This window comes from Vicia villosa, linkage group LG1 (genome assembly GCF_029867415.1).
Source record: "Vicia villosa cultivar HV-30 ecotype Madison, WI linkage group LG1, Vvil1.0, whole genome shotgun sequence".
Lineage (NCBI taxonomy): Eukaryota > Viridiplantae > Streptophyta > Magnoliopsida > Fabales > Fabaceae > Vicia > Vicia villosa.
In genome coordinates this window covers 70,062,922-70,135,010 of record NC_081180.1, presented here as the reverse complement: position 1 = coordinate 70,135,010, position 72,089 = coordinate 70,062,922, and the positions used below count along the sequence as shown (strand labels likewise).

Here is a 72,089-nt window from a genome sequence, read left to right as displayed (position 1 = left end):
ATGCACAACTGTAAATATTTTCGGTAGAATTAGCTATAAGTGTTAGATCAAAAATTATTTGATTTTTCCTACCAAAAAAAAATTATTTGATTTTTGTAACCAAAAAAAAATTATTTGATTTTTACTATAATTACTTTTAAAATCAAACAACTAAATGATGTGACTTGCGAACACTATCTTCTATACCACTCAATAGGGGTATAAGAATGTAATCGGTTTTTTTTAAAGATATATTCTCTCCGTCCCACAATAAGTAACTCAACACACCATTTCACACAAATTAAAAAAAAGTATAACAGGTAGAAATAGAATATTATTTTTACTACAATACCCTTATCATGTATTGGAAATAGTGAAATTTTTATGAATTAAATGGTAGAATTGGAAAAAGTATATTAGAAATTGAAATGAATTATTCATTTTAGGACATCATTTTATTCTAAATGAGTCACTCATTGTGGGACAGATGGAGTAGTTTTTAGTTTTTCTAGGAGGATGTTGTTATAATGATAATGGTTTTTCTTACCCAACTCTAATGAGTTTTTGGTGTTTTCTTTCTCTCCTCTTTTGGAGTTTCTTTAGAGTCAGAAGTTATTTTTCTTACGGTGGTGGATTAGCGAAGTGGTGAGCTATGGAGAGGTGGATGAATGTTTCACTGTCAGAGGAAGAAGAAAAAGGAATAATTGTGCAGTGTGACACAGAGCTCGAACACCAAATCTTTCACAGAACATTTGTTGGAAAGTTATGGATTGATAACCCCTTCAATATTAGAGCTTTCAAATCAACAATAATCCAAGCTTTGCGGCTCAAGAACAATGTCGAAGCATAAGACCTCGGAAAAAATCTCTTTCTATTTCGCCTCTCCTCAAAACGAGATACGGAGACGGTGATAAATGGAGGACCCTGGAGCTTTGATAGGAACCTCTTGATCCTCGAGAAGGTCTCAGGCGAAGAACAACCCTCGGTTATGGAGATCCATTTTGGTGCTTTCTGGGTTAGAGTTTTTTTATTTACCCTTAAAACTCATATCTACTACTATGCCGAAACAACTGGGTGACATCATTGGTCAGTTTGAAGAAATGGACCCCAAAGAGGCAAATACGATGGGAAAATTTCTTCGAATCAAAGTTAAGATCGATCTAAAAAATCCATTAAAGAGAGACGTGATTATAAATTACCAGGAGTGAAGATTAAAGGTTTTTTTCAAATATGAAAGGCTCCCGGCCTTTTGTTTCACTCGTGGGAGGATTGGTCATCAATGTAAGGATTGTGAAGAACTTAACAAGAGTGGAGCGGAAGGTTTTGATGAAATCAAAGAGCGGGATTTATCCTTTGGGTCGTGGCTAAGGGCATCTCTCCTTCCTAAAAATGTAGAGGAACCTAAGAAATAGCCAAGCCCTAAGAGCTGCAGTAGAAATTTATGTAAATCTCCTATCCATAACAGAGGTAGTATGTTCGGAAAGGGCGAAGGTACAAGGATGGAAAGCAACCACAATAAGGGTAGTCAGGAAGGGGCCTAGAAGGCTTTGAGTAGAACGAATATGGATGACAATGGAGGAATCAAAATAAGTGGAAAGTGTTAGAGAATATTTAAGAGTTGTAATGATATAAAATGAGAAGAAGAAAGGGGAAGCAATGGAATCAAAGGGTAAATGCAAAAAAAAGGCCCTCCCAAATGGAAGAGACAACAAGATGAGACATCAAAGCCAAACAAATCTACAGGGAAATTATAAGGGGAGTTAGGGAAGACGTAACTTATTGATGCCGTGATAACAATAGGTTCACCGGAGGATGTCTGTGGGAGTGGAAAGAAAAGGAAGCAAGGAGGGGGCTTGGATGAAAACAACATTCTGAAATTACCAGAGGTGGTGGGAATAACAACAATGCCTAAACCAATGAAAATTTCAAGCTGGATATGTAGGGGTTAAGGAAAACCCCATGGTGATGTTCCTTTTTGAATCAAGAATTAGAGATTTTAAGATGGAAAGAATCAGAATAACTTGTGGCTTCAATTACTGTTTGGAGGTTAGCTATGTTGGTGAAGGAAAATCTAGGGCAGGAAGTCTTGCACTATTATGGAGGGACTCGTTGAAGCTCATTATCACCTCTTACTCCCAAAATCATATTGGGCCTTTTTTAGAAGATGATGACAGCGGCAGAAGGGTTAACCTCAGCAACATCTATGGCTTCCCTGAAGAGCGTATAAATAAGAATACATGGAAACTTTTCAGGAGCCTAAAGCCCGTGGAAAGTATGTGGTTTTATTTTGGTGATTTCAAAGATATGGTAAGCACAACAGACAAGGTTAGGGGTAACCTTATAACTGAAAAACCAACTGGATTAGGGAAGACAAGCCATTAAAGACTATGAGCTCATTCATATTGGTTTTGAGGGGAACCCTTTCACCTGGACAAATAGTATTGAGTGGTGTGAGAATATCTTGTGCAGACTAGATAGAGGTGGTGGAATGCTATGTTTCTTAACAGATTCTCCCCAATGTGTGCTAGACATTTGTTGAGGAGAAGCTCTAACCACGCAGTTCTGGCTATGGATCTTGAAGTTAGAAGTCAGCAGTACCGGAGGAAGTGGAGATTTTTGTTCATATTTTAAGAAGCGTCGACCAAGGATGCTAGATGTGAGGAGGATATTTGGAGAGCTTGGTCAACCCCTAATGTGGAGGTGGAGATAAAGTTCCAGGACTTAAAATCTCTGGGGCTGTTGTTTGAGAAGTATCACAGGAACAACATAGTAAAGGAGATACTCTAGGTGGAAGCATATATTAGCAATATAAACCTTTGGGCCTCATCTTCGAAGGAGCTCGCGAGGATGAAACATCTCAACCAAAAACTATATGACCTTCTTGTCACCGAGGAAGTCATTTGGAGACAACGAAGTAGAGAAATTTAGTTGAAGAGTAATGATAGGAACACAAAGTTCTTCCATTGGAAAGCTTCCCAAAGAAAGAAGACAAACTCTATTGTTAGAATCATATATGGGAATGGAAGAGGAAGATAAACAAGAGACCTCAACCACTAACCTTCATATTGGATTGTTACAAAATATTATCCATTAGATCAGATACTTGGAAATATCTGGAAGGGTATAAAACAAACTGAAGGTTGCATATTCATCATTTAGACAAAGTATTGCTTGGAGCTCCTAAAGAAATTTGCACTGCATGATTCAAAAACATCTCAACTTCTATGGTTTAAATGTGATGATAGATAAAGATGAACAAGGCGTAGAAATTGACATTACCAAATATAGAGGTATAATAGGATCTTTAGTATATTTAACTGTGAGCAGGAAAAATATTTAGTGTTTGTATGTATGCTCAATTTTAAGTGTCACCTAAGGAGTCCCACTTTAAGATCATATAAATAATTTTGAGGTATCTTAACGGAATATTGCATCACGGTCTTTGGTTTCCCAAAGGTAACAAATGTAGCTTTGTAGTTTTTTTTATTCTGATTTTGTTTATTGTAAATCAGATAGAAAAAATAACTGGTGCAACTTCTCATTTGTTTGGAAACTTTTTAGTTTCTTCTAACAGTAAAAAGCAACGTAGCGTTTCTTTTTCTACCATTGAGGATGAATATGTAACCACCAGTAACTGTTGTGCCCAAGTCTCTTGGCTAAAGAAATAGTTATTGGGGAAAGATTTAAAACTCGATTGCATTCCAATCAAATGTGATAACACTAGCGTGATAAGTCTTACTAAAAATCCTGTGCTACATTCACGCACCAAACATACATAAATTTGACACTACTTCCTGATCATATTGAAAAAGGATGATGTTACTTTTGAATATGTGGATACAAAAAATCAATTGAACCATACTTTTACAAAACTATTATCCATAAAACATTTTCATGAGATACATAAGGAATGAGGAATCTTGGATTCTTCGTGTTTTAATTATAATTATACTCTCACTATATTTCATTTGTTAATTATATTATATTGTTGACTAACATTTCCTTGTAGCAAGTTACATTTTAAACCAATTCTATTGGTATGATCCTAGAACACTGAGTCTACTTCCTTTTTTTGACGTGATGAAGATTCCCCGTCGCATCCTTTAGTTCTAGCTAGAGCAGGATCCCTCGATATTTCATGGACAGTTTCACTTAAATTTGTGGCTACTCCATCATGTAAGACGCTATTTTATTACATCTTTTTGATATCAGTAGTAGTCAGTTTCATATGGTTATTGAAATCATCAACACTCTCATTTACTATTTTGCTCAAACGCATATATCGAAACATAAGAGCACAATATCTCAACAATTTGTGTGAATCCCAATATTTTGGAAGATGCTAGTTGGACTACATATTTCTTTCTTTGTGTTCTTTGTCCATCGATCTTCCACCAGAGTCTTTAGCAATCTGTCCATTAATGGTGGATGCAGGGCAATTGAATTGGAGGCTCAAGCCCCATAAGAAATAATTTTTTATTTTATTTTATGCTAATAACAATTTTTTATTTTGTATAGCCTCTATTAAATTTAATTGGCATTATCAATTTATCTTTATATGTACACCATAAATTTATTTTTGTGTTTTCTTTTAAGTTATTTAAATTTCTCTTTTCTAGATTTTTATTGTAAATCCCATCACTCATTAGTTTAAAATTTTAAATTTACAAATTTATAAAAATGATTTTTCTTTAGTTTCATATTTTATTCAAAAAAAAGGTATTAAATATATAATTAGTTATATTAGCAAAATAATTTTTTCTCTATCATAAATTTTGAAGAGAATAGAATATGCATTTTTAAAAGACGAGTGATTTAACGATTATATAGTTTTATGTATAGTGAGTGTCATCTTTTTAATTATAAAAAATTTAGGTGAGTTGGATTCCGAGAACTCACCAAAATTATTGTAGCCTTCAAACTCGAGAATATATTTGATGCCGGCCCATGAAGATAGTATAAATCATTTTTGTCGTCGCATTGTTGCAAAAGGCGTTATTTTCCTACGTGATTATATATATTATTCATACGAAACCCTGTCTTTACATACCCTCTAAATTGGGTTGAAAAAGAACCAAAGAATTGAGACGGCCTTATACCAACCTTTAACATGTCGTTCATCTACATTATATCTGAATCTTTCATTTTTCGATGTGAAGCAAGCATTCCATGGTACACTTCATCTAAAACGCATGGTTTTGTTGATCGATAAAAACGCTTATCCACCAACATTGTGAGAACACACACACACACACACACACACACACACACACACACACACACACACACACACACACACACACACACATATATATATATATATATATATATATATATATATATATACTCACTCAAAAAATCTCTTCATATCTAGACCGATTCTCAGGTTTACGCTCATGCTTACAATTATTTATTATTAAACCTCTATCTTGCCTAAACACATGTGTGATAAACGAATGTTCGCTGTAATATTTCTTCTTTCTTACTTTGAAGGATCTTGCTCTTGCGAACTACAAACCCGTTCATTCTAGCATACTAGTTGTAGAACGTATAAATCGGGTCTAGGCTTGAAAATTGAAATTTCATTACCTTATGAGGACTTAATCTTTTCAAGTTCTTGCAAAGAATATCCTTAGTACTATGAATATTTATAATTTTTTTAATAGATTCTTCATCCTTAAGATTAATGTCATCAACAACACTGGTCTTATCTGTTGCTCATCATCAACTATTTCAGTTGACAAGTCTTCTGGCCTTTATCACAATAAACAACATAAGTGCTAGAGTACACTGATATTAGTATTTAACAAATTTCTCCTTCTATCTCCACTGGCACATGCACTATTCGACTACTTATACTACCTTTCACTATTCAATTAATAGTACCGATGTTGGTTCTCTATTTCTTGCACCATAGACTAAAGGAAAAACATAACAAATTTGAAAAATGACAAGTATAACAAGTTGGAATGGAAAATGGTGTCACATTACATGAATACATATGCATAGAAATAATAATTTAGTATATTAACAAGTGTTTCTCAGAATATTCAACATCATTGCAAACATTCGCTATGAAAGTAAACCAAAAAAATACTCCTATTTTAACCATTCTGCGAACGGGGCCAACAAATTTGGTGGCATAAGACAAAATTTAAGATAAAAACTTTTAAAACTAAAAATATATATTACAAAAATTTTATTAACTTTTTATTTTACAATTAAATAAAATACCTATAATTTTTTTTCAAAAGTCTTTAAATAATATAAATTTAATTAATAATCTTTAAAATATATTAATTTTATTAGTTTAATCTTTAATTAAAATTTAAAATTATCATGTTACTTTTTATCATCTTAATAGTGTGAATTAAATTTATCAATTTTATGTACTTCTTGAGTTGTACGATAAAAATAATTACTTATTATATTTATATGATTTAAGAATAATAATAAAAAACAGGTAGTATTTTAGAAACTCGATTTAAAATTATTCATCAAAAAAAAATTTATTCATGTTTAAACAATCATAATATGACTAACAAAAATAAATAAGATATTAAAATCAAAATTATATATAATTTTCTCTAATAAAAAGTAAAACATAAATTATCAATATAACATTAATTTCGTTTTTATAAAAAATATATTTATGAAAATTTAAAACAATTAATTAACTTTACCTTAAATAAAATGACAATGTCGTTGAATAAAAACAGATATGTTAAATCATATTATTCATTAAAAACATTAATAAAAGCTAGGAAAATTTGATAAAATTAAAACTCCAAAACACCATGGTAAAACATTATAATATTACACAGTAAACATTATAAAAAAATTTGTTTAAATATATTTGTTAAATATTATTTGGAGGCCTGACTTATGGGACAAACAAACTGAGGCCCAATGGCCTTGCCCGCATCGCCCTTGGGTCGGCCAGCTAATAACATATACCTATTTAAAATTGTAAAAACAATAAATTATTAGGAAAAGTTGAATATTAGGATCAAACTATAAAAGTAGAGATGTGGAAGAGAGTGTGGGAGTAATTTATTTTACTTGGATAATTCTTGCATTTTTACATGAACCCATAGTATGTTATTTATAGCATTGTGATTGTAGATGTAATAGTTCAAGTTACTATGCTAAGTTGACAATTTTGTAGATAAAAGATATTCACTATTCATAATATATTTCAAAATAGTAATAATAGTTGCTTATTATTATAACACTCCCCCTTTTGAAATATTTGTCATGGTGCTCTGTTGAAGTCTTGTTGAGAAGAATCCTATGGTAACATAAGTTGTCTCGCTAAAAACGTTATTAGGAAAAACCCATTGGGATAAAAACCTTAATAAGGAAAAAAGAGTACAACATTATGCTCCCCGTCAACTGAACACATATAGCTCTTCTTTAAAGATCTTGAAGATGACGCATTCTAATATTTTGTACATGCTTCTTGAAAACTGATGTAGGAAGTGTCTTTGTAAAGAGATTTGCTATATTATCACTTGAGCGAATATACTGAACATCAACCTCTTTATTTCTTTCAAGTTCTTGTGTGAATGAGAAAAACTTCGGAGGGATATGCTTGGTTATGTCACTTTTTATGTAACCTTCTCTCATCTGGGTAACACATGCAACATTGTCTTCATACAAAATTGTTGGATTATTATCAATTGGTAAACCAGACGCTCCTTGGATATGCCGAGTTACCAATCGTAACCATCTACACTCTTTGTTTGCTTCATGAAGGGCAATTACTTCAGCATGATTTGAAGAAGTTGCTACAAGTGTTTGCTTTTGCGATCTCCATGATATTGCAGTGTTACCATATGTAAATATATATCCAGTTTGTGATTTAGCATTATGTGGATCTGACAAATATCCTGCATCTGCATAACCAAGCAAAACTGATTTTGTACTGTTATAATAAAATAAACCAAGATCAGATGTACCTCGAAGATATCGAAATATATGCTTTATTCCTTTCCAATGTCTTTTCGTAGAGCATGAACTGAATCTTGCTAGTAAATCCACTGCAAAAGCTATATCAGGTCTTGTATAGTTAGCAAGGTACATGGGTGCCCTAATGATACTAAGGTATGGCACTTCTGAGTCAAGATCCTCTTCATTACTTTCTTTAGGCCTAAAAAGATCCTTTTCAATATTAAGTGTTCTACCCATCATTAGACTACTCAAAGTATTTGCCTTATTCATGTTGAACCTTTTCAATACCCTTTCTGTATAATTTGAGTGATGTACTAATATATCATTTTTAATATACTCAATCTGTAAACAAAGGCAGAATCTGGTTTTTCCCAGATCTTTCATTTCAAATTCTTTCTTTAAATAATTTCTCGCTTCTTTGATTTCTTTATTAGTCCCAATGATATTTAAATCATCAACATAAACAACAATTATTAAAAATCCGGATATTGTTTTTCTTATAAAAACACAAGGACAAATAGGATTATTCTCATAGCCTTCTTTAAGTAAATATTCACTTAGTCTATTGTACCACATGCGCCCAGATTGTTTTAACCCATACAATGATCTCTGCAACTTAATTGCATACATTTCTCTAAATTTTGATGTCTCATGCATTTTAAATCCTTCTGGGATTTTCATGTATATATCAGTATCAAGTGATCCATATAAATAAGCAGTAACAACATTCATAAGATACATATCAAGATTGTTAAATATTGATAAACTAATTAAATAACGAAAAGTAATGACATTCATAACTGGATAATATGTTACCTCATAATCAATTCCCGGTCTTTGGTAAAAACCTTGTGCAACGAGACAAGCTTTGTATTCGACAATCTCATTTTTTTCATTTTGTTTTCTTACAAAAACTCATTTGTACCCGACCGATTTCACATCTTTCGATATAGCCGAAATAGGGCCAACTAATTTTTCGTTTTTTAAAGAGAATTTAACTCAGTATCTATTGCATCCTTCCAATTTTTCCTGTCATGTCTATTTTGACATTCACTCATAGTTCTTGGCTCTGGATCATCATTTTCATTAATAATTTCACATGCAATGGAGAATGAAAATATTTCATCTATATTCATACCTTTCCGGTTCCACAAAATTCCTCTATCAACATAATTAATTGAAATCTCGAGATCATTCTTATTTTCAGTTTCATTATCAATGATCTCATTTTCATCATCTTGTGCTTCTTCGAGAGCGGGCTTTTCAATTGTGGATTTATCATTATCTAGTGTCTTTTCAAGATCACTTTCAATCAAATTCACCTTTTCTATTCCCTTTCTTTTTCGGGGATTTTTGTCTTTGGATCCCATAGGTCAGCCACGCTTCAAGTGTGCCTTAGATGTACTTGCTACATTATTTTGATTTGAAATCTCAATCCTAGCTGGGACATTTATAGCTGGCACATGTGACTTTGTTACTCTTTTCAAATCAGTAAATGAATCTGACAATTGATTTGCTAAATCTTGTAAGTGGACTATTTTCTTTATATTTTCTTCCCATGATCTATTATATGGGTCCAAATATAATAAATGAGGTACATACCATGTTATGTCATTTTCTACTTTTTATCCTCTCCCCCTAGAGTTGGAAATATTGTTTCGTCAAAATGACAATCAGCAAAACTTGCCTGAAAAACATCACCTGTTAAAGGTTCAAGATATCTAATAATAGATGGTGATTCATACCCCACATATATACCTAACCTCCTTTGAGGTCCCATATTTGTTCTTTGTGGTGGTGATATTGGGACATATTCTACACAACCAAATATCTTTAAATGAGAAATATTTGGTTCCTTACCGATTGCAAGTTGATAAGGGGTATGTTTATGATCATCACTTGGCCTTAGACGGATAAGTGTTGCAACACGCAAAATTGCATGACCCCAAATATTAACTGGTAGTTTAGGTCTCTTTATTAATGGTCTAGCAATATATTGAAGATGTTTGATTAATGACTCAGCTAAACCATTTTCTGTATGTACATGAGGAACAAGATGTTCAACAGTAATACCAATTGACATGAAATAGTTATTAAATGATTTAGATGTAAACTCATTGAAATTGTCAAGTCTAACTTTCTTTATAGTATAATCAGGAAATTGAGCTATAAGTTTAATTATTTGTGCAATAAATTTTGCAAATGCTATATCACGACTTGATAGTAAGCATACATATGACCATCTACTAGATGCACCAATCAATACCATAAAATACATAAATGGTTCTGACAGTGGATGGATAGGTTCACGCATGTCTCCTTGAATTCTTTTAAGAAATGCAGGTGATTCTGTCTGAATCTTGCCTGACGAATGCTTTGTTATTAATTTTCCAAGAGAGCAAGCTTCACACGGTCTATCTTCTTTTGTAAGTTTTAAACTTTTCAATGTATGACCATGTGTACTCTCAACTATTTTACACATCATTGTTGAACCAGGGTGACCTAAACGGTCATGCCATAAAGTCACAATTTAGGGGTCTTCTTTTAGTACTAAGTTGCATTCAATTTCATGTACATATGTATAATGTAATCCATAAGGCAATTTTGGTAGTTTTTCTAAAATTTTCTTCTTTCCCAACACATTAAAAATAATGTTAATGTATTTCATATTACCTTCAGTTGCAGTTTCAGTATCATATCCTTGACGATATATGTCATTAAAACTCAACAAATTTTTCTTTGATTTTGGAGAGCATAAAGCATTATTAATGACAAATTTTGTCTCATTTGGTAATATGAACATTACCTATTCCTTCAATCAAATCTGCAGGACTTGAGATTGTATTTATTATACCTTTAGTGAATTTTATTTTAGTAAAATATTTCTTACTTTTGAGGATTGTGTGTGTAGTTCCACTGCCCGGAATGCAAATGTCTTTGACATGTTCCATGTCTAACCTTCTTAAAATAGAAATAAGATTAAATAGAGTAAATTAACAACATACATAACATTATTATTTTATGCAAACATAAGATACACCTTAACAACATACAAATGCTTAAGTTGATACATATTTCAAATATAAAACAAGCACACCAAACATTATTCAAATACATATTTTTAAATAGTTACTTAATTTGTTTCACCTCTAACAAAATCAGCAGTCTCAAAATAGGTATTATCATTTCTGGGTTCAATCTCAATAAAACTCACTTCTTTTCCATTTTCTTCAACGTATGTCATTTGTCTTTTACACAAATGTTATGGTGTTCTACACTCCTTACACCAGTGGCCTTTCTTTCCGTATTTTTAGCATATATCCTCATAATTCCTTGAGGGGCCTTCTTGGATATACTTACCATTTCCTTTGCGATTCCAATTATTTTGGTCATATATGGGGGATCTATAATTATTCACATGACCTCGTCCGCGTCCTCTACCACGAAAATGGTTTCGACCGTGGAAAAGGTTTTGACCATGATATCCTCCTTGATTGTGACCATCAAAACGAGCATGACCATTATTACCATCAAAACGAGCATGACCACCACGTCTCTTAAGACGATTAAAGCCACCACGCCCATGATTAAAGGTCGTGACATTAGTTTCAGGATATGACATTGTTCCTGTGGGTCGTGTTTGTTGGTTTTTTTATAAGGAGCTCGTTATTTTATTCTGCCACTAGAAAGGTTGCAACTAAATCAGAATACTCAGTGTATTCCCTCATTTTATATTGTTGTTGCAATAATACCTGGGATGCATGGAAAGTCAAAAAAGTTTTTTTCAACTCTTCTTTTTCAGTTATAATTTTGCCACAAAATTCTAGCTGTGATATAATCTGGTGCATAGCAGAATTATATGCAATAACTGTTTTATAATCTTGGAACCTTAACTTGTTCCACTAATTCATTAATGAGGGTAACAGGACTTTCTTCTGATGTCCAAATCTTGCTTTAATTTTGTCCCATAAAATCTTAGGATCTTTAGCATTTGAATATTCTGTTTGCAATCCATCATCAAGATGATGCTTGATTATTCTGTTTACTTTTGACTTTCTCTTTTTCATTTCATCTGGGTCGTCTGTCGATTTTCTAGAATTCTCTCCTTCAAGGATTTTGTTAAGTCCCTCACATGTAAGGTACTCTATTAAATTGTTGTTCCAGGTTATGAAGTTGTCCCTAGTTATGTTTAAAATTTTGAATTGATGCTTAAGATTTGACATGATTATATCTATAATTCAGATGAACATAATCAATATTTAAAAACTAAAATTTATTCAATTACAAATTTCATGACTACTTATTATTCAAAAACCTTACTAACAAACCAAGCTAAGATTAGTAATGATAAAACAATAATTATCATTAAATCTACAAAATCACTACCTAATTCTTCGTGCTTGATAATACCGACAACAAACAGCATAATTACAAGTAGAGTGATGAACAAAATAAGAAATTTAGCCATTTGAAAAAAAAGGTAGATATTTTGAGAATGGTGTGAAAGTTATGAAAGAAGTAGAAGTATTTATCGAGGTAATTTTAAAAAAATGGTCGTTATATCACTGTTGGGAAAAAGAAAAAAAGTAAAGTGTGATAAAAAAATATCTAGCCAAATTTTAAGTGTGTTAAATATCATCTAGTAGTTATAAGTGTTAGAGATAATTATAATCTATAACATATAAGGTAAATGAATACATATGATAAAAATCAGTATATGCGTATGAGCTTTTAAACCTCCACTGAATATAAAAGAATATTTGCATTAGGAGTCTCAAACTTTCATTAAATATAAAAGTTAATAACTGCAAATGGGGTTATAAACCTCCACTAAAATATAAAACTTAGTAACAACATATGATGGTTTTTAAACCTCCACTAAATATAGAAGTTAGTATATAAAAGTTAGTAACAGCATATGGTCGTTTTTAAACCTCTACTAAATATAAAAGTTAGTAACCGCATATGGTGCTTTTTAAATCTCCACTAAATATAAAAGTTAGTAACATCATATGGTGGTTTTTAAACTTCCACTAAAATATAAACCAGCAAAATGTTTACACCATGCTTTAAAACAAGAATGTTAACCAAAAAAGTAATATTTTAGTATACTATTACATGCTATTTTTAATTATTAAAAATATTCTATTCACATTTCAAACTTCAAGATTGAAATTGATGGAAAAACTGCAGAAAGGTAACACTAAAATCATGTTCTAAATTATGTTAATTGGTTGCAGTTACACTATGAAGTTTGATTACATTATTTTCCATTTTTAAAGCAAACCGAAAAATGTACTCATGTGAAATCGTGAAATAGTGTGAAGAATGTATGAGTGCCTTAATTGTGGCAGGCTTGGAACACGAGCGATGTGAAATCGTTATCATATTCAGATCAATTTTGATCTGTTCCTCATCTCCTTTTCACCACTACTATTTTTTATTCGATCTTTCTTTCTTTTCTCGATCCATTTTCGATTCACATTCATGCCTTCGTGCGTTACTCCACAAGATAACTATTCGCATTACTATATTCATCCAAGCGAAGGTCCTAATTCAGTATGCATTTTGCCGAAGTTAAATGGCTCTAACTACCTTGCATGGAGAAAATCCATGCAGCGAGCTTTAGAAGCGAAGAACAAGCTTCAATTCATCTATGGCGAACTTGAGATTCCTTCACACAAAGATCTTAATCATAATCAATGGGGAATGTGAAATCACTTGATTCATTCTTAGTTATTAAATTCAGTTTCGGAACAAATTGCTTCCACTATTGTGTTTCATGCTAATGCTCTTGATGTATGGATCGATTTGAGGGAATGACTCTCTAAAGCTGATCGCATTCGTATATTCAATCTTTGTTCTTCAATCAGAAATTTGAAGCAAGCTTCAAAATTTGTTATGGATAACTTCATTGAGTTAAGAGGTTTATGGGAAGAACTCAATGAACACCGTCCACTTTCCATGTGTTCTTGTGTTCAGCAATGTTGTTGTCTCGCCATGCAGAATGTTCGTGCCTATCGTGTTGAAGATCAAGTCATGCAGTTTCTAACTAGTCTTACTCAAAATTTCCGGTTGTCAGAACTCATGTTCTATTGATGGAAATTTTACCACCAATTAACAAAGTTTACTAATTAGTAGTGTAGGAAGAAAGTAATCACAAATCTGTTATCATCGTTGAAGATGATAGTTCATTAATGGGTAATGCAGCTCAAAGATTCGAGCACAAAGGCAAGCCACACCACTACAAGAATCCTCCTAGATAGTGTACTTTTTGTAATAGGAGTGTCCACACTGTGGATTTTTCTATAAAAAACATGGTCATCCTAACTTCAATAAGAACAAATCACAAATCAATGTTTCCACCAGCCAAATTTCTGATGCCACTCAAGCATTTGGAACTTCTGTAGAAGTTTCTTCTGATAATACCAATTCCAATATTTCTCAAGTACAATATGATTAATTGATTGGCTTACTTCAACAAGTCAATTTACGCCTTCAGCTAATTCTAATAACAATGTTTCAGTTTCTACTATGATGCTTGATTCCTCACCTATTACAGCAGCTTCTTCAGGAATTATCTGCACCATAATTTTGTGACAATGATAATTTTTTTAATGGAAATGTATGAATGATAAAACACAAAATTATATTTTCCTCTATATGTGTATGTATGGCTTAATAAATTTTTTGTAAAAAATTGAACCAACCAAACCGCATTAGTTTGATTTGGTTTTATTTTATTTTTAAATGTCAACTGAACCAAACCGAACCGCACATTTTTTCTCTTGCGGTTGGATGATTTTTACCGTCAAAACCGCTCAAACCGCACCGCGAACACCCCTATTCATGACATTAACCCGATCAACATTATACTACCCAATGGCAATTCCATTTGTGTCAAACAAGCTAGACATATTTACTTTTCACCTACATTTTATTTGCAGAATATCTTATATTCCACTAAATTTCATCTCAACTTGATAACAATATCGAAACTATGTCAGTCTTTGCATTGTAAAGTTAACTTTTCTCTCAATGAATGTTTAATACAGGATATGAGCACCATGAAGATGATTGGTTTGGGGTAGACAAATTGGAGGTCTATGTAGACTGCAAATAGATTTCTTCAGCCACACTCTGCCAGCATTAACACCCTTTTGCCTAGCAAAGCATTATGACATTTCAAATTAGGTCATGTTTTAATTAAGAATCTTAGTCATATGTTCTTGATGTATCCACCTATTTCCTTTGATAATAAAGCCATATGTGACATTTTCCACTTAGCTAGACAAAATAAACTTCACTTTCCTCATAGTTCTAGCATTGCTACTTCTAAATTTAAAATGCTACATCTAGATATATGGGGTCCATTATCTGTACCATCTATTAATCATCACAAATATTTTTTAACAATTATTGATGACTTTACAAGATTTGTATGGACTGTCCTTATCAAATCAAAAGTTGAAGTTACTTTTAAGGTCCAACAGTTTATCACCATGATTCAAAACCAGCATAATACCATCCGTAAAATCCTAAGAACTGATAATGGACCATAATTTTTACCTTCCTCTTTCTATGATTCAAATGGCATTAACCATCAAAGGTCATGTGTTGAAACCCCTCAGTAGAAGGGGAGGGTAGAAAGAAAACACACACACACACACACACACACACATCTGCTTAATGTTGGCAGAGCTTTACTTTACCAATATAAACCCCCTAAAATCTACTGGTCATATCCCTTGCTTTATGTTACTTTCATAATCAATAGAGTCCCCACTACCATTCTAAAAAATCAATCCTCTTATCAGGTATTTCATGACAAAATCCTTGGTATTGAATCATTCAAAGTGTTTGGATCAGTCTGTTATGCTTTAAGTCTTAGTGTACATAGAACTAAACTCGACCTTAAAGCTAGAAAGTCTCTCTTCTTAGGATATCCTTCTCATATGAAAGGACACATTCTCTTACACCTAAACACCAAATAGGTTTTTGTTTCAATAAATGTTTCCTTTCATGAGAACATTCTACCTTACACCACACACACACCTCAGCCCTTCCAGTTAAGGGCCTATTATCCTAGCTCAAACACTGACCAAACTGCTAATCAACATAATCCTTCTACACCTCAAACCTCACCAGCAGGTTCACCACACCTTTCTGTTTTTAACTTACCAAACAATTTTATATACTCCCAACTCACCACATATCACATCCCATCCTACTAACTGATCGCACTGAATCGCACTATGTTTCTGGCTCGAATATCACATGTTTTCCTTAGTTTTTGTTATCATTTTCCTGTATTATGCTTCTATTTCATTTGTTTTCAGGATTCTTGACCTTTCGGAGCCTTTAGTGAAGAAACGAGCCAAAACGCCAAGAAAATAGGGTTTTTCAAGAAGATTCACACATGTGGCGTTCAGCACCGCGCCGGCCATAGGGGACGCTATGACGTGGCCCACTCCATGATGGGCCCAATTGCCATGATCCCACGATCCTGTCCGTTACCCAACACCACGCCCGCGGTGAGGCTGCCGCGCCCCCGGCCTTCACAAAGCAGTTCCCGCTCAGAAGGAGTTAAGGGGCACTCCTGTCCTTACGCACCTCCAGAATCCTCTATATATAGTTTTCGTTTTTCATTTTCTTGTTTCATCTAAGCTTAGTACAATCTTAAGCCATATACTATCAGTTTCTGTAAAGTAGTAATCTCTTCACATCGGGGAGTTATTACGGTGTAGATTGAGTTGTAATCGAGTCTTGGAGCACTTTGGTTGAAGTTTATCATACCAGCCTTCACTTTGTATCAGATTTAAATCTCCGATCGGAGTAAGGTTCTATTTAATTGCTTTATTTATCTTCTTGCTCTTACCATAGTCTACATGTTTTATAGACTCTAAATGCTCTTACCATAGCCTACATGTTTTATAGACTCTAAATGATCTTTCCATAGTCTACACGTTTTATAGACTCGCACCCCTTTTAATTACTCGCTCTTATCATAGTCTACATGTGTTATAGACTCGCACTTATTATGTCTGGCTAAATTATAAAGGTTTGAATGTAATGATTGTCATCATCATTGTGTTCCAATTATCATGCTAGTGAAAATACTCTGGGGATGTTTTACTTTTAACTTAAGTCAATTATGTTTAAATGTTTATTGGGTAAGATCGAAAGCCGTCCATACTAATGATATGATTTGATTATTATTGAACCAAACAAAAGAAGCGAAAGCGATTTGGTTGGTTAAATAGGAATCATTAACTCTTTTTAGAAAACGATTTTGAAACTATTTTCGGATGCGTTTGTAGGTTTAAAATCCGACTCTTGGCCAAAAACCAAAAGTCTCTTTAAGTTAAGCTTTCCAAGTCAAAATTACTTTTCTGTTAAGTCAAAACTATCAATTTCTTAAAAATAGGTTTACCTCTTTAACGCGGAAGGCACCCTTTATATGTGACAATAAAGGAATTTAATTTAAAGAGTAAACTCGATTCTTAGTAGCCAAAAGCTACAAGTTCCCGTTAAATTGATTCTTTGCCACCAATAGAAAATATTGCCCCATGAGTTGTTTCATTTATGCATGACTGGATCATAGTCTGATTTCATGATTTACATTCCAACCTGTCGCTTAAACTGTTATTCACTTCGCTTACTTACCTTGTTGCACTGCACTCACAACAATATTCTTGTTCACCTTAGATAAGCACCTTAGCAATAGAGTTGATAGATTGACGATTGGTCTCTGTGGTTCGATAATCTTATATATTACTTCGATAGGATGTGCACTTGCAGTTCTATATTTAGGCTATATGTAAACAACCCATCACTAACCCTACACCTGAAATCACCAACTCACCCTGTATCATTTCCACTCGTGTATTATCAAGAGTTTCTCACAAGCCATCATACTTGCAGCACTATGTATGCTCCAATTCTCAAAACTTCAAATCATCATCTAAAGGTGTGCTCTATCATATCTCTCATTCCATATCATATTCAAATCTCTCTACACTTCACTGTCACTATTCTCTATCTATTTCCTCTCACATTGAGCCTAAGTCATATGTCGAGGGTTGTAAGTTTGATTTCTGGAACAAAGCTATGCAAGTTGAGTTGACTGCACTTGAGAAAATAGGTATTTGGAAGATTGAGGATTTGACTCCAAATGTCAAGCCCATTGGATGCAGGTGGGTCTACAAGATTAAACATCATGCTAATGGCACCATTGAGAGATTCAAAGCTAGGTTAGTTGCTAAAGGTTATAACCAGATTGAAGGTTTGGACTGCTTTGAAATGTACTTTCCTGTTGCAAAATTAACTACAGTTAGAACAATCATTGTTGTGTGTGTGTGTGGCATAGTGGTGAAAGCTTGGGCCTTGAGAGGGTTCTCCTCTCAAGGTCTCAGGTTCGAATCTTGCTAGGCCCAAATTGCTTATTAAAAAAAAGAACAGTCATTGCTCTTGCCTCCATCAACAATTGGCACCTTCACCAATTAGATGTAAATAGTGATGTTTTACATGGAGAACTTCAAGAGGGTGCTTACATGACAATTCCACCATGTGTTGCAAATGTCAAACCTACTTAAGTATGCAAACTTATTAAGTCCTTATATGGACTAAAACAAGCTAGTAGAAAATGGCATTCAAGACTGACTTCCTTCCTCATTCAACATCAATACAAACAAGTTGTTGCTGATGTGTCCTTGTTTATTAAGCAGACCAAAACATCCTTTACAACCATGTTGGTTTATGTAGATGATGTCATTTTAGATGGAGATTCCTTACAAGAGATGCATCAGATTAAAGATAAGTTTCACCATGAGTTCAAGATCAAAGACCTATGATAGTTAAAATACTTCCTTGGAATTGAGGTTGCTCACTCAAAACTTGGCATTTCACTATGTCAAAGAAAATATTGTTTAGATCTTCTGCAGGATTCAGATATGCTATCTTCCAAACCAACTTCTATCCCATCAGATCTATATACGAAACTTCATAAAGATCAAATGCACCATACCATGACATTCCTGCATATAGGAGACTTGTTGGGAGGCTACTTTATCTGAATGCTACAAGACCTGACATAACATTATGCACTCAACAACTAAGTCAATTTTTATATGTTCCAACTGTTAATCATTTCAATGCAGCTACTCAAGTTCTAAGATACTTGAAGTCATGTCCTGGGAGGGGCATCTTCTTACCAAGAAATTCTCAACTAAAGTTGCAAGGATATTCAGATGCTGACTGGGTTGGTTGCTCAAATACTAGAAGATCTATCTTTTTCCATTACTTCTTTCTTGGAAGATCATTTTTTTCTTAGAGAACCAAGAAACAATTGACTGTCTCGAGGTCATCAAGTGAAGTTGAATATCGGGCTCTAGTTGCCGCCACTTGTGAGCTTCAATGGCTTGCATACCTGTTCAAAGATGTACATGTTGAATGCATGAAGATACCAGTGTTGTACTGTGATAACCAAATTGAATTACACATTGCTGCTAATCCTGTATTTCACGAAAAGAACCAAGCATCTAGAAATAGATTGCCATATTGTTAGGGAAAAGATGTTGAATGGATTGATGAAGTTACTGCCATGTACTTCAAAGGATCAATTAGCATATTTCTTCACCAAACCACTGTTGCCTCAACCTTTTAACAAATTGCTATCCAAGTTGATGATGCTTGACATTTATCAACCATTAACTTATGAGAGGGTGTTACAACATGGGGTTCCTTTGAGTACAAGCAACATGAAAGAGAATATGGTGCGTGAGAAGCTAACAAACAAACTAACTATTAGTTATTATCGTAAGAATTAGTTAGGAAATAGTGATTACAATGTATGGTTGTGTATAGTAGTAAATGTAGACTTTACTTGCGGTATAAGTATTAAAGTGTAATTCATCTTTGAAGTTAGCGAAGTTAGATGCAATTACTCCTAATATTCTTGATTCATAATAAAAATGTTTGCGATAATGTTTTTTAAAAAAAAAAATACATGTAAATGATTTCGTATGTTCTCACTTTTTATTTCATTATATTCAAACCATCCTTTTAATTTATTAGTTATTTTTTCGGATTTCACAATTGAGGACTTGATTGAACCATCAACTTAGACGTCACCTTTAATTTAAACTAGTTTTTTTTTTTTGAATTTAAAATTTTATATTTTATCTTTTTTTTTTATTTTAAAATTTTATCTTTACATATTTATTCCGAAGTACTTTCATTTTAATTAACTTAATAGTATTGCATATGATTCAGCACAAGAGTGGTCCAGATTCTGATTTCTACTCTCAAATCAAAGAGGGAAAATGCACCAATCGTTAGTTGGTCCAGTGGTGATTGGCGCTGGACTTGGTAGGGAGAACCACGGTTCGATCCCCCGCAACTGCGATCGGGAGGGGGCTTGACCCACTTGATGCCAGAGTTGTTCCCCCGAACCGGACTAAACCGGTGGTTATAAACCAAAAAAAAAAGAAAAAAAAAAAAGAGGGAAAATGCTTTAGTGAGGTACTACAATTCAACACTTCTTTTCTTGAGCTAGCTAGTTAAGGATTTGAATGGAAATCACGTCATACAGCGTTGATGTGTTACTTTTAATTAAATGTGGAATGTCTCTCATTTTTCATTTTGTTTGACTTTTATTACTTCTTTATTAGTACTTCAATACAACCTCTGTATCCAAGAGCTACATTCTACTTCAAATGTTTAGGAATGATGTTGTGTGGAGTGCAAACTGATTGACAACGTCGAAGTTATTTCAGTTTTCTAAATTTCACTCTTAAATCTTAACAATTTGTTGAAGTATTTGAATACTTTTAGTTTGCTAGAACTGTTTTATTTGTGTATTTGATTGAAGTGATTGAGGCTTCAAAACAAAAAGAGAGAGAGAGATCATTATCATAATTCAAGGGATTGATACATGGTGGAGGAAGTGATTGTACGTATCATATGTCCCAAATAGAGTTGGAAGCCATGTATTTTGCTAGGGGTGGCAAAACGGATCCGGTTCGCGGGAAAAATCTGTTTTACCTGCACCTTTTTGCGGGGCGGGGCAAGATTTTAGGTCCGCTCTCTTTAATGTGTCCGCCCCGCCCCGTTCTTTTGTGGGCTTTTGCGGGAATCTGTTTTTTTTATAGAATTTTACTATTTTTAAGCCTAAAAAGCCGAATACCTGTGGGCTTTCCCCGCCCCGCCCTCACTTTTTGCGGGGCGGGACAAGATTTTAGACCCGCACTCTTAAAAAAACCCGCCCCGCCCCGTCCCATTTTTTCACGGGCTTTTGTGGGACGGGCCTAAACGGGACGGGCATGCCCATTTGCCACCCCTATATTTTGCTGTAACTGTGTGATGTTATCTTAAATATCAGGTGGTTTGCTGTAACTGGCAGTATCAATCAGGGCCGTCAAACAAATTAATCTGGTGGAGAACTTGGGTGAAAAATATTCTCTCCACCAGAGCCAATATTTTCAACAACAAAAAAGTATGCGAATTGAGACCAACTGCCCCTCATAGGTTGGTGGTTGGCCTAACCAAATCTGCAATTCAAAAGTATAGTTTGGGACTGTCCCAATCCTATCAAAATCTTTCGATTTCTTTCACCTTCTAATTCACTTTAACTCCTATAATTTCAACAATTCTTATGAAAGTAAAATAAAACATCATATAGCCTAAGATAGAAAAGCACTCTATAATCACATAAATTATACTCTGTATTATGGCCAAGTAAGGTTACAATCAAAACTGTTTCTTTTTCTTTTCCAAGTAAAAATGGTGTCTCTGAAAGTTTAATACTGCCCATACCAAGTGTCTCAGACCGATTTCAGGCCATAGGACTTTTGGTGCATACAAAGGGCACGCACTAGTCTGCCAAAGAAGAAAATTACTGAGACGCGCCTCTCCAGAAGTTCGAATCAAGATATCTGGGTCAGGTGCCACTGACATGTACATGTGCTTCTCAATATCAACAAGTTTTATAGAAGCAAACTCACCTTGCTTGTACTTTCTCTCTTCAGTTATTTCATCCATCCCACTGCAAGATGTGATTTCATCTTCACTGTAATTATCACTATGTTTTTCTAAATTTTGCTCGAATGAGTAATCTTTCTCTTCCGCACCTTCCACTTCTTCAAGTAGACTTCTACAAGCTTTTGTTTCTTTTTCTTTATATGAATCACGAACATGCAAATCAATACCGTTACTTTTTGGGCCCTGATTAATTCTTGTAAACCCACCGTTGGAAACTTTATCTTCCATAGATGCTTGAAATTCGTTCCATTTATCCTTGCAGGATTCTTGAACAGCATGCACGATCTCGTCCCGCGATGTATATGCAACACAAATTAAAAGAACTCTCTCTTGATTGTGGGCGGTAACTCGCATCGCCTTTTCCGCAGCAACCCTGACAGGTTCTGTTAATAGCTGCATGTTTCCAATGAAATGTAATCTAACACCGTATTCGTTAATAATGCTTTCCTGTTGAAGCAACTCCTCGATCTTTTCTCGCATCAATTCCATGAATGTTTGAACCTCTTCAGGCTTCCTTTTGAAATTATCAATGCTGAATGCATAAACACTTACATACTTAATACCCAATTCATAACAGTATCTAAGGATGGACAAGAGAGCTGAAAATCCAGCCTTATGTCCATCACCTTCTCCCAAGTTTCTCCTCTTTGCATACCTTCGATTCCCATCCATTATGAAAGAAATATGACTCGGCACAGGACCGACCGATAAAACGGAAAAAATACATCTTCTTAGATAATAGCATAAACCTCCAAGCAGGTGGCGTGTAATACCTCCTACACTTTTCTGCACTCCTGCGCTTTTCTGCATTGAAGTGTTGGGGTGTTGAAACCTGTAGGGTCTCAGATAAACCTGTATGATAAGAAAAAAAATTAGCATTAAACAAAGTTGAAACAATAACAATTGAACATTGAAATGCATGCTCAAAGAAACCGCTGCAACATTTAATCTGCATCGTTAGAAAATGTATTGATCAATAGAATTCTTTAATGATAACCAATAAGCAAAGCATTAAGTTCAACCTCTACAATAAGTTGTCAGGTCCAAGATCGTCAAAACCTCAATCTAGATCTTAAAATCATAAGATTTTGTGATCTCGCTCACCTACAACGATCCAGATCTTAAGTAGAATCGTATGTTGCAGCCAAATTGTAAAAAAATCGTAAAAGTTCGGCCGTTTTCCGGCAACCTCCGCAAACTGAGAAGGATGACAAGAAGCAAAGGCATAACAATTATGCGTTCATTTTTCGTAGTATCTTACGACTTAAAGTTATACAATCTTGCCAGCCCTTTTGATCTTACAAAAATAGTTGGGAAAATCTCCCGATCATAGTAGGTATCTTATGTTTTACGATTTTACTATCTCTTACCAAAAGATAATTCACAAAATCAGCAATAAAGTTAAATCAAAAGATAATTCACAAAATCAGCAACTGCCGCAGATAAATATGCCGTAGAACAAAATATATTCTCTGTTCTATAGAGAAAAAACTATCAGAATCATAGAGGCATGTTACTGCTACTTCACTGTCCATTTCAAATTCTTTTTCGAGATTTAAAAATATAAATAAATGCATAAAAAATGGACAATGAATTGAGAACAATAAAAGAAATTTGAGAGTCATCAAACTTTACTCTACAAGACAATTTCACTCAAACTATATCAAATATATGGAAACAATCAATATTCAAAAACCTTAATAGACTGCAACCAGGAAGTTAATGGCGGCGCTATCGCCGCTGCATGGGGAGCGTCGGTCGCGGCGGGTGGCTCAGATGCATTGTAGCGGCCGTCGTGAGTGTGGCGCCTGATTTAAAAAATAAATAATCTAGACTGAGAAACCGGAGAATTTACAGTAGAGGGAGAGAGAGGGAGGGAAGTTGAAGAAGAAGAGAAAAATCACGATACCAAAACGGCGTGTACCAATTTGCTAGGTTAAACCAATAAGAAGATTTGGGCCCTATTACTGTAGACTTTCAAACAACTTAAACAATAATAATTGTCAATAATCAAACAGAAAATGCCAAGATAAAAATGATAATAATGGAATAGAAAAAGAGTTTAAAAATATATATTTTATTAAAAATTAAAGTAAAACTATTTAATTTAAATAAAGTAAAAATGTGAAAAAATAATTAAATTAAGAAGGAAAACTAGATGGAGATCTTTATTACCATAAGGGTCAATTATAACAAGTGCAGGCTGATAGGGATTAACTTAGATCAGCGTTTTCTTGAGGCTGCTGCGAGTTTTTTATCTTGCAGGATTGAAGGAAGCTCTTTCAAATTTCTCGGCATCCCGATAGGCTGCAATCCAGGGCTCTGTTCTACCTGGGTTCCGCTTATTTCTAAGATAAAGAAGAAGCTGTCAAACTGGAAGAATAGATTTTTAAACTTTGGGGGCAGAATCACCTTGTTGAAGTCGGTGCTTTCAAGCATTGCAATCTTCCAATTATCTTTTTACCAAGCTCCTTTGAAGGTTTGTAAGGAGATTCAACGAATCCAATCTAGCTTTTTGTGGGGCGAAAAGGAAAATTGCAGGAAAGTTCATTGGGTTTCATGGGAGCGAATATGTCAACCTATCGATTTAGGTGGTTTAGGAGTGAAGAAGGTAGATGATTTCAATAAGGCGTTGCTTTTAAAGTGGGGCTGGAGGATTATTAAAGGTGAATCTGGGTTGTGGAAGAAGGTTCTGGAAGCTAAATACGGCTCTATTCTGTTCCAGCTTGCAGCTTGGCCCGAAGATATGAATAACCGTGGTTTCTCGACATGGTGGAAAAACATTGTAAACTTGGAGCGTGGTGATGCGGTTCCTGTTCTGACAGGTTATCTCAAGTATAGGTTGGGATGCGGCGACAACATCCTGTTTTGGGAATCTGCTTGGCAAGGAAGCTCCGCTATGAAGGATAATTATACGGGCCTGTACGCTATCAGTTCTATGAAGGGCAAGAAAATCGCAGATTTTGGAGAACGCTTCAACGATTCCTGGTTCTGGGGAGATTTGGGAATAAGTCCGGAAAGTCTGCCTGTTGGAGAAGTCGCAGCTTTACAGCATCTTCGTCTCCGTATTGCTCAATTTAGGCCGGAAGCAAACATAGAGGATTCGGTTTTATGGCAACATGATATTGAACAGGGATACACCACAAAGGAAGGTTATTATTGCTTGGCAGGAGGGAGAGAAGTCACGTCTCTTGAAGAGGATCATTCTAGAGCTTTTTCTCATTTATGGTCTGCTGCAGTCCCTTTTAATATCAAGGGTTTTGTTTGGAGGTTACTTTTGAACAGGCTGCCGACAAAGGATCAGCTCCGCCGTAGAGGTATTTTAACATCTATCACGGATCAGTCCTGTGTCTTTTGTGCTAACGAGGAAGAAAATCTGTTCCACTGTTTTTTTGGTTGTGTGGTATCTAGGTTGGTGTGGGATAACATTGCAGAGTGGATTGGGCTAGAACCGCATCTGGTTGTGAACTCATGGCAGAATTTTCTCTACTGGTGTTCTTTTGCGAGAAAGAAGAAGGTAAAAAAAAGAAGAGAGGGTTTGATTTGGTTGGCAGTGGTGAGGGGGCTTTGGTTAAGGAGGAATGACATCATTTTTAACAGAGGGTCTTGCAATGTTAATGACATCACCTGGGAGATTAAATTGAAGATTTGGAGATGGTCCTTTTTTGGGGAAATTGCTTATTCCAAGTGTAATTTCTATGATTTTTGTAAAAATCCGTTTTTTTACTTAGCATAGATTTCAGTTGGTCGGTAATCTCTCAGTTCCTGAGCTTTTTGGATCTCCTTTTGTAAGCGGGTTCGAGTACCCCTAGTACTCGTTTTAATTCAATCCTAGCTTATAAAAAAAAAAAAAAAGAAATATGATCTAGTTTTGATCCATTTTTTTATTTCGTGTATATTTTGGGACTTGTCCTTACAAATGTTAGTTATTTTTTATTAAATCAAAGTTGTTGAGAAATTTTTTGCTGGTATGGATCTTGGACTAAATTGTAGATCCATTCTGTCACTTTACTTTCATTATAATTATTAATTATGGATAGTCATGTAATGGAGGGCAAAAGAAGAGAATATAGAAGGAAGAGCCGAAAAAAGATGAGAGTGACAAAGAGTAACGGGGAAAATTCAAATAGAATTAAATAGTATTTTTGTCAATTATAGTTGGAAAATTTTGGAGTGTTACTAAGTTTTAAAATAAAAAAAAAAAATATAGATTATTATCTAAAAATCTAGGTAATTGTTGGTTTGATGCTGCTTTGTCCTTGTTTCTATATCTTTGGTGCTTTATTTTAGCATGTCTTATGCTATTTAAAATCGGTTATTAACACAATTCTTCCAAAGAAAATAACAAGTACATCTGAAAAGTTTGTTGGAAAGAATTAAATATAACTAAAACAAATCAATAGGAAACAAAATAGGTGACAATTTATCAAACACTTAAACTGTGAAAGAGAATTCCAAAGTTACTCTATGAACAAATCCATATAGTAGTACTCAAATATCAACAAAACTTCGAAAGTTTCATTAACTTTCACACACAAAAAAGAGATGCCCTTTGAAAAGAACATGGGATAAACGAATCAGAAACATATTAATAGAGAAGTTGAGGGAAATACCTTTCAAAGAAGAGCCAAGTGCATGTGATGGAAGCTATCTGATTAGTTGAGGTTTGAGTTGGTTTTCTCAACGAAAAAACTCATATATAATATAAGAACGTCTTATGTTATGAAAAATACATATTTACCCCCTCGGCCTTGATAGAGTAGCATTTCATCCTCGTTATTGCTTTTCATTTACATTTTCTTTTTCTTTTTTTCTTTAAATACACTTCTTTTTTTTTTGAAAAATTTAACACCATTTTTTAGTGAAAGCTTTTGTTTGCAATTAATTTTCTATTCTCAAATCAAAGTTTTCTATACATTAAATGCAATTTGACCACCACTTTATCTCATTTTCACAACTTTTCCTCTCTCTCTCTTCTCTTCTCTTCACTTCACTTCTTATTTGTTGCTTTTGTTTCGTGTTCATTTTCTCTTTCTTTCACTATTTAGTTTTTGATAACAACTATATGAATCACCTTTCACTGTTTTGCATTTTTTTCTTGCAGAAATAATATATTTATGACATATTTTTTTATCTATTGATTATGTTGTTTTTTTAGTGACACATATTTTTTATTGTCGTAGTATTTTTTAGTGAAACCTTTTGTTTGCAATTAATTTGGCTTCACCGTTTTGCATTTTTTTTTTGCAGAAATAACATATTTATGACATATTTTTCTATTTATTGATTATGTTGTTGTTGTTTTTTCAGTGACACATATTTTTTATTGTCATTGTTTTTTGAGATATTAGATCTAGTTGATGTAAATCATTTCATCCATGAGTTATTGAGAAGTTACATGAGCTAGTTACACGGTAAAAGCTTCAACAACATAATTAAATATGTTTCATCAACAAGATGTTGAGAAGATACATGTTCTTTCGAGATATTATATCCGATTGATGCTCTATGAATGTGTGTCACTTTGTGAATTTTCTTTATGTTGAATTTGTTGTCATGTCAAAGCTTTAAAAAATTGCATTTTTTGGTTAAATCGTTTTTTGTTCTTCCTTTTTTCGTGACTGGGTGAATTAATGGAAAAAGTGAACTTAATGGAAAACTGCAAGCCATTAAGTTTTGATCGGTGAATGTTTTGCTGCTCTGCGAAAGTGTTGTTGCTACGTGAATGTACCTTATTTTGAGTTTGCTTTTATGTCATAGCTTAAAAAAATAATGTCTTCGTTTTAATGGTCTGTGCAGTTCAATGTTTCGTTTATTTTACAGTCTAATCATTTTGATCTTTTTCAATTTACAGACATTTTTGTTTTAATGGTTCGATTTGATTAGTAGTTTAATTTGATTATCGATATAGGAAGTCAAAAGACGTGGTCTGAAACGTTAAGTTGTAGAAATTCTCAAAACCATTAATAATAGGTGAATTCTTATCTACCCAACTCAAAAAGTTGGGTAAAGTTACCTCCTTTGTAAAATGCTTTGAAAACAACACATATTTGTAGTATTTTAATAAATAATTAAATGTGTTAAATTAGATAGAATCACAAGATTGGTTGGAGGTACTATACCCAAATTTTTGTGATGGGTAGAGAAGTTGTCCCCTTAATAATAATATTCTAGTAGGTCATTTTTTTACACATTAAATGTTTCACTTCATATAATTTAAATTTGTTTATTAATAGTCGTTTGTATCAAGGTTGTCAGAATCGAGTTTTTACCTTGACTCATTTTATCTAGGTTAAATCGAAACGAAAAATCATAAAGTTTACCTCATATTAAATTTATATATACGGCATATATGTGTGTGTGTATATATATAATATTCTAAATGCATTAATTATTTACAATTTTAACTTAATTATAAAGCAAAAATATACTTTATCATCATAATAAAGTGTAATATTCACAAACTTGTATCAAACTACATAAATTGTCTACCAAATCATAAAATGTAACATCCAAAAGATTATATAAAAACAATAGTTTCATAAGGTTTTTTTTTTTTGACCAAAACAAACTTAACTTCTTTCATTCATAAGGATAGAATCGATGCAACGAGGAATACTGTTAACATGACTGCGTCGAGGCCAAGAATTGGCCGCCTTTGTAAGACAATGGGCAACCATATTCGCTTGACGCTTAACGAACTCAACCTCAAAGTTCGTGAAATTACAAAGTAAAGATTTAATAGAACGAATAATAAAATTAAATTCAGAACCACCAATGTTATTAGATTGAATAGCTTGGACAACTTGAAGAGAATTACCCTCGAAAATAACATTGTCAAGATGAAGGGTTAAAGCACTTTGGATAGATTCCTTTAACGCCAACGCTTCCGCTTCAAGGATAGAAAACGAACCAACATCCCAAGCAACACCTGCTTTAACAAAATTCTCCAAATTATCTCGGATACACCAACCTCTATTAGTAGTTCCTTGATTACGGTTAAAATCCGCATCAACGTTACATTTAAACCCAATCTTTTCATAAGTTTTAAAAACTTCAAAAAAACAAATCTTTTCATCTTCAACTTCAACTTAATCAAAATTTCAATTCTTCTACAACATCATCTTCATTAGAAAATATTCGACTTGATTAAATCCATTTCCAAATGTTAAAGATTCTTTAATATTATAATCAAGACATGAATGTGAATAAAATTAAAAATCCATAGAAAAATTTTTATGGGTCCAAATATAAAATGTCATTTATAAATTTTGACAAAAAAAAAGTAAAATCAAGTCATAATAAAATCTAACGATTTTACATGATTTTACACGATTTCACCGATTTCCGAAAGATTTAAATCACTTAAAATCGTTCCGGAATACGATTTTACCTAAAAAGGTTTTTACCTACGATTTAACACGAAGTACTGACCTAAAAACGTGAAATCTATAGAGCTTAGGTTTTAAATCAAGATTTTAACAACCTTGATTTGTATTACTAATTGGTTAATTTATTATATTGGAGCATTGGTTATTTAAGTTTATCTTCATCGTCGTCTTGCGAAATCTTCACAATCCCATAAATCTTTGATTTTTTGCTCGAGGAGTAAAAGAATACTTGAAGGCTTAATTATCTTGAGAGAGAGAAAAAAACTTGAGTCAAAATGTTAGAGAGTATAAGGGTCTGTTTGTTTCGGCTTTAAAAAAATGGATTTTTTTCTTTGTATTTTTGAAAATAGATTTTCCAAAACCGTTTTTTAAAATATTACATGTTTTTTTATATTCGTTTTTTCTAAAATGAAACACTAATTTTGACACCCTATAACATAAACATAGATTATTGAAGACCAAAACCTAGTTAAAATCGCAATTTTTTCAAAAAGTCGTATTTCAAAAATGATTTTTATGAAAATATATTTGATATAGCTTCAAAATTAAGTGATTTTTTTTAATTTCGATATTCAATTTTTTTTCTATAAATAGATGAAATACTTAAAATCACATTTTAAGAATAACTATTCAATCAAAATTTTCATTTGAAGCTTTTATAAAAAGTTTTTTTGTAAAATTTTTTTCGCAAAATTTTGTAACACTATAAAAATCATTTTTAAAAAAATTCAAAACAAAGGGGCCTAAATGAGAAAATGTAATGACAAAGTCCAAGTTATAGTTTTGTGAGATAGGAAAGGAGAAGAGGAATTTGGCTTTGTGAGTGGATTTTAATCTATGGTTTATATATAATGTTCGTATGCCAAATATTTACGCCTATTCTCTCTTTATATATTGAATTGAATACATTAATTTTTCTTTGATTTCAATTTGTTTTTTTGAATTCTTTAATAAATAAGAAACATAAAAAATATAATCTAATATTATTGAAGTTGAAAAATATTTTTAAAAAATGTTGTGGTGCAAACATTTTTTTCAAAACCATCACTATCCATATAAATCCCATCAAAGGGATTTTTTTTTATAGACAAAATCATGGATCATTTGAACCATTGAAATTAGGGATGTTAATTAATATATGTTAATGGGATCCCTGTGAGGATTATTTGTTCGGAGCACCGAACTTAGGGATTTTTTTCACTACGAGGATGGAGGAAAAAATTTTCTCGATGACACTTTGGAGCGAGAATTGGGAAAATACCCTCCGCGTTGTGGATTCTCCGACTCCAACCATATTATTTAACTTTTACATTTTATATGGTTGGAGTAGTATATAATTATATAATTTTCGATAATATGGTTGGAGTAGTATATAATTATATAATTTTATATAAAAAAATATTAATGAGTTAGAAAATGAAGAGTCATTTTATTTTTACGTTTTATTGTATAATTTATTGTTTCACTACCAGTATCTAATCCTAGAAAAGGGCATCCAATACATAGTATATACACACCGTCTCCTCCTTTTCTTTTTTCAATTATCTTTGTCTCCTCCACTCATCATCTCCTTTGTTCTCATCATCATAACAACTACTCTCATTTGTTCATTTTGTTGTGATAATTACTCTTCAACTTCACTTTACTTCCATTAGTAACATATTTTTCATTCAATTAATAAATTAGTAGTTATGGATTTTCCGAACTCACACATAATCAACCACTTGCGCTTGACGATAATAGTATTGTGGTAGTAAATTAGTGAAAGCATGGTAGCAACAAGTTCTGTTAATATATTTTTTTACATAAAAATATTAACAACAACAAGTGTTTTTGCTTCTTTTTTTTAAAAAAATATTAATGCAAGATGTATTTTTATTTATAAAAAAATACAAAATATATATGTATTTTTTTAAAAGAAAAAAATAATGAAATACTAACGTTATAGTTTTGATCGAAAGTATAGAGATTGTTTTAAGATTTGATTTTCGTTGAACTCCGTGGGGATCTGTGAGGACGGGGATGGGGGAAAATATATTTTCGTGGCGGAGATTGAGGATGGGGATAGAGAATAAATTTGAGGGCGATGTGAAAAGCAGCAAAATATTCTCCGAACATTCTTTGCTCCGTTGACATCCCTAATTGAATAACTTACATTACTCGGATCTAAAAGTAATTTAACCTAATTAGAAATATAATGTAAAAGTGATTTACCTATTATATTTAACTATTAATAGTTAAATAAAATTTATTTTATGTTTTATGAAAATACACATTAATATCCAATTTGATAATAATAAATTCAAAATCAATTTTTATTTAATCGGATATTGAAAAGTTATGCATTTGATTTTTATTTTAATGAATACAAACTTTTCACATATCATTTTTATTTATATTTTATTTTATAATTAACATTAGTTAATTATTTACTAACAACAAATTAAATATCAAATTGTAGACATTTAATTTATTTTTAATGGACATGTAACATATATAATGTTTTTCTACGGTACTATTCAACTCATACACAATCCACTTTATTATTTTCTAATATCTCTTAAAAAGAGGATTAAATTTTTGTTTAAAATTACACATTTATTTTTTAATATCTCTTATTTTAATTTTAAGAAGAATAAAAGATTGTTTTCTAATATCTCCTATTTTTAATATCTCAAAAATGTGTGTCATTGATGTAAATAAGAAATAATATGGTCTAATCAACAATATTAATTGTTTTTAATTTAAATTTATGAGTTTATAGCATTAAATTATAGAATTAATTTTCATTTAAATTTTTTTAATATTAAAACTTTTGTTTTTAATTAAAATAATTAAGACCATAAAATTTGTTTTAATATTAAAACACATTTAGTTGGTCCAGTGGTGATTGGCGCTAGGGGGTGATCGTATCCGAACCAATCCAAAAGGAAAACCGTAAACCGAACCAATCCAAACCGAAAACCGCAAAAACCGCATTTGGTTTGGATGGTTTTGGATGATTTTTAGGCTGAACCGCACGATTCGGTTCGGTTTACGGTTTTCATTTCACAAAACCGAACCAAACCGCATATTTAACTAAACTTTTGAATTTCTATAATTAATTTATTATATTTCCAATCCAATTGCAATATTGTACACTCACGTCACGTGACTCACTATTCATTCATTCTTCCTTCCTATTCAACATTTCAACTTCATTCTCTGATTTCTCTCTCACTCATTCTAGAGACGCATTTGGTGTATATGTAGTACTGATAATATTTAGTTCTGAAGTTGTAATGTTGTATTAATATTTAGAACTGAAGTTATCTGATACATGTATATGTAGTATGTAGTTTATTAGTATGAAAAACTGTATATAGTATGTAGTATGAAAAACTGAAGTTATATTAGTAATTTAGTATGTAGTATATGTAAAATACATGGTATGGTACGGTAAAATATATGATAATGATACTTATATGGTATATGGTAGTAATTTTGGTGTAAAATACATGTATGGAAGAATAAATTATTTTGGTGTAATTAGTATGAAAAACTTCTTTTTTATGGTACTGTAATATATGTATGGAAGAATGAATTATTTTCTTTCTTTTTTTTTTTATTTCAGTACATTTTTATTTTTTGGTGTAAACCGCAGCCCACCGAACCGATCCTAACCGAATTAGTTTGGTTTGGTTTGGATGACTTTTTAAAAATTAACCGAACCAAACCGAACCGCGTGCATTTTTATCTCGCGGTTAGGATAACTTTTATGCTCAAAACCGAACCAAATTGCACCGCGAACACCCCTAATTGGCGCTGGACTTGGTAGGAAGAACCGCGGTTCGATCCCCGCAATTGCAATCGGGAGGGAGATGAAACTACTTGATGTCAGAACTCGCCCCCGAACCGGACTAAATCGGTGGTATAAAGCCCAAAAAAAAACACAGTTTATTTTTGTAATGTGGCAACGAATATAAATTTAGGCCGTGTCTATTTTTTTATGACAATTAATGAAGATCAATAAATTAATCTGATTTAAATTGATTTGATTTATTTCACGGTCATTCAATTTTTTATGATCTAATAGACTCAACCAACATTATGGTTGTAATATATGCATTATTAAAGAATATATGCATTATTAATTAAAATATAGAAAAACATTTTGATATTGACACATAAAATTATGACCACATCATAATATGTTTAATTGTATTTTATTTATAAAGACTACAAATTATCACATATTTATTACTGTAATAAATTATATAAAATTTCATTAATGATCTAACTTAGTTTGCGGGTCTCTGTAATTTAATTATAAGTTTTTTTTTTTGGAAACGGACTGTAGTTTTGTGGTTAATGCGTTCAAAAATTATTACTCTGTGCCTTGGAAACTCCGGTCTCGTTGGCTCTTTTGTTGGGAGTATGCGATATCTATTGATTTTAGGATCACCCACAATTATCGTGAAGCCAATTTTTGTGCGGATTATCTCACGAGTTATGGTTTACATTCTAAAGCTACGAATTGGTACACTCAAATTCCTCAAAATATTATTAGAGAGTATTTGTTAGACAAGTCGGGTACCCCTAGACTTAGGCTTTGTCGTTAAGGGGTCTTGGTTCGGTCCCCCCATTGTATATCTGATTCTCTTTTTTGTTATAACATTTTACTCTTTTTGATTAAAAAAAAAATAGTTTGCGGGTCTCTGTCAATGGATAAATTCTAATATTATTAGATTGAATGTCTCATATTTAAATTTAAATTTAATTTGATTCTTTTTTCTATTTTTTTCATAAATAGCAATTTATTAAAAATATATTTTTTTTATAAAATATATTCCAATTTTTTTTCTTTATACTCCCTTCGTTCCATATTATTTGTTACATTATATAACATTAGTTCCTTTCACACATATTAAGAAACAAAAATAAATATAAAAAAGAGAATATTACTTTATTAAATTATCCCGATTAATTATTAGAGTATTTAAATTAACATTAATGTTAAATAAAAATAATATATTAAAAATATTTATTTGATGATATAATTGAAAAAATTAAATATAAAATTATTTTCAAAATTTAAAATGATAAATATTTTATAGGACAAATTTTTTTTAAATGTGACAATTATTTTGGGAGAAGGGACTAATCAGTGGAGTAAGTGGTGAACAAATGGTCTGATTATATTTTCGCTCACAAATTGTAGCACTTAATTAAATATAAATAGTATGTCGGCATAAATTGTGTTTTCTAAACTGCAACTTCAGCCTCACATCACAATCATGGAGCTCATTTGCTAAACTTTTTTTCAGCCACTCATTTGCTAACTGAAGGCTTGTTGATTGGTAGTCATACTTGACGCGTTTTACACTCTCATATGTCAATTTCATGTTTTAGATAAGTTTTGAGAGATGATGATACCATTAGGTTTTATCAAACTTAAATCTAATTTTATAAAACATATCAAAAATTAAGTCTAATAAGTAGTTTTTCATTAATTTATTTTAGACATTAGTTTAATTTTCTTTTCAAATTGATTGATCCGGTAACCTACTAAAAGGTATAATTAAATAATATGTAAAATGTAAGCCACCAGAATTGAACTCAAGTTCTTTTTTTATTAATGAAGTAGTAATTGCCACCAGACTACGTGCAATTTGATGTAAAAATTAGCAAATTCATTATAATTATTATAATTTAAAGTTGATTTATTTAAAATAAATAAATAAATAAGTATATATAATTTAAATTAAATAATTAAATATTATATATATGATTTTTAAATATTAAATTATATTATATGTTTTAATAAATACCGGGTTAATAGTCATGTGGTTCGACCAATAACCCACTGGTTCGACCAATGATCCATTAACCCAGTATCATCACCGGGTCGATCACCGATCCGGGTTTTAAAACATTGGTTTATTTTAGTTTAATATATGTAAATAAATAATTAAATTAATTTTTTATATAGATTAAAAAACTAAAAGATCAATTATATTAAAAAATTATTCATATTGATTTATCTGAGCTTATTTAGTAGTGAAAGTTTCATGAAACTATATATTTAAAAAAACTTATTGAAACAAGTTATAACATTGTTTATAAAGTGTTTTAAGTCTATTTTCATAAATATTTTTTTAAAAAAAAGTTATAATATTGTTTTTAAATTGGTAGGGAGAACCACGGTTCGATCCCCAGCAACTGCGATCGGGAGGTGGATGGAACCACTTGATGCCAGAACTCGCCTCCGAACCGGACTAAATCGGTGGTATAAAGCCAAAAAAAAAAGTCTATTTTCATAAATATTTTAAAATAACCAATTTTTTTTATTATAATTTATAGTACATAAATTTAATATAATAATAATAATTTATATTTAATTAAATAGACAGATTTAATAGACTTAACATATTTTTATGGTTGAAGATTTAACATTTTTAACTAAACAGACTTATAAATAGGGATATCAATAGGTAAGATTTGGGTAAGGTATTATAGTATTCGTCCTCATACCCGCAATTTGAAAAAAATCCTCGTACCTGATATCATATATGTGTGGGTATCAGCCTATATACTCGTACTCGTATCATATGAGTACCTAAGTAGTTGCACTCGTACTCGTTACCGGTAGTTCTAGTAAAAAATAAATCTATCAATTGAAATATATCAAATCATTTTAAATTTTTAACAAAGTTAAAAGAAATTTCAAAGATTTTACTATTGAATTATGAAATAAACAATCACTTATTTTAAAATGTATAATAGTTTAATTGTGATGTATCGTTTTAAAGAGATAGTCATACATTTTTTATACGATGACATAAATTAAGATATATAAGGGTAAATTGTGCTCCTACGGGTAGGAAAATATAAAAGCTTAAAGATTCAACGTAAGAAACAAGACTTTGAAAGGTTCTCATGAGCCTTCTAATTCTAGGGTTTGTCGCTGCAAACCGAGCCAACCAAGCAAAAGAAGATGACTTGAAGTAAGGTGCATGAAGAAGGTTAAAGATAAAGATCACTTAGGCTTATCTCTTCCTAACCCTTTGTTAGGATTGGGGATAACTCAAAAAGATAATGTTTCACACACTTCAGAAGAACGTTCCCTCATACAAAAATATGGTGACAGGAAAATCGATGGAGGAGTGTAATGCAAGAAACGACAAAGACGCTTCTAACGAATGTTTTTGGGAAGTCAAAAGTCAGAAGCCATACCTCAGAATTGAAGAACAGAAGTACATAGACTATGATTATCCTGAATTCATCCTATCGACAGAAGAAGTACAAATAATAACTAAACCATGGAAGAACGGAGTTAAAGTCAAAATGTTAGGGAGCATGTCGGTTTTAAGGCCTTGGAAAATCGCTACAGCAAATGTGGGCAAGAAGAGGCATCATTAACATAGTTGATCTTGGATAGGAATTCTATCTTGTCAGAATAATGGTTGAATCTTCAACATGTTAGGCATAAGAGATAAAGGCCTTCATATTCAAATTTGTAGTGACAACCTTTGATTGAGAACATAGAAAGTAAAGGCTTAGTAAGATCACCTGAATACATAACCTAGCATATTTCCCTTTTTCCCTTAAGAGTGTATTCTTATCTACTTTCACCATTTTCCCAATTTGATCCCCAGTGTATGATAGCACTCTATTGTCATAATACTCAATAGATAAGACATAAATTCTTATCCAAATAGCCAGCTTTTCAATGGCATCACCTGCAGGACAAAAAATCACACTTCATTCTCTAACGTTAGGTAATGATCATTGATCAACCAAGGTCCCTCCACAAGCGCAAATTCTTGGTCTTCTTCACTTGTAAAAATGACAAGATTAACTGAGAGATCGTCAATACAAATGATATGGATGTCTGCTGTGTTGTTGAGTTTGGCTGAGAGATCTTCGCCAAGATGATATAGTAGTTCTCTCTACTTTGGGATAAAAATAACTTAGAGTTTGAGCGATGTTGGATGATACTAAAGAGTATTGTAGGTTAAGTATAACTGGTCGATAAATTTAAGTTTGTGAGAAGTAGATTATGGGTCTGTTTGTTTTGTTTATTTTTAAAAATGATTTTTATAGTGTTTCAAATTTTTGTGAAATTTTTTTTATGAAGAAACTTTTTATAAAAGCTTCAAATGAAGATTTTGTTTGAATAGTTATTCTTAAAATGTGATTTTAGGTATTTTATCTATTTATGGAGAAAAAATTTGAATATCAAAATTTCAAAAAATTACTTAATTTTGAAGCTATTTCAAATAGATTTTCATAAATATCATTTTTGAAATGCGACTTTTTGAAAAAATTGCGATTTTGACTAAGTTTTGGTCTTCAATAATCTATGTTTATGTTCTAGGATGTCAAAATTAGTGTTTCATTTTAGAAAAAACGAATATAAAAAAACTTGTAATATTTTGTAAAACGGTTTTGGAAAATCTATTTTCAAAAATACAAAAAAAAATCTATTTTTTTAAAGTTGAAACAGACAGGCCCATATGTGATGCTTGATAAATTTCTTCTCTCTGAAGAATGATTCTTTCCTGTTCATATTTACTTTTTTCGTTTTTATGATTTACCAATTCAATCCCAAGACATAAATGTGATATTTGTCGAACGACAATTCAGTACCATTAATTCCTGTAGAGACGATAATTTTCCCCTGATAAATACTTCCAAAATTTTTGTTGTTTGTCGTTTTACCGTAGTTCCTTACCAATATACCAATACACTTTTCAAAAGTTCTTGTCTCACCCATTGCATATTAAATATCCTTTGAAAATTTGAATATTCTGCTATCTGACATGGTATGAACATTGTTTTTCTTATTTGTTATGTAAAACTAAACATCACTCAAGCCACCTATAAATACAATGTTAGATGCCCTCAACCACATGCATGTAACATAAAGATTGTCAATAGGGGTGTGCAAAATATCCGGTTTTGATGTCCAAATTCATAACCAAACCTAAACCACTTTTAAATATCCGGATATAATTGAATGGTTATTAACCGGTTTAGTTATTAATGGTTTGGTTATCCATTCATATAATCCGGATATAGTTAAATGGTTATTAACCGGTTAAATTATTTTGGATTCGGTTATAATCCGGTTATTATCCAAATCCAAATATTTTAATTTTCAAAATATTAATTTTTTTTGAAAAAAAATATTTTCGGAAAAAATAATTTTCAAAACTGGATTTTTTTAAAAAACCGGTTATATAATCATAACCAAATTTATAACCGGTTTTATAACCAGTTTTGATTAAAATGTGGTTATGGTTATAAATCCAAACCATTTAAATGGTTTTAAATTGGTTATGGTTTGGTTTTTGAAAATAACCAACCATGCACACCCCTAATTGTCAATGAACTCCACAAACTATGACAGAGCACAAAGAGACGCCCTTTAAATCCCATAAAAAACCTTATGCCTAACAATATTTTCCCCATCGATATCCTACTCCCGAAGCACCGGCCACATGAAAAAAAAAAACCTTAGAGGATCCAGGGTGGTGGACACATGTATAGGCACGGTGTGGCTAAAACCCCACCAATTTTTTTTATTATATATAAAGATACTAAGTTGGGACTTGGGAGTAATTTGCAAAAGAAAAAAAATCCAAACTACTCTTTCTCCTTTCACATTAGTCGTAATAGCATAGCATAGCAGGTTACACTACATAAGCGGCGATGGCGGATAGTAAATGGCAAAAGAAAAAAATTGAAAATATTGATTCTTTCTCTCGCATAACATTGTTACTGTAATTTTTTCCCCTCAAATTTCACTAACATTTTACTTTTACTCTCATTACTAATCCCTTATTTTTTTTTCCTACAATTTTTAATTTAGCTTCGATACATTTATTTATAGGTGATTGAAAATCTAAGGTGAAGTGAGAATTTTAATTTCTCCTCATTTTTTCTTCTTTTTCGGTGGAACCTTAAAACTCCAATTTGTTGAAAAAAATTCAATTTTTACAATTTGTCGTAAAAGGTTTCCTTCATAATCAATTAGTTTCAATATTCTCTTTATAATATTAGTATGAATAATTGTTTTAAATAGTTTCATTGTTCTCTTTATAGGATGAAGAAATTCCTTCTGGTACTTCCTAAAGACAAAGCTACTTCTTCGGCGAATCTAGAAGCATTGAAAACTCAACATCCAAATGAGATTATCAAAGTTGTCGATTATGAATTGTTGGAAACGGATCCAGGAATTTGGCCTCCAATTTCAAGCTATCATCCTGACATCCAAAATGAGGTAAGAAAATCTTATTTAGAAATAGGTCGTCATCAACCTCCTAATAATTTTGTTTACTCTTGGTCTATTCAAGATAAACAAAGACGCCGATTTTGCAAAAATTGGTTTGATTTGTATGACTGGATTGATTATAGTGAATCTAAGGACCTAGCATTTTGTTTGTCATATTTTTTGTTTAAAAATGTCTCTTAATATGGAAGGGATCACTTTGTGGGAGACAGTTTTGGTGACTAGAAGAATGCTCAAAGATTGGCTAATCATGCTACTTCTTCTAATAGTCATGTTGATTGTGTGCATATGGGTTATGTTCTCATGAGCCCAAACCAAAGTATTAAGGCCGCATTTGTTAATCAAACTAAGCAAATGAATGTCGAATATCATATTCGTGAAACACATCTCTTTTAGCTACTAAGTTTCTTTTCAAGTGTGGCATGCCATTTAGAAGGAGTGACGAGTCCCTTAACTCTTTATTTAAGGGGCCATTTCTTGAGTTGGTGGACACTTTAAAGGAAATTAACCAAGAGATAGCTAGGGAAATAACCTTATGACTACCCCTAAGATTCAAAAGGATCTTGCCGCTACTTGTGCTTGTGAAATAACTCAACAAATTATATGTGATATTTCGGATGATGTGTTTTGTGTTTCGATTGACGAATCTTGTGATGTTGCTGGTAAAGAACAAATGTCTGTTGTTATTTGCTATGTTAATAGTGAAGGTTTCGTAAAAGAAAGGTTTCTTGGTATTGTAAGTGTTAAAGAAACAAGTGCTAAGTCACTTAAGAAGGCACTTAAGAAGTTGTTATCTATTAATGGCTTGAGTTTATCTAGCATTAGGGGGCAAGGGTATGACGAAGCTAGCAATATGAGAGGTAAGTTTGGTGGTTTGAGAAATTTAATCCAAAATGAGAATCCATCTGCTTATTATGTGCATTGTTTCGTCCATCAACTTCAATTAGCACTTGTTGCATGTGCTAAGATTCACAAAGATGTTAGGAGTTTTTTTGTAAGGTCAATATGCTTGTTAATTTCATACGATATTTTAACAAGACACAAGAATTGCTTCGGGACAAACAAGTAACTCAGTTTGCTTAATTGATTGAAGAGGGCCAGATAGAGACTGATAGTGGATTAAATCAAAAATCATCTATTGCTAGAGCGGGTAACACTCGTTGGGGTTCCCACTTTAGGACTCTCACTAGTTTGATGACTTTGTATGGTGCCATTACTGGGGTACTTGAAGAAGTTGGGAATGATACGTCATTTGAAAAATATGGTGAAACTATGCTTTTATTAGATGTGCTTCAATCTTTTGATTTTATCTTCACGTTATATATGATGGTTGAGATTTTAAGATTTACAAATAATTTGAGTGTAGCATTACAAAAGCGTGATCATGATCTTTTGAATGCTTTGTCACTTGTTAATGCTCCCAAACAAGAATTACGAGAAATGAGGAATGATGGATGGGAAGAACTTATATCTAAGGTTATGGAAATTTGCAATAAGCATGATATTGATGTACCTGATATGGATGCATCGTATGTGCAAGAGAAGAAACCTAGGTGACACACTACAACTTCTAGTGTTTCTAATTTGCATAATTATAAGCATGATTGTTTGTTTAATGTTTTAGATTTGTAATTGCATGAGCTCAATGCAAGGTTTGATGAAGAGAATACTAATCTTTTACAATGTGTTTCATGTTTGAGTTCTTCATCATCATTTGTAGCTTTTAATATGAAAAAATTACCAAGGATGGTTGAACTTTATCCAAATGATTTTGTAGATGTGCCAGAAGTGGTGGTGCGACATCAACTTCAAAATAATGTTAGAAATGTTCAAAGTGACCCAAAATTTGCAAATTTAAAAGGACTTTTAGATCTTTGTGTAAAACTTATGGAAACAAATAAGTGCAACACATTTGATATGGTTTATAAGCTTCTGAAGTTGGCTTTAGTCTTGCTGATAGCAACTGCAAGTGTGGAACATGTTTTTTCAGCTGTGAAGTTTGTGAAGAGTCAGTTATGTAATAAAATGAGTGATCAGTGGTTAAATGATCGTCTTGTAACTTTTATAGAAAGAGATGTTCTTAGAACAATTAACAATGATGTTATTTTAGCTCATTTTTAAGAAATGGATGGTATACGATTTTCATTGTAATGTATTGCATTAAACAATATTATTTTTTATTTTTAATATGATATAGTTTATAGTTTCTTTCTTATTTAGCCCCACTAATATGTAATGTTTGAATCCGTACTTGAGAGGACCCCCAACTCATCCACACTAGAGAGATACAAGGGTCTACCTCCCTGTAGGGGGATTCATCACCATAATTTTAGTTTAGTAGAATCGGGTTGGTTAATCTTACTATGTAGACACCCCCAGGATCATGGCACAAACATCAAAAATCCATTTCTTATGATAGAAATACTCCGCAAATCCTATAAATTAAACAACTTAGTAGACCAGTTTGCCACAATAAAAGCCTTCTCTTCCACCTAAAATGCCATATCTCATGTTGCGACAACCTGTTGATGGTATTCTAGAGGGGGTATGTTATAAATTATAGTGTTGCAGGATTTTGCAGCTCAAAACTAGTTTTAATCACTTTTTGCACTATACTTCTATTGGTGGATGAATGTTGAAAAATTGTTGATTTTATTGAATTCACCATCCACTGCTATATATTTCTTAGCATTACAAAGCCTCTATATAGGCTTGAATCAAAACTGACATAGAAGACAATAAGATGATAATTAAGATGAGGACTCTTTGGTTCTCTCAATCTTAATGATACAACTCTAACATAACTCTAAATAAAGACAATCATTATAATGTGATGGTTACACTTTTTTCATAATGCTTACTAATAGTGGTGGTTACAACACATTAATTTTAACACTCCATCTTAATGTGTTGCTCTTTAACTCCCATTGCTTCTCTAAGTTGCTGAAATCTTCCCCTTGGTAGTGCTTTAGTAAAAATGTCTGCAAGCTGCTCTTGTGAATTGCAGAACACTAACTGCACATCGCCATCTTCGATCACACTTCGAATGAAGTGGTGTTTTATATTAATATGTCTTGTTCGACTGTGGAAAACAGGATTCTTCGCCATGGCTATTGCAGATTTATTGTCACAGTGAAGCAGCAGACTTTCTTCTTGCTTTTCTCTGATATCTTCAATTATTCTTCTCAACCACAACGATTGTTGTGTAGCCAAACCAGCTACCAAATATTCTGCTTTAGCTGAAGATTGCGCTACAGTGTCTTGTTTCTTCGAACACCAAGAAATTACTCCTGAACCCAGGCTGAACACATAACCAGAAGTGCTTTTCATGTCATCAACACTTCCGGCCCAATCACTGTCACAGTAGCCTTTAGCTTCAAGTTTAGAATTCTTTTTTAACCTGATTCCATGCTCCATGGTTCCCATGACATACCTTAGAACTCGTTTTGCTGCTCCAAGATGTAAATGACTTGGTTTACTCATGAACCTTGAGAGTAAACTAGCAGCGAACATTAAGTCGGGTCGTGTAGCTGTTAGATAAAACAAGCTTCCAACCAAACTTCTATACATGCTTGCATCTACTAATCTTCCACCATCTTCCTTTTTCAATTTTTCATTCACCACTAAAGGAATATCAACAGGTTTGCAGCCATTCATCCCAAACTTTTTCAAAATATTTTCAGAATATCTCCTTTTACAAATAAAAACTCCATATTCATCTTGGTAAACCTCAATACCAAGAAAATGATGCAGCAAGCCAAGATCACTCATCTCATATTTTTTCATCATTTCTATTTTAAAAAATTTCAACCATTTTCTTGTTGTTACCCGTATACACCAAATCATCAACATAAAGGGCAACAAGAAGGATATCATATTTACCTTGATGCTTCACATACAAGGTATGCTCACTCTAACTTCTTTGAAATCCTTGTTAAATGAAGTAGCTGTCAATTTCACTATACCACGCTCTAGGGGTTTGTTTTAATCCATAAAGAGCTTTCTTCAACTTGTAAACTTTTTCTTCTTGGCCTTTAGTCACAAAGCCTTGAGGTTGTTGCACATATACCTCTTCTTTTAATTCTCCATTCAGGAAAGCTGATTTCACATCAAGTTGGTACAGGTTCCACCCTTTCTGAGCTGCTAATGCAATAACTGTTCGTACAGTATTCAATCTTGCAACCGGGGCAAAAGTTTCACTATAGTCAAATCCAGGCTGTTGTGCATAGCCTTTTACTACCAATCTAGCCTTGACTCTTTGAATTGACCCATCTGGATTATGCTTCAATTTTTACACCCACTTTACTCCAATAGCTTCTTTGTCATTTGGCTTTTCAACTAGCTGCCATGTTTTGTTTTTCTCAATGGCATTTATCTCTTCTTGCATCGCATTCCTCCAAACATCTTCTTTGATTGCTTCATCAAAATTGTCTGGTTCCACAACACAATAGTTACATCTTGCATAAATACCACTCAAATCCCTCAATTTTATTGGAGTTGAGCTGGGAGATGATGAACTTGAACTTGGTGAACTTGGAGAGGATGAGGAACTTGGTATACATGGGGTTGGTTGCTCATTCTCAGCTGCTGAATTTTGTTGTTTTAATATGATTGCAGGGATTGTTTTCTCCTTCATTTGGTCTTCCCAATTCCAAGAAGCATTCTCATCAAATACAACATCCCGGTTAATGATCACCTTGTTTGTCTTCAAGTTGTAAAGTCTATAGCCCTTTGACATGGAACTATAGCCAATAAGGACACATCTTTCACTTGTTTCTTCCACCTTTGTCCTCTTTTGTTTAGGAATTTGAGCATAGCAAACACATCCAAAAAATTTAAGATGGTTCACCGACGGTGTTCTTCCACTCTAGGCTTCAAATGGAGTCTTTTTCCATACAGCCTTTATTGGACACCTGTTCATCAAATACACAGCAGTGTTAACGGCCTCGGGCCAAAAGGTTTTAGGCAAGCCTTTCTCAAGCAGCATAGATTTCGCCATCTCCATCACAATTTGGTTCTTTCTTTCAAATACACCATTTTGTTGAGGTGTATATCCAACAGTGAGCTGTCTTTCAACACCTTCATCTTCACAAAATTTGTGAAATTCATTTGAGGTGTACTCCTTTCCTCGATCACTTTTCAGCATCTTTATAAATCTGCCACTTTGTTTTTCAACTAATGCTTTAAATTTCTTAAAGATTACAAACGCTTCAGATTTTAGTCTGATGAAATATACCCAAGTCATGCGGGTAAAGTCGTCAATAAACAAGATAAAGTACCCGTTTTTGCCATGAGACAAAGTATTCATAGGGCCACACACATCTGTGTGTACAAGTTCCAACACTTGTTTGGCTCTCCATGCACCTTCCTTTGGAAATGGTTGCCGGTGGTGTTTGCCAAGGACACATCCTTCACACACACCAGATTATTCTTCGATTCTTGGCAGCCCATACACCATCTTCTTTTGATAGAGTAACTTGAGACTTTTGTAATTCAAATGTCCAATTCTCCTGTGCCATAAACACGAGTCATTCTCTTCTCTGGCCATCATGCTTACATTTTTCTCATAGTTGAAAGATAGTGGAAAGCTCATGTTGCTAGTCATCTTCACAACGACAACACTTCTTCTTTCTGAGTCAAAAATTCTGCACTCTCTATTCTCAAAGTTTAGATAATAGCCGTGCTCCAGAAGTTATCCAATGATAAGCAAATTTTAGTCTAATTCCGACACATAAAGCGTGTCATGTATGACTTTGCTTCCTTGCTTCGTGGTGACTCCAATGCTTCCTTTCCCTTTCACTTTGTCATGTTCTCCATTGCCCAATTTAACTTTTGAGCCAAATGAAGAATCCATGTTTATAAATGCTTCCTTCTGTCCGATCATATGGTTGCTACGGCCGCTCTCCAAATACCAAACATTTTTACCTTCTTCATGCAATGCTTTTTGACAAGCAAAAAACAATTTTCCTTCACCAGATTCTCCTTCTGCGTACGAAGCATGTTGCTGATTTGCAAGACGACAATCCTTTTCAAGGTGCTCGAATCTCTTGCAATTGTGACATTGCGGTTTGCCTTTGTTCCAACAGTCCTTCTCGTCATAAGTGCCGCTGTTACAAATTTTGCACCATTTGTTTGATGCTTCATTCCATCTTCCGCCATTTGCGTCTCTTTCAGATCTGCCACGTGAGTTTCGGCCTCTGCCTCTACCTCTTCCAAATCTGCCACGTGAGTTTCGACCTCTGCCTCTAGTTTGTATTTGGGGCTTATTTTTACCATTGTTGGGCTGAATGTTGAGTTTAGATTGAAAGGCACTCTTAATTGATTTTTCAAAATGTCGTAACATCCTTTGCTCGTAGGATCTCAAAGACCCCACCAACCCTTGAACAGTCAAGGTTGATAGATCCTTGGTTTCTTCTATAACACCCACCATTGGGTCAAATCTTGCTATCAAACTGATTAGAATTTTGTCAACAATTCTGCGATCTTCTATCGTATCACCATGCGATTTCATCTGATTCACCAACTCGGAGAGTCTGTTGAAGTACTCATTCAGGCTCTCGTTCTCCTTCCTCCTTTCATTTTCATAATCTCTCTTAAGATATTGAAGCTTCACCGCTCGCACCTTTGAGTCTCCTTCGAACTCTTGTTGTAGGATACTCCAGGCTTCTTTCGATGTTTTAGCTCTCATAATCCTTGGGAAGATGGATAGAGAGGCTCCTCTTTGAATCATCCCGAGAACTCCAGCATCTGTGATCTTCTTCTTCTTCAACTCTTCAAGCCGTTGGCTTGATTCTTCAGCTTTTTCTTTTGATTTTTCAGCCTCAGCTGGTGCCGGTTCTTCAAATCCGTTTTTGACATACTCTAGAACATCCAAAGATGTGAATAGAGTCTCCATTTAAACAACCCAAAAATCATAGTTCTCTCCTTCAAATAGAGGAACTCTGACATTGCTGTAAGTTGCGGAAGGGTTGTTTGTAAAAGCCATAACTTGTGTTGTTTTTGCTGCAGCTGCAAGGATCTGGAGCTCTGATACCACTCTGTTGGTGGTATTCTAGAGGTGGTATGTTATAAATTATAGTTTTGCAGGATTCTGCAGCTCAAAACTGGTTTTAGCTACTTTTTGCATTATACTTCTACTGGTGGATGAATGTTGAAAAATTGCTGATTTTATTGAATTCACCATCCACTGCTATATATTTCTTAGCATTACAAAGCCTCTATATAGGCTTGAATCAAAACTGACATAGAAGACAATAAGATGATAATTAAGATAAGGACTCTTTGGTTCTCTCAATCTTAATGATACAACTCTAACATAACTCTAAATAAAGACAATCATTATAATGTGATGGTTACACTTCTTTCATAATGGTTACTAATAGTGGTGGTTACAACTAGAGCTGTCAATATGGGCTACCCGGCCCATATGGGCTTCGGTTTTTTTAGGACCGGACCCAAAAAACCCATTTTAAAATGGGCTCTAATTTTACTACCCAGGTTCGGCTCTGTCTGAGCCGCGGGCTACCCGGCCCTAAATGGGCTTCTGCCCTAAACGGGCCCATTTCTATAAAAAATTAAAATTTTCTCTTTATTTTCGTAAGTAACCATATAATTGCATGCAAGAATACATTTTATATATATATATATATATATATATATATATATATATATATAATAAATTTTATATCCAAAATTATAATTTCTAAATAATCCATATAAGTTAATAATTAAAATGTAAAACAACACATTAACTTAATTTAAACTATCCAAAATACATCACAAATTATATAATGTAGCATAAATAATTAAATAACTTGTTCCAACAAATTTTAAGTTATAAATATTCATGACAATTATAATTTTATGATAATTATAACAAGCAAATGTTATAAATTTTTATAATAATTATAATTAGGAAAGGATAAATTTTATTTATATTAAAAATATTTAATTTTTTCGGGCCGGTGGGCTACCCATGACCCCTACGGGCCGGACCATATTTTTTAGGGCTTTTTAGGGCCGGACTAAAAAAGGCCCGGATGTAAATGGGCTCGAAAAATGAGACCCAGACCCTAAAATTTTTCGGGCCAAATGGGCCTGCCCATGGGCTTCGGCCCATTTTGACAGCTCTAATTACAACACATTAATTTTAACACAACCCTTGCTACCAACGAAAAAGCCACACTAGAAGGAAACTTGAAATAACCTATGAAACTTGTATTTAAAGGCCCCATATCCCGCCCAAGGATCCTCCCAAAGAAACGTCTCCTTGCCCGACTTCTTAGAAAGACCATGCATCTACGAACTGATTTGGAGTTTTTTTTAGTGATTTGTGCCAAGGAGTGAGATGTCTTTATACCAAGGAGTATTTCTAAAGCTTGAACCCTTACCCCTTTAAAGTAAGAAAAAGTTTGAGAGACATAGCATGCCAATAAAATATCAGCCCATAGTCCAGAATCGTTATTAAGCCAACTCGAACGCTATTTACCCGAGAGTGTTAGTTTACTTATGTGGAAATCTCTTACTCCAATGATGCCTCTATCCATTTATTGTTACCCTCTCATAAAGTAAACAAGGTAAGAGAGAACTTTCAATTTGGCACAGCTATACAAATGCAGATACCTCAACAATGTAAACCCCTCCTAGTATGAGTTGTTATCTTCCAAATATGATCCGTTGTATTCTAAAATTTCATGCAAAAATGGAATTAATTTTTCAAAATCTGATTCCATATCATGGAGAGACTTAATGTTGTGCAATTTAGAAGCATATTAAGAATTCAACCTGTTTACAAACAATGCAAGATGTACTCTTGTCTAGAACACCCCTTATACTCTTTCAACAAATTTTCTTACAAAAAAAAAGGTATATGCCACTCTAAAAATATGAATAATTTAACAAAAAAAATTATAGAATAGTCAAAAGTTTCAATAAAATAATCTACCCCTCCTCAACCAGCACAAAAGAGAAAAAAAAAAACATCTATTAAGTGGCTGATCCCGCTTATATTTTGTATTGAACTTAAGTTTCCTTTTTTCTTTAAAAAAAAACTATACTCTTACAACTCTCTGGTGCCTAGCAGCTTGATGAACTGGTGGTTGATGAGAATTGTTTTTCTTGGTTTCCTTGGATTTGACTTGAATGGCTTCAATAGCTTCCAATGACTCAAGTACATCTTTCATAGAAGGACGTTGTTTAGGGTCACCTTCTAGGCATTTTAGAGAAAGTGCTGCTGCTTGTATTGCTGCTTTTTGTGAGTATTGTCCTTCTATTCTAGCATCCATTATGCCTTTTAGTTTTTTCTTGTTTGAGAGAAAAGGTTTCACCCATTCAACTAGGTTTTGTTGTCCTGATGGTCTCTTTGTGTCCATTGCTCTCATGGCTGTTAGGATTTCTAATAGCACGACACCGAAACCATAGACGTCACTCTTCACATACAAGTGCCCTGTTGCATTGTCATGCAATTCATAATCATGTTAGTTTTGATTGCACAAAAATAGATGTATGATAATATATAACACTTCGAGTTGAAGGGCAGGGTCGTCTTTAAGTTTTTGAAGACCTTATATAAGTTAGTTGCAGTTTAACCATGATAAAACAAACAAAGACTATTTAACCACGATTTAACTATGACAATATTTTATGAGCTCCTATTTAGGAGCACTTTAACTATGACAAATTTTGGCCCATGTGCGGTAGTTCGGCTGACACGTCCTCAAAAACGGCTTTGGTTGAAGGTACATGTTGATATGAGATACTAACACATGTGATTTCATTAATGTTATTTTTATTTTGTTAGATTATTATGTGTGTTCACGTGTCAGACAAACTAACTGTCACCAACATGTTTGTGTCAATGTTTGTTGATATATATATATGATTACCTGTTGCAATGTATTCCGGGGCAGCATAACCATATGTGCCCATGACTCTTGTAGTTACATGTGATTGTCCACTAGAAGGTCCCAATTTAGCTAATCCGAAATCCGAAATTTTTGCATTGTAACTCTGCATGACACAAGACGGGTTAGAAGAACTTGTGAAAATAAGTTGAAAACACCTTATAAACAAAAAAAAATTACTAACCCCGTCAAGGAGTATATTCGATGCTTTAAAATCTCGGTATATGACTTGCTTTTCAGACTCATGCAAGAAAGCTAAACCCCTAGCTGCACCAATAGCTATTTTGATTCTTGTGTTCCAAGAAAGTGGTTCAATGTTCGGATTTCCTGCGAAAGAACACAACCGAGGAAACAGATTATATTCGAATTCAATTCCACGATTTTTCTCGTTTTAATTAATTGTTTTTGGTACAATATTACATACGTCTGAAGAGATGATTTTCCAAACTTCCTTTTGGCATGAACTCATACACAAGAAGAAGCTCTTCATCATCCCAACAGTATCCCAATAGCTTCACCAAGTTTGGGTGTGAAAGCCTTCCCAAAAAGTTGACTTCTGACTGCATTGTTTAATCAACACAAAAAACATATTAAAATGTAAGAATTCATCACATGATAGCATTTGCTAAGATATTTTCCCACGTGTATATTAACAATAACTTAAAAATAAAGTCCACTTTGGAATGTACAATAATTGATATTATTATACTCATTCAAACATAGACAGAAGGAAAATAATAAAATTTTCCTTATTCAAAGATAAAGTCAAGGAAAGATATTACAAAGAAACAACCATAATGGATCAAGATTGAGATAGTAAAAGGTAAACGCCCGTTTTGAATAATCCATTTTTTGAGTCAAGAATTCAATAGTTTGGAAACTAAGCAACAAGGTATTCATATTTTAATAGTCCTAAGGGTTAACTATTTGATTGGATGTAAGAAGTACAGGTCGTAAAGTGGGGCCCACATGCAATTTCCTGCTGCATTCCAAACATGGTCCATCTTTTAGACTCTCTTGATTTTCAATTAAATGTAGATTTCTTATTGAATATAGTAAGATTAAGAAATAACATGGCATCATCCAATCAATATTAGTTATTGACAACCAACCAGCACTAATTCAATTAACAAATGAAAAAACACTTTTCAACTACAAAAATAAATGAGAAAGAAAAAACATACTATGTAAGAGTGAATTGCTAATTTTGAGTCAAAAAATTGTGGAATGCCGTAATTCTAATCAATAAAACTAACTATTTAAAAAATCAATAAAACTAACAAAATTTCAAAATTATCACTCACATAAGAATTTGGTCCACAATTTCAAAACTAAATTAGTTAAGACTCACATAGATGTTTCAACATTTATTAATATTGTAAATAATTCACATTACAACGCTCACAATAAATAAACGGCATCTATACTGATCAAAATTGCATTACGCGAAACGTTGGTCGTTGGGCCTCAAGTTTTTTAGGGCCTAGGACATAACAACTCAATGTATGTTTTTATAATACAACAACATAAACATTACTACATCTTTTAGAATACTTAGTTATATGGTTAAATAGACTACTCCAGGCTCATACGAGTTAGTCTTAATGCGTAGTAAGTTCTTAGAGTCGAGCTAAAAACACCATACAAAATTTGGACTCTAAATTTAAGACTCAACTCCTATATTTTATCAGGTTTTCGGATCAGCCCATATTTGGACGTCTATATAGTTAGACCTTCTACTTACATCTTTTGTGATTTAGATTCTAATTTACAATTTACTGAAACTAAAATGGACCATTCTCTCCAACCTTGCATTAAGAAGTGTATTCCCTAATCTAATTTTTAATCCATCAAAATAAAAAGACTAAATTAAATAATTCAAAAGAAACAAAATGACCAAATGCATACAATTTACTAAACACTATTTCAAAACATTTAATTCTATGAACTAAATTGATAGTACCTAAAATGTCATGCAGTAAACTATTGATTTAGTCAATAAAAGAACATAGTTGAAAACAAACTTGCCTGCCATTCTTGAAACCCTTGAGTACTTTCAGAATTCAATTTTTTTATAGCAACAATCATTCCAGAACCAGCTTTAGCAGGAGTAAGAGTTTTCTCATCCAACCAACCTTTATAAACTTTTCCAAAACCACCTTCACCAAGTAATGTATCTGGTTTGAAATTTTTCGTAGCAGCTTTCATATCAGCGTAGCTAAAAACCTTCAAATTCGGCCTTTCAAGAATTTGACCATTTGGTGAAGAAGGTACCGGAAGAGACCCTTCAGTAACAGTAACACTGTCAATGCTTCCACTTGCTATTTCGGAGATTTGACTCCTTCCAATACTGCTTGTTGTTGCAGAGAATCCAACAGTGCTTGTTGAACCTGAAAACAGAGAAAATTGAGTATGATCAGAAACAGATATGATGATGACCCATGTTGTGTTTTGGAGTGGGATTGGAAATTTGAGGAGATGGGTGTTTGAGGAATTGGGAAAGATGAAGACTTGCCTGAGGAAAGAGGTCTGTTGAAGGAAGAAGATGGTTGGGGAGGTGTAGAGGTGGAAGAGAGAAAGGAAGAACAGAGACCCATGTGAAGCTTTCTCTGTTTCTTCTGTTACTATGTTTTGGTGTTGAAAATGGTGTTGTTGTTGGTGAGTGGACAGAGAAAGAGAGAAGACTTCAACAGAGTTTGGTGTTAGAGAGAGAAAGGGAGGAGAGAGAGAGAAAGAGAGAGCTGTTTTTCTCTGTTCTGTGATGATATTTTCTATTTGAGTTTTATAAAATAAAATTATATTTCTATTTGTGTGGTCAACAAGCTTGTTTGGCTGTATATAATGTGTTTATAATTTCTTGGCAAATTAACTGTTGAAAAGTTCAAACTTTTGGCTAACTTTGTTTATGATTTTTAGTTTTATTCCTCAATTTCTAAGACAACTGTGTTAATCTAGAATGGGTTCAGAGTTGCTCAATGGTTGTTTATTTTAGACTTTTTTTTATTTTGTTAAAGTTTAATTGGCGGTTACTTGTGAACAAGTTAGTTAGTTAGATCTATGTTACTATCTCTTACTTTTTGTTTTACCAAATTAGTTAGTTTGTTCACTTGTTTGTTTTTGCTATAAAGAGGAAGCTCTCATTTGTAATTAAGAATGTAACTCATTCATTTTGTTCATGATTTTATAATGATAATGAATTTCTTCAATGTCAAGTTAGCTATTTTAACATGGTATCAATATCAATAGTAAATTTTGTAACTTCACCACATTCTTAATTCATATTTCTTCCTTCCTTTTACAAGCTTTCTTCAATGGCACTGGTCGATTATATGAATTTCTTCACAAATTTATTGAACCCCTACTGTCGCACGCTCGCGAAAATGAACAGAGTCGCCACCAATATATTTATCCCAAAGAAGGAAAGGAATATCGGAAAACCTAGAATAAAGAAAGGATAAGAAAAGGTCTTTCGACCAGAGATAGGGTACGGGAGTCGGTTACGCGAGGGGAAGGTACTAGCACCCCTCACGCCCATCGTATTCGATGGTATCCACCTATGTTTGTTGCTATCTAAAGGGTGTATAAATCTAAAGCTTAATTACTAAGGGAATGCATGCAAATGAAAGAAAAGAAACACGGGGAAAATAAGGTTTATAAATAGTTGTGCTCGCTTAGGCCCCGCGACCCAATGCCTATGTATCCTTTTCAGGAATCAGAGCGCCGTAGTTCGGCTCACATGTTTTTGTTTGTTTTTGTGTTTTTTAGTTGAACAGTTACATTCGCACTCCGCTGCTCGACCTCTGGAGTCTTAAGCTGGGAATGGAGCGGAAGTAACGTGCTCTTAAGGAGAAAGAATGCCCTGAAGGCAAGAGAAGGAATGCCTCGGAGGCAAGAGAGAGAAGAGAGAAAACTGGTTTGTGTCTTTTAGGTGTAATTCCATGATGGACGAAAACCCACTACAAGGCTTCGCATCACTTCCTTACTTTGTTTAGGTCTGAGCCTTTATTAGATATTTTGAAATGTTTTTGGTTGGGTGTCTTTTAAGGGAAATTAATTTGTGACTTGAATCATGCCATAAAAAAGGAGTTTTTTGAATATTTAGAGAATGCACATCGAGGCCTACGCCACAATCGTTTCTCTAAATGAAATACAGTTTTTGAATAATTAGAGAATGCACATCGAGGCCTACGCCACAATCGTTTCTCTAAATGAAATACAATTTTTGGATATTTAGAGAATGCACATCGAGGCCTATGCCACAATCGTTTCTCTAAATAACGGTTAAGAAATACACCGAGACCTACGCCTCAATCATTTCTCTTCCGCTAAGTGGGAAAGAACATACATCGGGGCCTACGCCCCAATCATTTCTTTCACACTAAAAAAAGGCATTAGCATGATTCGCGTCGTCCTTTATTAATGTTTTAAAGAAGTTGAAAAGAAAAAGGAGAAGAGAACTAGCCTAAAATGATCAACTAGCCTAATGTTATGATTATACCTAAATGTTAGGATTTCAAAGGGAAGACTAACCTAAAAGTCATGGATTATGGGTCCTAAAATTCTAAAGGAACACACAAGTGAAACCACAATTACAAGTAAAAATTACAAGTAAACAATGGTACAAAATTAGTACACAAATTGACTAAAATAATGACTTGAAAATATAGCACCAAACATGAATGATTCAAAATATAGTGTGAAATTGAATTAAAAGATACTATTTATTTTTATGATTTTTATATGACAAAATATGTACTAAAAGTCTAAAATGATAAGAGAAAATTAGCATTTTAATTACTCAAAGAAATGATAAAAATCTAATTAAAATCTAAATTCTAGTAATTGAGAAAATAGAAACAGGGGTGTAAAATGAATCTATAGTGGTGAATAGCAGGCGCAAGGCCCAGTCAAATCAAGGCCCAGTAGACTATTTTTTGTTGAACAGATTTTTGTATGCAAAAGGATGGTGACGGGCCAAGTGGGGTGTGATCAGCAAAACGGCCCAAGATTGGTTTTTTGTTATAGTTTTGATCCATGTAGCTATTCAGATTCTTATTCAGAACAATAATAAATAAAGAAATAAATAATTACTTAAAAAAAATATAAAAAAGCATAATTGAAAGGGGATTAGGGTTGCACCTGTGTCGATCCAAGTTCTCAAACGTGCTAACCTCTTCGTCCCACTCTCTCTTGACGGCGGCGCGGCTTCAACCTTCTCCGATCGGTGAAATCTCTCCGATCTCCACAAATCACACTATTCCTCTTCTCTTCGACTCAGTCTCATATCTCGTTCTCGAACTCGCTCTAACCCTCCGTGAAACTCTCTCAATTCGATCCTCATTCTCTGTTCGATCCTTCTTCTTGTTGTTGCTCGTTTCTGAATCTTGATGTGATACTGTTGTTATTGTTGTTTGCAGCGATGAAGATCGAAGGAAATATCGATTGGAGATGAGGTTGTGACTCGGTATTGTGGTTCTTGTGCGCGAAGATGATGCGAAGATCTGATGTTTGCAGTGTCAAAGTTGCACGTGATGAAGCTGATGATGAACATTGGCGGAGATTGATGGAGTAACGACTGAAAGATTCATACGAATTCCGTTTTCGCCGCAGATTCGAAGATGAAGAGGATTGAGGCGTGGTGATTGATGGAGGTCTCGTTCAGAACTTGTTATGGATTATGTGAGAGTTTTTTTTTGTTGAATTCAATGGAGAAGAAGATTGGATGAAGATTGAAGATTGAGGATTGATTGAATGATGAAGGTGGTGATGGAACCAGGAGGTGGAGAGTGAATCGAGAGATGAATGAAGGGGAGACCTGATTTTATAGAGCCAATTCTCAGGTTAGCTCAACTCTTTTTCTGTTAACTGTTTCAGTTAAATTCTGTTAGAGTCCTGTAACTGATTCTGTTGGAGGTTATATGTCAGTTGGTTAGAGATTATAAAAAGTTAGTTACATGTTAGTTAAGATTCTGTTATGACTTGTTGTGAAGTTAGTTAGGGAGTTTGTTATAGATGCTGTTAGGTTTCCTTTTGTGACTATATGCAGGGTCTTGATTATAGGTTTGGTTGTGAGTTCAAATAAATGGCTTGTTTAAAACTGAACTGTTAGTTATGTGATGTTGAAGTGTTATAACTGTTAAAAACAGTTGATAGGCTGGGAACACGGTTATGAAAGAAGAGGTTAAGGGTCAAGCTTTGTTGGTAACTGTCAGTGAGTGAATAAATGTTAATTGTCCTTTTATATGATGTGTAGGTGTGAATATAACTTTGTGCAAGGCTATTTGTATTGGTTTATTTATGTGTGTGTTGATTTGTTGCAGGTTTGAAAAGGAAGGGAGGCTAGCAAGAGGACAAGATTGACTGGTGTGTTTGGAGCATGCTGAAGCCGGAAATGGCGTAGAAAAAAATGAAGCAATTAGTTTTAAAATAGCTTAAATTGTAATGTACTATGGTTTTTGTAACAAAACATGACTCGTCTCTTTTTTGTAAATATAATTGGGTTTGTAATGGACTAGATAAACTTCAAAAAGAAGTGAATGATGTAAGGTTGGGCTTGTGGTAAATGGATAGTTGGCTTTTTGTGATAAATACCATTTTTGAAGTTTGGAAATTTGTAGTGAATGGATTTTGTGGAATTGTGATTTTGTTGTCATGGACTTGGCCCTTTTGGTAAAGAACATGGTTTTGGATTTTGTAATGAGCATTTGGGTTATGGGATGATATTGAATAGTGTTGAATCGAGTGATGTTTGTCTCATACTTTAATTTATGATGGCCTCTTTATCATCACATGAAATAAGGAAATAAACTCTAATCTAGGTTCCAGGAGAACTTTAGTCGAAGCGAACATGCAGAAGACAATGAAACCTTAGTTCAGCATAAGACCTTTGATCCCATGTCTCAAATTACTTCGTGAATGAATGCAAGGTTATGTATATGACCTATGGAAGTATGCAGATGAATGAGAACCATAAGCCAAGTGGATGTAAAATTAAGTGGGCAAATTTTGGGGTGCAACAGCTGCCCCTATTTAATCGTCTTAAACCTGAAAGTGAGATTGGTGCTAGCCTTTCGATTATTCAAGGTAGAAGAAGATTAAATACCAAGTGAACCTGAAAATTTGCCCGATGAGAGATAGGATCCACTGGGGAACAATATGGTGTTAATTCCACTGAGGAACAATGTATCAATTCTGGATTGATCAAATTAACTCTGGGTTAGAAATGAAATACATATCAACTCTGGGTTGAAAAAGAAAAGTGGGTCGACTCTGGGTCGAAGGATAAAGGTAAGTCAGCTCGGGGTTGGATAAGAGGTGAACATCAATTCTGGATTGAGAGTAGAAAGGGAAATCGGTATTAGTGGGGCAAGATATAGGTATCAACTCTGGGTTGAGAAAGTAAGGAAATCAACTCTGGGTTGAACAAGGGGTAGACATCAACTCTGGGTTGAGATAGGGTAATTCAACTCTGGGTCGAATGAGGAATTGGATAATAAATATGGGTTGAAAGGGGAAAGATGAACAATTAGGGAATAACCGTCAACTCTGGGTTGAGTGGGTGAAGACAAAAGATGACCGTCAACTCTGGGTTGAGTGGGAAAAGAGAAAAGATAACCGTCAACTCTGGGTTGAGTGGGAAGGAGAAAGGGTAACCGTCAACGCTGGATTGAGTGGGAAAGAACAAGAGATGACCGTCAACTCTGGGTTGAGTGGGAAAAGACAAGGGGACAACCGTCAACTCTGGATTGAGTGGGAAAAGAAGAAATCAATTCTGGATTGAACAAATGATAACCGTCAACTCTGGGTTGAGTGGAAAAAAGAAAGAAGATAACCGTCAACTCTGGGTTGAGTGGAAAAGACAAGAGATAACCGTCAACTCTGGGTTGAGTGGGAAAAGAAGAAATCAATTCTAGATTGAACAAATGATAACCGTCAACTCTGGGTTGAGTGGGAAAAAGAAAGAAGATAACCGTCAACTATGGGTTGAGTGGGAAAGACAAGAGATAACCGTCAACTCTGGGTTGAGTGGGAAAAGAAGAAATCAATTCTGGATTGAACAAATGATAACCGTCAACTCTAGGTTGAGTGGGAAAAAGAAAGAAGATAACCGTCAACTATGGGTTGAGTGGGAAAGAGACAAAGGATAACCGTCAACTCTGGGTTGAGTGGGAAGATATAATTAACTCGGGGTTAAAAGATGAAAGGAAGATCAACTCTGGGTTGAACATAAAACATCAACTCTGGGTTGAAGAAAGATGAACTTGATTGACTTTGGGAGATGACATCACAATGGTAACTCTGAGTGATCCAGTGGAACATCAATTTGAATGCTTGTAGAGAACCCATCTGATGAGTAACTTGGCTTATGCTTCACATGCGATGTTTGATTTATTTTATGCATTTCTGGAGATGCGATGCAATGATTTCTATATGCAGTGTTCATATTGATCAGGGTTTCTGCTTTGTGTAAGGAATAGATTGGATGGAGTTCAGAAACTCAGCTTGATTCAAGATAGGGTGGATGCCCCTGTTTTATTGATGATCGGATCATGCGGGAAAATGATAATGAGAATGCAATGATATGCATGATGATTGTATGCTTATGAATGGAATGATTGCCTCCGGGATACAAGGAGTGAATGGAGTGTGCCCTTGCGGAAAAGTCATTGCTTGTGAAATTGTTGGTGAAGGTGGGGTGTTTGGCTTGACCCCTCAACACTTGTCTCGATATCTGACACTTGATTGAAGATGAAGAAATGACTCGTTTCTATCTTGCCCCAGCTTGTAAGATCTTTTGAGATGGAATTCTGATATGCTTGAATCATGGAGATGTGTAATGATCTGCCCCAGTGTAGATCATGGAATGAATGCCCCATATTGAAAGGAATTGTTCCACCAGATGGATGCTTCAAGTATTTGCCTTGTGGGTGACCAACCTTTTCCTTTGTAAGATTTCTCGATGGAATTTCAATGTTGAACTTTCCTTGGTATCAAGTACTTACTTTCTGATTAGAGACAATTCTGTTTTGAAAAGGATAATGAGAATGCAATGCACATGTTAATCTCAAAGAAAAGTTTTTATTTGTCCAAAATGTTGTACTGATACTAACACAAGTGACAAGCAACATTAGGAGTCAGTTTGACATGATTTTACAGTTTGTATGCTTTCGGAACGAACCCTGCTTCAATTAGGACTTTTGAGGGTTGTAACGTGGTCAGGTTCACGGTTTGAGAAACAAAGGATAAAGGCTCAAGTTCTACTTTGAAGGATAGAAAAACACTTAGAAAGGGGGGGTTTGAATAAGTGTAGCTTTAAAAACTTGACAGATAAAAATAAATTGCACAGTTATTTTTATCCTGGTTCGTTGTTAACTAAACTACTCCAGTCCACCCCCGCAGAGATGATTTACCTCAACTGAGGATTTAATCCACTAATCGCACGGATTACAATGGTTCTCCACTTAGTCAGCAACTAAGTCTTCCAGAGTCTTCTGATCACACACTGATCACTCCAGGAACAACTGCTTAGATACCCTCTAAGACTTTTCTAGAGTCTACTGATCCACACGATCACTCTAGTTACAACCTGCTTAGATAACCTCTAAGACTTCCTAGAGTATTCTGATCCACACGATCACTCTAGTTCCTTACAACTTAATGTAATCAATTCTAAGAGTATTACAAGTGCTTCTTAAAAGCGATAATCACAAACTGTGATATTTCTCTTAATCGTTTAAGCTTAATCTCACTAATATATTACAACAGCAATGTAGTGAGCTTTGATGAAGATGAAGATTCTGAGCTTTGATTTGAACAGCGTTTCAGCAAGTTGATATTCACAGAATAGATGTAGAATTCGTTAACCTTGCTTCTCATCAGAACTTCATATTTATAGGCGTTGGAGAAGATGACCGTTGAGTGCATTTAATGCTTTGCGTGTTCCGTACAGCATCGCATTTAATGTTATACGCTTTTGTCAACTACCTCGAGCCTTGTTCACGCTGTGTCTACTGACGTAGCCTTTAGTAGCTTTTAACGTTCCTTTTGTCAGTCAGCGTAGCTTGCCACTTGTACTTTCTTCTGATCTGATGTTTGTGAATACAACGTTTGAATATCATCAGAGTCAAACAGCTTGGTGCATAGCATCTTCTGATATTCTGACCTTGAAGTGCTTCTGAGCGTGATACCATCAGAACTTCAGTGCTTCTGTTCTCTTGTTCTTCTGATGCTTCCATAGACCCATGTTCTGATTCTGCTTCGACCATCTTCTGATGTCTTGCCAGACCATGTTCTGATGTTGCATGCTGAACCCTTTGAGACAAAGCTTCTGAGCGCTGAATTATGCGTACTCTTTATATATTTCCTGAAAGGGAAATTGCATTGGATTAGAGTACCATATTATCTTGAGCAAAATTCATATTATTGTTATCATCAAAACTAAGATAATTGATCAGAACAAATCTTGTTCTAACAATCTCCCCCTTTTTGATGATGACAAAAACATATATAAATGATATGAATTTGCGATCAGAAAGAACAGACGGCAAAAGACAAATTACACAGCTATAGCATAAGCATATGAATATGTCTCCCCCTGAGATTAACAATCTCCCCCTGAGATAAATAATCTCCCCCTGAAATAAATACTCGAAGAACTTTAATAAAGGACTTCCCTGATTATTTCGGTAGAGACGATCATATGAGCTTCTGTCTTTAGAGAATTCATAGCTTCTGACTTCTGCTTCCATTTGACAGCTTCAGAACTAGAATTTCTTTAGATCCCTAGAACACTCACAGCTTCTGATTCCTGCTTCCATCTAGGACAGCTTCAGAACTTGAATTTCTTTAGATCCCTAGAACACTCACAGCTTCTGATTCCTGCTTCCATCTAGGACAGCTTCAGAACTTGAATTTCTTTGATCTTCTGAACATTCACAGCTTCTGATTTCTACTTCCCTCGGATAGCTTCAGAACTTGAGTTTTCTGGATCTTTAGAACATTCGCAGCTTCTGATTTCTGCTTCCCTCGGATAGCTTCAGAGCTTTGAATTTCTACCAACATCACTTCATGCTAGATTTGTATCAGAACATTGTTGAATGTACCAGAGCATCATCAGAGCATCTCTACATCCTGAAATGTTACAGAACAAAAACTAAACGACAAAAGTCAGCATGAACGAGTTAGAACGTACAATATATATTCGAACACATGATATGTATCAGAGCCATATAGGCTAAAATAATGTATCAGAGCAAATAGAATTTTGTCAGAACAAATAGACAAATATGGATCAAATTCTATTATCAGTGCTTCTGATTCATTCTTCTTTCTAGCTTCTGATCTCTGAAGCTTGATAGCACTCAGCTTGCTTCAGTTTCCATGGTTTTGCTTCTTGTGTTTGCTTTGAAGATTCTCTTCACTTCTTTATACCTGCAAAACACTTAAACCATATAGAACTTGCAGTTCTTGTTAGTGAATGTGTGGGAGCTTTACCCAGCGACGGATAGATTAATCAAATCATTTATCATTTATCTTTCTCCCCCTTTTTGTCATATCATCAAAAAGCAAAAAAGATTCAGAGACAAACAAAACGAAACACACAGAGGAAGAAGATGATTTCATTGAAGTTCAAACAGCAGGTACAGAAGTACATGAAGATAAGAAAGATCAGATGCACAAAGATAGATGCAACGAAAAGAAAGAGACAACACAGACTCAATCTAAGATGGCCCTAGTCTTGACAAGATCTTGGTTAGCATCTCTTGAACCATATTGTTGTGTCCTTCTTGCCTCACCATGAAAGCGCTATACTCGGCATTGAGTGAGCTTTGCTCATCTTGTCTTTTCTGAATTTCTTCCAGAGTCCTTGCAAGACGAGAAGATTCATCAGAAGAAGCTTCAACGCTTCTATCCACAGGGATGACATGTTGATCTGCGGCTTCCATAGATAGATCATTTGCAGGGATTTCCTCAACAGGAACAGTTTTAGCAACATGATCTTCAGCATCTGCTTCTTGCATAGAAGCATCTCCATATTCTACAGCAGGAATTTCCGAGTCTCCATTCTCAAGTGCCTGAAGAATGGCAGCTAGATTCCTGGGAGCAGAAGGACCTTCAACTTCTGGTGGGTCAACAACTTCTGGAATGACCAAGCTTGGGTCTTTCACAGACGGGTTTTCCCTCAGATAGTTAAAAAGAGTCTTGAAATCTCCGAGCAGAACAGGATAATCAGAATAAAGATAACCATATCCCTGCATGGATTTGCTTCCATTTCAGCAGCCAATCTTAATTGTTCCATCTCATCCAAGAAGGGCTTCTCTTCAGCAGCAACGCAATTTCTGAGAGGATGGTAGTATATACCATTATCTTCCTCCAGAAGGTAACCAGGGTAACCAGGGGCAGCAGCCACTAGTCTTTTCTGTACTCCCATTGCTTCTACTTGAAAATCCTTGCGAAATCTTCTCCAGAGATTTCTTGTAGAAACATCATCCAGACCATTTAGAAATGCATCCTTCAGAAGGTCTAGACTACTAATCACCTCATATCTGAAAAGTTCCAGGTAGGTATAGGGTTCAGGTTCAGGCGGATTGAAGGTGAATTTGTAGTCAGGGTAGAGAAGACAGTAAGGTTTGGATTTTCTGGTAGGTAAGGGATGGGATATAGAAGGTGGAGGTACGGTGGATGAGGAAGAAGGGATATCTGAGAGAATGATTGATGAGGATGGAATATCAGAAGGGATCGATTGAGAAGAGGGTGAGGTATTTGAAAAGGGAATTGGTGAGAAAGATTTATCAGAAGGAGTTGGGAGGAGAATACTTAAGGGAGTGGGGTTTAGAATGGGAGAGGAGAAGGATGATGGAGAAGGATTTGGTAAGGTGAAGTTTACTTTTGGTTCAGAAGGAGGTGATTTGGGAGAAGGCTTAGGGACAGAAGGAGGTGGAGTAAAAACCTGCCTGGAGGAGTGTTCAGAAGAAGCATGTGAAGATCTGGTTTTGTGAAAGGAGTCTCTGATCCTTTTATTTCTTCGTTCAGAAGAGCCTACCTTGTCAGGATCATAGGTGACCCTCAACTTCTTGGCTCTCTCAGCCTCATCTTCTTGTGCCTTTCTTTTTAGCCTTGCCTGTCGTTCCTTCTTATCCTTCTTCAGAATATCATCTTTGGACGGGAGTACTCTGCCACGGATCCAAGCAGGATCAACGTCTGATTGCTTCCTAACACAGTCTTCCAAGTAAAGCTTGACAACATGATCAAGTTCTTTATGAAACAAGGAGATGAATCCTTCAACAGCAATTCTTCTTGACAGAATGTCAGGAAAACTTGTGCACACAAAAGGTACATTCTTAATGAGTTCCAGTCTGAACAAATCAACACCATTGAAGATGGGACCTTGAATTACTCCAAGAGAATGCGATGCATTGCGATTTCTGATAGAGTCCACAACTTTGCTTTCAATCAGAATGTCTGAAATCATCCTTCCGAATGGAATGGTTGTTCTTGGAATATGAGGGTACTTAGCCCTTTCATCTTCTCTTGATTCAAAGATAGATGTTTTCAGATTCTCAAACAGAATATGAGAGATGTTGATCTCTATCTTTTTGCCAATGCAGAAAAGAGTGTACTTGTGAGTCGGACTGATGTAGGAGGAGGAGAGCATCCTTTTTCTATGGTGAAGAGAACCCAGAATAATCTCAGCCCATACTTTATAGAAAGGCCTTAAGGTGCCCGTGTTATGAGAATCAATTCCAAAAACCGTAGAGATTTGTTTTTCAACTGGAGTCCAGTCAACTGTATTGGGTTGAAGACCAGACCAACCTTCTTCATCATCAAGATTGTACAGCTTCCTGATGAGCTTCTCAGTGATAACCACTTCATGCCCTAGCACAAATGAAATGATGGCAGTTGGAGTAACCGTTGCGTGTACCCAAAAATCCTTCACAAGTTCAGGATAAATTGGACCAACCAATCTATCAAGATAATTAGACCATCCTTGCTCAAAGATTCTTGCATCACACTGAAAGCCATTAGCTTTAAGATTGTTGAAGTCCACAGCAGTTTCACATAAAACCTCCAAGTCCTTCGTGGGTATCAAGCAAGTTTTCAAAGGAGCATATTCATAATTTCGTAGAAGGATTTGTGAAGAAGTAAGTTTTTCTTTTGAGGAAGAAGAACAGGAGGAAGAGTTCATGATGATAATGCTTTGAGATCAAATCAGAAAACTAGGGTTTGAAGAGAAATGCAACGAAGTGAATGCACAAAAGAGAGAGAAAGAGAGAAAAAGAGGGAATAAAGATGAAGCGGGTTATTTAAAAGATTTAAAAGAAAATCATTATGCATTTAATGAGAAATGACATTCGGAGAGAGAACACAGTAAATGAAATGATTTAATACAGTTACCTAGGTCGGCGTCTTTTCAACTGCACGCTTTGTACAAACCGTACAGACACGTGTTCGCCATCAGATAATAGATGACAGCTGTAAATTTCAGAATAGACTTTACGCCTTCAGATTCTGATCACCGCTTCTGATCTGATCAAGTTTCTCTTCAGGAAACACTCCTTCTGAAGTGTGCTGATATAAATCTGAATGATCTTCTGATCCATTACTTCTGATATACACAGCTTCTGGAGGTTCACTTCTTTGTTCTGCAGCTTCTGATAAGACAAAACTGTATCTGCAGAAATTCTTAAGCTGCTTTGTTTCATCAGAAACAAGTTTATCATCAAACTAGATATATATTGATTCGTCCACAATCAATGTTTCAATATTGTATATTCTGTAGCATTTAGAGCATTCAGAATAATCAAGAACGAAACATCAATGCTTTAGAGACAAACAAAACAGATGGTTCCAAGACTAATAAACTTTCTTTTCTGATTTCCTACGAACATAGTTTCTTCAACAGATTTAAGAACCAGAACTTGGAAGACAATCTTTCTTCCCTTCAAGTGTTGAGACCAACTTGAGTCCAGGAGACATGTCATGTTGACTTTTATCTTCTTTGTCGCCAAGAGAATCTGCAAAAGAAATAGTCTTTTTCTTTGGTACCCACATTTTCTTGGGTCCTTTCTTGTTAGATTTTCTCAAGTTCTGATTGAACTTGGGTTTAACATTGTAAGCAATAGGAGGAACAGCATGATAATTTTTAATGTGAGTTTCATGATATTTCCTAGGTTGTGTCACATGCTTTTTGGTGTGTGTTATGTGAAAACTTTGAGCATGTGAAGTGTGCCTAATATCATGGGAGTGGCCATACTTGAACTGATCATACAATGGCTTGTATGTGAGTTTCATTTCATCAACAGGTTCAAGTTTGTATGGGGTTTTACCCTCAAAACCAATGCCAACTCTTTTGTTTCCAGACACAGCATATATCATAGAAGCTAGCTGACTTCTGCCAATACTTCTAGATAAGAACTTCCTGAAACTTAAATCATATTCTTTCAGAATATGGTTTAGACTAGGAGTGGATTTTTCTGAATCAGAAGGAGATCCAACATTATTGGATAATTTTAAAAGTTTTTCTTTTAATTCAGAATTCTCCAACTCAAGCTTCTTTGTTTCAAATTCAAATAGCTTTTTCAGCTTTTTGTATTTGAGACTAATCTGAGACTTGAGTTCCAGAAGTTCAGTTAGACCGGAAACTAACTCATCTCTAGTAAGTTCAGAAAATACCTCTTCAGAATCTGATTCTGATGTAGATTCTGATCCGTCATCTTCTGTCGCCATCAGCGCACAGTTGGCCTGCTCATCTTCAGAGTCTGAATCATCTTCTGACTCATCCCAGGTTGCCATAAGACCTTTCTTCTTATGAAACTTCTTCTTGGGATTTTCCTTCTGAAGATTTGGACATTCATTCTTGAAGTGTCCAGGCTCATTGCATTCATAGCACATGACCTTCTTCTTGTCAAATCTTCTGTCATCAGAAGATTCTCCACGTTCAAATTTCTTTGAACTTCTGAAGCCTCTGAACTTCCTTTGCTTGGTCTTCCAGAGTTGATTTAGCCTTCTGGAGATCAAAGACAGTTCATCTTCTTCTTCAGATTCTGACTCTTCAGGATCTTCTTCTCTAGCCTGAAAAGCGTTAGTGCATTTCTTGATATTGGATTTTAATGCAATAGACTTACCTTTCTTTTGAGGCTCATTTGCGTCCAGCTCTATTTCATGGCTTCTCAAGGCACTGATAAGCTCTTCCAGAGAAACTTCATTCAGATTCTTTGCAATCTTGAATGCAGTCACCATAGGACCCCATCTTCTGGGTAAGCTTCTGATGATCTTCTTTACGTGATCAGCCTTGGTGTATCCCTTGTCAAGAACTCTCAATCCAGCAGTAAGAGTTTGAAATCTTGAAAACATCTTTTCAATGTCTTCATCATCCTCCATCTTGAAGGCTTCATACTTCTGGATTAAAGCTAGAGCTTTAGTCTCCTTGACTTGAGCATTTCCTTCATGAGTCATTTTCAAGGACTCATATATGTCATAGGCCGTTTCCCTGTTAGATATCTTCTCATACTCAGCATGAGAGATAGCATTCAGCAAAACAGTTCTGCATTTATGATGATTCCTGAAAAGCTTCTTCTGATCATCATTCATTTCTTGCCTTGTCAGCTTTACGCCTCTGGCATTTACTGGATGTTTGTAACCATCCATCAGAAGATCCCATAGATCACCATCTAGACCAAGAAAGTAACTTTCCAGTTTATCTTTCCAGTATTCAAAGTTTTCACCATCAAATACCGGCGGTCTAGTATAACCATTGTTACCGTTGTATTGCTCAGCAGAGCCAGATGTAGATGCAGGTGTAGACTTTTCACTTTCATCAACCATCTTTTACTGAAGCGTTTTTCTCTTCCTGAATCTTTTCTAAACACGGTTAAGTGCTTGCACCTTAGAACCAGCGCTCTGATACCAATTGAAGGATAGAAAAACACTTAGAAAGGGGGGGTTTGAATAAGTGTAGCTTTAAAAACTTGACAGATAAAAATAAATTGCACAGTTATTTTTATCCTGGTTCGTTGTTAACTAAACTACTCCAGTCCACCCCCGCAGAGATGATTTACCTCAACTGAGGATTTAATCCACTAATCACACGGATTACAATGGTTCTCCACTTAGTCAGCAACTAAGTCTTCCAGAGTCTTCTGATCACACACTGATCACTCCAGGAACAACTGCTTAGATACCCTCTAAGACTTTTCTAGAGTCTACTGATCCACACGATCACTCTAGTTACAACCTGCTTAGATAACCTCTAAGACTTCCTAGAGTATTCTGATCCACACGATCACTCTAGTTCCTTACAACTTAATGTAATCAATTCTAAGAGTATTACAAGTGCTTCTTAAAAGCGATAATCACAAACTGTGATATTTCTCTTAATCGTTTAAGCTTAATCTCACTAATATATTACAACAGCAATGTAGTGAGCTTTGATGAAGATGAAGATTCTGAGCTTTGATTTGAACAGCGTTTCAGCAAGTTGATATTCACAGAATAGATGTAGAATTCGTTAACCTTGCTTCTCATCAGAACTTCATATTTATAGGCGTTGGAGAAGATGACCGTTGAGTGCATTTAATGCTTTGCGTGTTCCGTACAGCATCGCATTTAATGTTATACGCTTTTGTCAACTACCTCGAGCCTTGTTCACGCTGTGTCTACTGACGTAGCCTTTAGTAGCTTTTAACGTTCCTTTTGTCAGTCAGCGTAGCTTGCCACTTGTACTTTCTTCTGATCTGATGTTTGTGAATACAACGTTTGAATATCATCAGAGTCAAACAGCTTGGTGCATAGCATCTTCTGATCTTCTGACCTTGAAGTGCTTCTGAGCGTGATACCATCAGAACTTCAGTGCTTCTGTTCTCTTGTTCTTCTGATGCTTCCATAGACCCATGTTCTGATTCTGCTTCGACCATCTTCTGATGTCTTGCCAGACCATGTTCTGATGTTGCATGCTGAACCCTTTGAGACAAAGCTTCTGAGCGCTGAATTATGCGTACTCTTTATATATTTCCTGAAAGGGAAATTGCATTGGATTAGAGTACCATATTATCTTGAGCAAAATTCATATTATTGTTATCATCAAAACTAAGATAATTGATCAGAACAAATCTTGTTCTAACATACTTAACCCACCCCTTCTTCGTGATGTCCTCCAGTCCTACGTTCAGTTAGTTTGACACGAGTATTCGTCTTTCAGGAAGGTTGTGATGAATGAGGATCTAGCTTTGATGGAGGTGGCAGTCACCCTTTGGTGCTTTTGTTGATGGTCACAACAACTTGTCCCTTGGAGGATTCCTTTCTTTTGCTTTGTCTTTTGCATTCCCTAACTTTTGCCTGGACAAAAAGTTTCTCTTGGTTTTGGTTTCCGTTGTCCAGCAGGGTATGCCCTAATTTTTTTGCCTAAGTCATTTGCTTAAAAGCTCTTTTTCTCTTTTTGACTTTTCTTTTGACTTAGCGGGCTATTGTTTCTTTCTTTTTTGATCATGATTCATAACTTTCTTTTCATCCTTTTTTTTTGTCTCATTCGGGAACAAGTTGTATGACTTCTGTGATTAACTTGAAGAAAAGGTTGTGACTGCCTTCTTCTCAGCGAATGAGAGACATCCATTGTGGATTGTGCTCCTCTTCTTTTGTTGTGAGATACGAGATATGATTGATCCTCTGATGGAATACCTGAAAGTTGAGCGCTCGGTCGCACTAACTGAAGACTACCCTGCCCCTGGTTAAGATTGAGGGTTTTGTTTTTTCTGAAAAGAAACTACTACTCCTTAGGCTCAAAGGGGTTGACGACGGTTTCACTCCCTTATAACTGCGGTGTTTAGGAATTGAAACAATGCCTGTACATCGTCAGCAGGATCTTTGTTCCAAAAGCATACAATTAGTAGTTCATGTGTTTTTGATTTTCATCATTCTCCTTTTTTAGTTGCTTAAGACAAATGGGTGAAGTATCAATGAACATAATGACAAAGATGAAATGATTTGAGAAAAACATGTATATTGCATTATTTTTATTTATTCAAACAGAATGAGTTTCTTATAATGAATAGTACTTGATAACAACAAAAGTAATACAATTGAAAATAGTAAAAAAATCTATACAATGGGAAGCTTGGCCTTATTCTGATGCAAATGAAATGTTCTCTGACAAACACAAAGTTTTTTATGGTCCACTGGTGGAAGGTGCCTTATGAGGAGGCATGAGATTCTCTGATAATAGCTTGATCTTGTTTGTAATTCCCCATGATTCTTTGTCTGTTGTCTTGTCAGATATCGGTGTGGAGGAATCGTCTTGACTGATCTGATGGAGAGGAAGAGTGTAAGAGTCTTGGTAACCATGGATGCACATGCATGAATGCAAAATGTTAATGAAGATGCAAATGTATCATAAATCAGGATCAAGGCCTCTTGGATAACAACTTCTCATGGTCAATAAGATATGGTCGAATCCTCCAGATTCAGAGGTTCGACGTTGCTTTCTTGATAAATAGTATGTGCATAAGTCAAATGAGGTCGAATACTCCAGATTCAGAGGTTCGACGTTGATTCTGATAGATAACTGATGTAGAACTTTTGTATAAGTCAAATGAGGTCGAATCCTCCAGATTCAGAGGTTCGACATTGATTCTGATAGATAACTGGTGTAGAACTTCTGTATAAGTCAAATGAGGTCGAATCCTCCAGATTCAGAGGTTCGACGTTGATTCTGATAGATAACTGATGTAGAACTTCTGTATAAGTCAAATGTTCCAGGATCAAAGGTTCGACGCCTTTTTAAATACCAAGAGAACCAATAGTCACCAACAGAACATGTACTTGCACCTGTATAGAATATGATTCCCTCCCCACTCACGGGTGTAGTCTAGGTCAGGGTAGGTCAAAATGGCAACCAGCGTTATCAGTTCTCCTGAAATACCACCATTGTTGCATCTACATGCCAACGATGATACCCCATTTGAACCTCGACTGGGCGTGGGTCTCATGATCGCACTAGACAAGACCTGACATCTCATCGGCGTCATGACTATCCACTCTATCCTAGGTATCCTATGTGTCAACTCTGGCCTGGGTATTGGGCCTTTTACCTCATAGAAACAACCCACCCAACCTGCAAACAGAGAAAATATGTGGCCCCCACGGAGACCCATAATATAGTCCAGAATGCGAGAAAATAAACATGATATGCAAGCAATAAATAGTCATGATATGCAAGCATAAAATAAATGAAGCGGAGTATAAGCAATATATAAGCACACCCAAAAAACAGACAAACAAACAAAGGCTAGGATCGACTCGCTAAATACGGACCCGCAATAGGTCTAACGTCCCCAGCAGAGTCGCCAGCTGTCGCACGCTCGCGAAAATGAACAGAGTCGCCACCAATATATTTATCCCAAAGAAGGAAAGGAATATCGGAAAACCTAGAATAAAGAAAGGATAAGAAAAGGTCTTTCGACCAGAGATAGGGTACGGGAGTCGGTTACGCGAGGGGAAGGTACTAGCACCCCTCACGCCCATCGTATTCGATGGTATCCACCTATGTTTGTTGCTATCTAAAGGGTGTATAAATCTAAAGCTTAATTACTAAGGGAATGCATGCAAATGAAAGAAAAGAAACACGGGGAAAATAAGGTTTATAAATAGTTGTGCTCGCTTAGGCCCCGCGACCCAATGCCTACGTATCCTTTTCAGGAATCAGAGCGCCGTAGTTCGGCTCACATGTTTTTGTTTGTTTTTGTGTTTTTTAGTTGAACAGTTACATTCGCACTCCGCTGCTCGACCTCTGGAGTCTTAAGCTGGGAATGGAGCGGAAGTAACGTGCTCTTAAGGAGAAAGAATGCCCTGAAGGCAAGAGAAGGAATGCCTCGGAGGCAAGAGAGAGAAGAGAGAAAATTGGTTTGTGTCTTTTAGGTGTAATTCCATGATGGACGAAAACCCACTACAAGGCTTCGCATCACTTCCTTACTTTGTTTAGGTCTGAGCCTTTATTAGATATTTTGAAATGTTTTTGGTTGGGTGTCTTTTAAGGGAAATTAATTTGTGACTTGAATCATGCCATAAAAAAGGAGTTTTTTGAATATTTAGAGAATGCACATCGAGGCCTACGCCACAATCGTTTCTCTAAATGAAATACAGTTTTTGAATAATTAGAGAATGCACATCGAGGCCTACGCCACAATCGTTTCTCTAAATGAAATACAATTTTTGGATATTTAGAGAATGCACATCGAGGCCTACGCCACAATCGTTTCTCTAAATAACGGTTAAGAAATACACCGAGACCTACGCCTCAATCATTTCTCTTCCGCTAAGTGGGAAAGAACATACATCGGGGCCTACGCCCCAATCATTTCTTTCACACTAAAAAAAAAGGCATTAGCATGATTCGCGTCGTCCTTTATTAATGTTTTAAAGAAGTTGAAAAGAAAAAGGAGAAGAGAACTAGCCTAAAATGATCAACTAGCCTAATGTTATGATTATACCTAAATGTTAGGATTTCAAAGGGAAGACTAACCTAAAAGTCATGGATTATGGGTCCTAAAATTCTAAAGGAACACACAAGTGAAACCACAATTACAAGTAAAAATTACAAGTAAACAATGGTACAAAATTAGTACACAAATTGACTAAAATAATGACTTGAAAATATAGCACCAAACATGAATGATTCAAAATATAGTGTGAAATTGAATTAAAAGATACTATTTATTTTTATGATTTTTATATGACAAAATATGTACTAAAAGTCTAAAATGATAAGAGAAAATTAGCATTTTAATTACTCAAAGAAATGATAAAAATCTAATTAAAATCTAAATTCTAGTAATTGAGAAAATAGAAACAGGGGTGTAAAATGAATCTATAGTGGTGAATAGCAGGCGCAAGGCCCAGTCAAATCAAGGCCCAGTAGACTATTTTTTGTTGAACAGATTTTTGTATGCAAAAGGATGGTGACGGGCCAAGTGGGGTGTGATCAGCAAAACGGCCCAAGATTGGTTTTTTGTTATAGTTTTGATCCATGTAGCTATTCAGATTCTTATTCAGAACAATAATAAATAAAGAAATAAATAATTACTTAAAAAAAATATAAAAAAGCATAATTGAAAGGGGATTAGGGTTGCACCTGTGTCGATCCAAGTTCTCAAACGTGCTAACCTCTTCGTCCCACTCTCTCTTGACGGCGGCGCGGCTTCAACCTTCTCCGATCGGTGAAATCTCTCCGATCTCCACAAATCACACTATTCCTCTTCTCTTCGACTCAGTCTCATATCTCGTTCTCGAACTCGCTCTAACCCTCCGTGAAACTCTCTCAATTCGATCCTCATTCTCTGTTCGATCCTTCTTCTTGTTGTTGCTCGTTTCTGAATCTTGATGTGATACTGTTGTTATTGTTGTTTGCAGCGATGAAGATCGAAGGAAATATCGATTGGAGATGAGGTTGTGACTCGGTATTGTGGTTCTTGTGCGCGAAGATGATGCGAAGATCTGATGTTTGCAGTGTCAAAGTTGCACGTGATGAAGCTGATGATGAACATTGGCGGAGATTGATGG

General features: G+C 34.5%; 4 protein-coding genes and 1 pseudogene across 8 annotated transcripts; 1 reads left to right on the top strand and 4 right to left on the bottom strand.

The window, feature by feature from the left end:
• Nucleotides 1–7,395: 7,395 nt before the first annotated feature.
• Nucleotides 7,396–8,202, bottom strand: LOC131645059 (secreted RxLR effector protein 161-like). Its single transcript, XM_058915718.1, has one exon. The coding sequence runs from the start codon at nucleotides 8,200–8,202 to the stop codon at nucleotides 7,396–7,398; it is 807 nt and encodes a 268-aa protein (XP_058771701.1).
• A 12,795-nt stretch (nucleotides 8,203–20,997) lies between these two features.
• LOC131641193 (dehydrodolichyl diphosphate synthase CPT3-like) lies at nucleotides 20,998–26,767 on the bottom strand. 5 transcript variants are annotated; one of them, XM_058911500.1, is made up of 4 exons: nucleotides 26,586–26,626; nucleotides 23,882–23,957; nucleotides 23,669–23,780; nucleotides 21,005–22,824 (listed from the first exon to the last, which is right to left on the bottom strand). In XM_058911500.1, the coding sequence occupies exon 4, from the start codon at nucleotides 22,780–22,782 to the stop codon at nucleotides 21,682–21,684; it is 1,101 nt and encodes a 366-aa protein (XP_058767483.1). In that variant the 5' UTR covers nucleotides 22,783–22,824; nucleotides 23,669–23,780; nucleotides 23,882–23,957; nucleotides 26,586–26,626; the 3' UTR covers nucleotides 21,005–21,681. The 5 variants fall into 5 exon arrangements, with proteins under 5 accessions (XP_058767496.1, XP_058767502.1, XP_058767494.1 ...); XM_058911513.1 differs by lacking the exon at nucleotides 23,882–23,957 and having other exon boundaries at nucleotides 20,998–22,824; nucleotides 26,586–26,659; XM_058911519.1 differs by lacking the exon at nucleotides 26,586–26,626 and having other exon boundaries at nucleotides 20,998–22,824; nucleotides 23,882–23,949.
• Nucleotides 26,768–39,059: 12,292 nt separating this feature from the next.
• Nucleotides 39,060–41,790, top strand: LOC131645048 (uncharacterized; annotated as a pseudogene).
• Nucleotides 41,791–45,352: 3,562 nt separating this feature from the next.
• Nucleotides 45,353–46,327, bottom strand: LOC131645034 (uncharacterized). The gene has a single exon (XM_058915691.1). The coding sequence runs from the start codon at nucleotides 46,325–46,327 to the stop codon at nucleotides 45,353–45,355; it is 975 nt and encodes a 324-aa protein (XP_058771674.1).
• Nucleotides 46,328–47,941: 1,614 nt separating this feature from the next.
• Nucleotides 47,942–52,309, bottom strand: LOC131641188 (probable serine/threonine-protein kinase PIX13). Its single transcript, XM_058911495.1, has 6 exons — nucleotides 52,057–52,309; nucleotides 51,566–51,931; nucleotides 49,966–50,097; nucleotides 49,726–49,868; nucleotides 49,524–49,647; nucleotides 47,942–49,084 (listed from the first exon to the last, which is right to left on the bottom strand). The coding sequence occupies exons 1-6, from the start codon at nucleotides 52,136–52,138 to the stop codon at nucleotides 48,690–48,692; spliced, it is 1,242 nt and encodes a 413-aa protein (XP_058767478.1). The 5' UTR covers nucleotides 52,139–52,309; the 3' UTR covers nucleotides 47,942–48,689.
• Between the last annotated feature and the right edge of the window lie 19,780 nt (nucleotides 52,310–72,089).

Excerpts from the sequence above, each read along its gene's own strand:
- LOC131641188 (XM_058911495.1), bottom strand. The coding sequence starts at position 52,138 with ATGGGTCTCTGTTCTTCCTTTCTCTCTTCCACCTCTACACCTCCCCAA. Across the intron at positions 51,932-52,056 it reads CAACAGACCTCTTTCCTCAG|GTTCAACAAGCACTGTTGGA; the intron begins GCAAGTCTTCAT and ends CTCTGTTTTCAG. Across the intron at positions 49,085-49,523 it reads CCCGGAATACATTGCAACAG|GGCACTTGTATGTGAAGAGT; the intron begins GTAATCATATAT and ends ACAATGCAACAG.
- LOC131645034 (XM_058915691.1), bottom strand. The coding sequence starts at position 46,327 with ATGAGAGCTAAAACATCGAAAGAAGCCTGGAGTATCCTACAACAAGAG.
- LOC131645059 (XM_058915718.1), bottom strand. The coding sequence starts at position 8,202 with ATGAATAAGGCAAATACTTTGAGTAGTCTAATGATGGGTAGAACACTT.
- LOC131641193 (XM_058911507.1), bottom strand. The coding sequence starts at position 22,782 with ATGCAGAAAAGCGCAGGAGTGCAGAAAAGTGTAGGAGGTATTACACGC.